General features: G+C 29.8%; 4 protein-coding genes, 1 long non-coding RNA gene and 1 pseudogene across 7 annotated transcripts; 2 read left to right on the top strand and 4 right to left on the bottom strand.

Moving 5' to 3' along the window:
- Positions 1-12826: 12826 nt before the first annotated feature.
- On the bottom strand, positions 12827-16078 carry LOC111281546 (hypersensitive-induced response protein 4). The gene is made up of 6 exons (XM_022869278.2): positions 15951-16078; positions 14961-15174; positions 14509-14629; positions 14277-14368; positions 13676-13772; positions 12827-13372 (listed from the first exon to the last, which is right to left on the bottom strand). The coding sequence occupies exons 2-6, from the start codon at positions 15153-15155 to the stop codon at positions 13002-13004; spliced, it is 876 nt and encodes a 291-aa protein (XP_022725013.2). The 5' UTR covers positions 15156-15174; positions 15951-16078; the 3' UTR covers positions 12827-13001.
- A 1303-nt stretch (positions 16079-17381) lies between these two features.
- LOC149514016 (uncharacterized) lies at positions 17382-19926 on the bottom strand. 2 transcript variants are annotated; one of them, XR_016328964.1, is made up of 2 exons: positions 19557-19926; positions 17382-17936 (listed from the first exon to the last, which is right to left on the bottom strand). It is a non-coding gene; the product is annotated as an uncharacterized LOC149514016 (long non-coding RNA). The 2 variants fall into 2 exon arrangements; XR_016328965.1 differs by lacking the exon at positions 19557-19926 and adding an exon at positions 18438-18817.
- A 3380-nt stretch (positions 19927-23306) lies between these two features.
- Positions 23307-26661, bottom strand: LOC111288469 (putative proline-rich receptor-like protein kinase PERK11). The gene is made up of 4 exons (XM_022879376.2): positions 26132-26661; positions 25333-25593; positions 24361-25230; positions 23307-24075 (listed from the first exon to the last, which is right to left on the bottom strand). Exons 1-4 carry the CDS (start codon positions 26553-26555, stop codon positions 23594-23596), a joined length of 2037 nt encoding a protein of 678 aa, XP_022735111.2. The 5' UTR covers positions 26556-26661; the 3' UTR covers positions 23307-23593.
- Positions 26662-35940: 9279 nt separating this feature from the next.
- Positions 35941-37750, top strand: LOC111288477 (small ribosomal subunit protein uS15-like). The gene is made up of 5 exons (XM_022879386.2): positions 35941-36092; positions 36180-36252; positions 36337-36475; positions 36641-36827; positions 37520-37750. The coding sequence occupies exons 1-5, from the start codon at positions 36070-36072 to the stop codon at positions 37551-37553; spliced, it is 456 nt and encodes a 151-aa protein (XP_022735121.1). The 5' UTR covers positions 35941-36069; the 3' UTR covers positions 37554-37750.
- Positions 37751-38025: 275 nt separating this feature from the next.
- On the top strand, positions 38026-42125 carry LOC111274495 (chloride conductance regulatory protein ICln-like; annotated as a pseudogene). The gene is made up of 8 exons (XR_016328931.1): positions 38026-38029; positions 38125-38165; positions 40110-40285; positions 40391-40514; positions 41329-41443; positions 41552-41611; positions 41738-41797; positions 41889-42125. The product of XR_016328931.1 is annotated as a chloride conductance regulatory protein ICln-like (transcript).
- Positions 42126-43213: 1088 nt separating this feature from the next.
- LOC111281561 (small ribosomal subunit protein uS10y-like) lies at positions 43214-45275 on the bottom strand. The gene is made up of 4 exons (XM_022869284.2): positions 45192-45275; positions 44580-44715; positions 44272-44385; positions 43214-43602 (listed from the first exon to the last, which is right to left on the bottom strand). Exons 2-4 carry the CDS (start codon positions 44689-44691, stop codon positions 43460-43462), a joined length of 369 nt encoding a protein of 122 aa, XP_022725019.1. The 5' UTR covers positions 44692-44715; positions 45192-45275; the 3' UTR covers positions 43214-43459.
- Positions 45276-70437: the final 25162 nt, after the last annotated feature.

Here is a 70437-nt window from a genome sequence, read left to right on the forward strand (position 1 = left end):
GTAAAAATACAAATTTGTTGTTATTGTTGTATTTTAACAGTTTGGATAGCTTCAATACTTGATATTAAACTTGTCTGATTAATTGAACTTGGTTTTTACGGTTGATATGGGAGAAAAATTTATCGTTTATGTCTATTTAGGACTATTTTTGCATATAAAAGTCAAATATACAAATTAAACTTTTGGATGGCTTTCAACATATTGAATGGCTTCAATCCTTGATATTAAACTGGGAGAAAATAATTGAATTTGATTTCCATGATCGATATGTGTGAAAGCCTAAAATGCTTTTATTGTTTGCATATGTTTAAGACTATAGTGTTGTTACAGGGCCAAAATAAAAATACATGAGATTAAAATTATTCAAAATTTTAATACTTGATTAACATGTTTGATATGCATGAATAAGTTGCGGTTGATATGTATCCCCATCAAATAACATATGTTTTTGTATAAAAGAATGAAATGGGTGGTACAATTGAAGTGTGAAACTTTTTTGCATAACATACAAAAAAAAAATGAATTTTACATGAATGTTGAAACACAAGAAATTGTTGTATTTTGTATCATTTATTTTAACAAAAAGTAAATATTTATTCTTTTTAATATATTATCAATTAATCATTAAACTTGTTAGTTGTATATGACAAATTCATAGGAGAAAACGAAAGAGAAAATGGCTACTGAGATTGAAGTAGCATCTGATGGTTCTCTCAACATGCAAGAAATGAAAATTTGGATATTCATAGAAGTTGCTGAAAAAAAAAGGCATGGACGAGTCCGAGGCCTTAGATTGGGTCCAACACCATCTGCTTACTATAGACATAGCTCTCAGTAATTTACATTCTTAGTAAGTCAATCTTCGCGAGACATTTCAATATTGATAGCGGAGTTGCAAATTATGCAACAACGTTTTTAGCAAATGGAAGCAGAAAGAGAACAAGAGCGTGCCAAAATTAAGGAAAAATGTGCTAGAATGGAGCACGAGTGTGCAAAATTTCAACAATTGCATGATCAATTCGATCATCTTATGAATTTTGTGCAACAATAATTTTCAGAAAATGATCTTGGTGCTCTGGCAACTCAGGTATTATATTTAGTAAATATTTAAATTTTTAAATATAAAAAAAGCTTACAATGAAGTGTTAAATATTGTATGGTATTATTCAATAGGTTCTTAAGCACGTTAGTGACCAAGGTGAAAATTTTTCTTTATCAATTGGCAATCAGCAAAATGCATGCAATCATCCATTTCATACACTTTAATTTTTATTTTGTTAATGTATTAAAAATATTTGAATATTATTATACTAATTATTAAACTTTGTATTAATTATATGCATATTTAAATGTGAATTAAGTTTATATTAATTTCAGTTTTTGAATTTAAGCTCTTTAATGAAAATAAAATTTATTAATAGAAATTAAAAAAATATATTTTTACATAATGACGGAGTTTGCATTCAACAATGTTGCTAAATGAATAATTTAATGGCATTTGTATTATAAAACGCTACTAAAAGTAGTGGCACTCTTACCAACAAACGCCGCTAGTTAAGTGACATTTTTTTATACAAACGCCACTAAAGTAATGGCATTTTTCTCATAAAAATACAACTAAATTAGCAGGGTTTCAAAGATATAAACATCGCTAATATAAAGGTATTTTCATATACAAACGCCTCTAAAATAGTGGCGTTTTCAGTTACAAATGCCACCAAAGCAACGACGTTTTTCTCATAAAAACGTCACTAATTTAGTGACGTCTCAAAAATAGAAACGTCGTTAAAATAATGGCATTTTAGTTATAAACAGTGCTAATATTAAGGTGTTTTTTTGAAAACGTCACTACTTTTCGTGACGAGTGTATAATCGATACTTTGAGTGGCGTTTTTTACAAACATCACAAATTTTTTAGTGGCATTTATAAACGCCGTTAAACGTTAAAAAAATGCCACTAAAAACCTTAACCCCTGTAATTGTAGCAATTTGTACAATGCATGAAATAATAAAACAAACAATACTCATGCACAAACAAACAATATAAAAATAACTCAAATTAACAGTTAAAACATCAAAAAAAAATTTCATCACAAAAACCTACAAAAAGGAAGAAAAAAACATGAAACCAAAAGAAAAAATTAACCTTTTAACAAAAAAACCATCGCCAATTATTAATCCAAAATAAATAAAAACACCACTTAACTACATAACAGAATAAACTAATATGCAAAAAAAAAAATCAAAAAAAAAAAACCCACAAATATAAAAATAATAATAAGAACAATGTATAAAAAAAAATGTAAAATCAACTAAAATTACCACTTCAACAATCTGGAATTCACCATCAACCCAAAAAAAAACCTAAAAAATAAAGAATAGAAATCTAAAATTTGGTTGCTCACATATCTAATATATTCTCTAAAAAATAGTAGTGTTTTCCTTAAAACTATTTTGATTATGTTGGAAACCCAATTCAAAACAAAACAAAAACTTAACAAAAAAAAAAACCCTTCATGTATTAAAAAAAATGAATCCAAACACATAACCAAAGCCTACGAACCAATAAAGTAAGAATCTATATAATGCATGAAACAATAAAATAAACTATACACATGCACAAAACAAACAATGTTAAAAACTCAAATTAACAATTAAAACATAAAACAAATTTCATCGACAAAAAACCCACAAAAATGAAAAAAACCACAAAAACAAAATGAAAAACTAACCTTCGAACAAAAAAATCACCTCCGATTACTAATCCAGAATAAATAAAACACCACCTAATAGAGTAGACTAACATGCATGAAACAAACCAATCAAAACATAAAAAATCAAACCCATAAAACATAAAAATAACAATCCGAACAATGCATGAAAAACAAAACAAAAAAAAAACTTAAAAACAACTAAAATTACAGTTTCAATAATTTAGAATTTACCATTGACCTAAAAAAAAGCCTAAAAAATTAGGAATAGAAGCATAAGAAGAAAAGAACAAACATACCCAAAAAAATGAAGAAGAAAAATGTAAGGAAAAAAAAGAAATATACCTATAAGAACAAAAAAATAAGAAAAGTAGAGAAAGACTGAATGAAAGAAAGAGCAAATATAGAAGCAAGAGTACAAAATGTTAAAAAGCAAAAAGCCATTTTTCCAAATTAACTCGCAAATTATTTTTAATCAAATTGTTGATCTGTCAATGATAAATCTATAAAGGGGGACAAACTTTATATATAGTTATAGATAATGACTAAAAAAATTAATAAAATAAAAATAAAAATAAAAATTTGTTAGACTAAGTGGTTAAGATTAAGTGTACAATGATCCAATATATTATTGAGTTAAAACTTAAAAATAAAAAACCATTTACATAAGTATTTAGTAGGCTTATTTCATCAAAATGCTTTTTTATGCAGTTTAATGGTTTTGGATTTTTATTTTTATATATTAGACTTATGTATTTATTTAGCTATTTGAATGTATAAGATGAACTAAAAAAATTATAGATAATATATTTTTTAACCAAAGTAATGGATAATATTAAAATACAAAAGTATTATATAATGAATATTTTATAAAATTTATTAATTTATTAATTTTTAACTTTTGTAGTTTTGTTAATTTTTTATTTTAATTATATAAAAATTAAAATTAATTATAATGTTCAAAATTATAAAAATGTCTATAACTTATAAAATTTTAAAATTATTTTGATCCTTCTAGGTTGTTTAACTCAAATTGAACTAAATTCGAAATAATCTGAACACGAAATAATTTGCACCTAAGATTGTCCAAATCCTGAAAAACATTGAATCTAAAATTATTCAAATCCAAAATTATTGGAATCTTTGTTCATTTTGAAATTGCAATTTAGATTGCAATTTTTGAAAATTAGGAAGACTAAAAATGGTGGAAAGGGGCATTGAACCTAGAAGCAAAGGATTTGCTTTTATTCAATATTCTACTCTTGAGCAAGCCAAGAAAGTACTTTCTGACTTGAAGGATGGGATAAAGGTTAAATACAACATTCATTTGTGTTTGACCTTAATAAAATCTATCACTTTTCTATTATTAATGGCTAATAGTGTTTTTTTTTCTCTTTTTTTTTCCTCTAATACATGTAAGTGAGAGGGAAGCGTGCTAAATCATCAATAAGCCGTGATCATGATATACTTTATCTGGGAAATATTGCAAAACATGGACCAAATAGGATGTGAGCAAAAGAATTCAATCTACACTTCCAATTTTCTTTTATAGGTGCTAGTTTAGATCACGTAATGCACAATCAAGTCATGTGCTTGTCAAAACTCTCTTTTACTGCACAATAACCTTAAATTCTTGATCTGATTTTTGCTTTTTTTTCTTTTTTTAGGTGCTTGGAAAGTTGAAAGGTTGTGGAGTTGAAGACATTAATGAGATTTAAGTACCTAATGATCCTAAGAATGATGGAAAGAATAATGGTTTTGCTTTCTTGAGATTTAACACCTACTTTAATGCAAAGGCTGCACTCTTCCATTTAAGAAAGCCAAAGATACAATTTTTGGCAATGCAAGAGGTGCTAAAGTTACCTTTGCCCATACCCCAATGCATCTGGAAGAGGAAGTTGGATACAAGTTGGGAATCCATGGATGTTATTATTAGGCTTAAAGCAATAAACACAATAATGTAGAAACAATATATCACAATAAACCAATAGCAATAGACAATAATCAATAATCAACAACATAAAAAAAATCACATTAAGATTTACATGAAAAACCCTTTAGTGTAGAAGAAAAAAATCATGAAGTACCAAAAAAATTTTTGCTATCAAATAATATATATACAAAGTTCTCTTTTAGCTAAAATTAGAACTAATCAACAACTAGAAAGGTAATTGGAGAAATTTCACCAAATAGGTGACTCAACAAATATACCCTGCATTTGTTCTTACAAAGCTTTAAATCCGATCTTCATCATTCAGAATGTAGAATTCTAAATCATAAATCTACTGACAAAATTTTAGCTCAATCGAATCATAAATCGACTTTCGTTCAACCCATTATCCCTTCTCTCTTTTCTCTTTATTTTTTTGGCTTTTTTTCTTTCTATTCGATGCTTCACCCTTCACACCAAAACTGCCTACTTTTTTTTTTTATTATAGGGCTCTTTTTCTTGGTTAAAGACTAAAGGCTTTGGGCCTTATAATTGGTCAAAACCAATTACATGAGGCTAGATCCCATATATTCCCAATAATCTCTCCTTTTAGCCCTATTAAGAAGAGATTCATCACCATAGTAGTTTCATTTGAAACTTACCTTAGCCAAAGAATACATCCAGCCAAGTTATTACAAAGCTTAAGCTTTTTCCTGGGAAGTGTTTTAGTTAACACATATGCCACATTCTCATCAATATGGACTTCCTTCAATGGCATTTGCTATTTCTCAATCACCAAATGTAACAAGTAATATCTAACATCAATGTCCTTCATTTTAGCATGGTATATGGCATTCTTACTCAAATCTAAAGTATTTTGGCTATCACAAAACACCATATACTCTTTCTGATTCAATCTCAATTCAAAAAAAAATTCATCCAAAGCATATCTTTACCTGCTTCAGTTGCTACAATATGCTCAGCCTCTATAATTGACAAAGCAACACACTTCTACAATTTAGACTATAAGACAACTCCTCCTACAAAAATAAAGAAATATCTTGAAGTAAATTTTCTACCATCAAAATCACCTTCTATGTTAGCATCAATAAACCCTTACAAAACTAGTTATTAAGCTCCATAACTCAAGCATATTTTTTAAGTGCCCTTCAAATATTTGAAAATCCATTTCACTGTTTTCTAGTGAACTTTTTTCATATTAGAAAGAAATTTGCTCACTACACCAATTACATGAGTAATGTCAGGCTGTGTGTAAACCATAAAATACATCAAAAAATCAATTACAAAAAAATAAAGAATACTAGACATAGCTAGTTGTTTTTTCTTAGTCATCGGATAAGGTTTCTTGCTCAAATGAAAATGGTTGGCAAGTCGACTGCTAACTGATTTAATATATTGCATGTTGAATCTACTAAGCACTTGTTTAAGATACTTTTCTTGTGACAACTATAGCTTTTCAGCTTTCCTATCTTGGATAATATCCATACAAGAATTTATTTTACTAGACCTAAATCTTTCTTGTCAAAAGATTTAGATAATCGTTCTTTCAACTTATGAACCATACCAGCATCTTGTCCCACAATCAATATATCATCAACATATAATAAGAGAATAATGAAGTTCTTATCAAAAAATTTTATGGCATAGACACAAAGATCTACTACCATTTTTTTATAGTTATGGCTTACATAAAAGAATCAAACTTTTTGTACTACTGTCGTGAAGCTTGTTTCAAGCCATACAAACTTTTTTTAGTTTGCAAACTAAGTGCTATTTCCCTTTCACTTCAAAACCCTCAAGCTAATCCATATAAATGTCATCTTGTAAGTTATCATGCAAGAATGCATTCTTAGCATTAAGTTGCTTAAGCTTAAGATTCAAACTAACTGTTAATCTTAGTACCACTCAAATGGAATTCATCTTTACAACTGAAGAAAAGATTTCATCAAAATCGATGCCAGGTTTCTAAAAAAAAATTTTCATCGTCAATCGAGCTTTGTACCTCACTAGCTTGTTATCATCTTCTTTTAACTTGGAATTTTTAAATAGCCTCTTCCATTTAAAAAATTTAACAAGATCATATGTACCATTTTTTTGACTCTATCTTTTTTTCATTGTTTTTAACTAATACTCTATATTTAGAGTAATCTGTACATCTTGGAAACTCTCTGGCTCCCCCTTACTAATAACTAAAATAAAATCTGGACTTGGATACCTGGTGGATGACTTGTGCTCTTTGGTAGATCTCTTATATTGAGACTTTACACCATCTAATGTCAAAAGTAACTCCCCTTGCTTAACACTATATGGTAGAGAGAACTGCTCTCTTTGTTCAAAATTGATTACATCTAGTTTATTACTAACTGTGACTGGCTTATTCATATCTTCAAGTTCTGTTTCTTGCTCATTTTCACCATTTGTTACTCTTTCCTGTGAAAACCCTATCAATGTTGAAACATCACACTCAATAATAACCCGTGAGGTCTTCTCATTTTTCGTAAGGTCTGCTATGGTTTCTTTTTCATGGAAGACCACATCATTACTTTTGACTGTCTTTCTTTTCATTGGATCTCATACTTTTTAGATAAATTTTTTATCACCATATCTTATAAACACACACAGTGTGGTTTTAGTGTCAAGCTTTTACCTCTATTCTTTCGACACATGCAAGAATGTTTTACACTAGAAAACTTTCAAATGAAAGTATAAAGCATCTTTTTTTATCCATACTCTTTTTAGAATGTCAAAGCCTAAAAAAAACTGATGGTGATTTGTTAAGCAAATAACAAGCTATGTTGACTGCTTCACCCCAAAATTGTTTTAGTAATTTTGTCAACTTTTTTCATAATTATGCAGTTCATTCTTTCAGCTACGTTATGTTACTGCGGTGTTTGAGGTTTTGTCATCTCATGCCTGATTTGATGCTTTGAACAATATTCTTCAAAGTATTTAAATGTGTATTCCCCACTATTATCAATCTGAATACACTTCAAAAGCAACCCTATCATCATTTCCACCATGGCATAAAATTTTTTAAAATACTACAATACCTAACTTTTGTTTTTCAATATATACACCCAAGTTTATGTAAAGCATCATCAATAAGAGTAACAAAATACTTATTATCTCTCAATGACTCAATCTTAATGGGACTACATACATCACAATGAATCAATTCCAATTCGTTTTCTTTTATTTGAGAACTCTTACAAAAAAAAACTCTATGACACTTGCCAAACAAAAAATGATTACATGAATCAAAAGATATACCTTTAGTCAAGGTAATAAGAAACTATCTTGCCAAAACCTGTAACCCATTCTCGCTCATGTGTGCCAACCTCTTATGCCATAAGTTTGCTGAAACATCATCCTCAACAACATTTATCTGGTTGCCATTCAATTGCATTCATGTCTTATACATTGTGTAGTATAGTTTTTCCTTTGCAACTACCATAGATCTTTTGAAAAAATTTCACTATCCATTTTTTTCTAACTTTCATATCTTTTCTTGTCAAGGACATTAATAGCAAGTAAGTTCATTCTCATATCTAGAATGTGTTTGACATCTTTCAAAGTCAATATGCAACCCATATTAATTTGTTCAATAATATCACCAATCCCAATAATCTACGACACATTTTTGTTTTCCATCTTAGTGTAACCAAAATCTTCTACTTTGTAAATTATAAATAATTCTCTCTTAGGAACACAATGATATGTTGTTCCTATGTCAAATATCCACTCAATGTCGAGATCACCAACATGATTATAATTATAATGTATACAAATCAAAATAATTGAATCACTATCTTAATTCACTGTTACAACATTGCGATCATTTAAACTTTTGTCTTTCTTATTTTTTCGCTCTTACTTCAAGATTTTATAGCATCACTTTATATGATTTGCTTTACGATAATGGAAATACTTCACTTTATCTTTGGACTTGGATCTATGTTTAGACTTACAATGGTTTTTTGAGTCTATCAATGCTTCTACCCTTATTTTCTGTGACCAGAGCTTGATTCTCAAGGTCTAAATCTTTTCTCCTTGCTTTTTCATTAAGCATACCATTCTTTACCATCTCCAATGTCACCTTGTAATCAGAAGCTGAATTAAGAATAATTACGGTTAGAGTATTCCAGCTATCTGACAATGAACCCAAAAGAAATAACGTCTTCATTTTATTGTCCATTTTAAGCTCTATAGTAGTCATCTGATTATATACATCTTAAAAATCACTTAAGTACTCTGTAATTGATCGTCCATCCTTATATTGTAAAGTTGTAAGCTTTTTAACAAGCATAACTTTATTCATACTTATTTTTCTATCATATAATGCTGTCAATTTTTTTAAATAGTGTAGGTATCTGTCTCCTGTATTATATGATGGAACATATTGATATCAACCCATTTTCTAATTGTAGCCAGCGTCTTTCTGTCTAACTTCTTCTAATTTTCATCTTTTGTATTTGCTAGTTTAGCCGAATCAACTAATACTAGCTCATACAAATCTTTACAATATAAATGATCCTCCATCATAAGCTTTTAAATTGAATAATTCGATGCTGTTAATTTTATCATGAAACTCATATCACCCTCCATGATCTTAAATAAAATTTACTTCTATCTTGGATTGCTTTTGTGTCGATATTTTAAAATAACCTCACTCTGATATTATTTGTTGGGTCTAAAACAATAAACACAACAACGCAGAAGCAATATATCGTAATAAACCTACAGCAATAGACAACAATCAATAATCAATAACACAAAACACTAAGATTTACGTGAAAACTCCTTCAGTGTAGAAGAAAAAAATCACAGACCACTAGAAAATTTTTCACTATCAAATAATGGATATACAAAGTTTTCCTCTAGCTAAAACTAAAGCTAATTAATAACTAAAGAGATAATTGGATAAATCTTATCAAATAGGTGACTCAACAAATATACCTTAAATTTATTTCTAGAGAGCTTCAAATCCGATCTTCACTGTTTAAAATATAAAATTTTGAATCATAAACTTGTTAATAAAATTTTAACTCAATCAAATCATAAATCAACTTTCGTTCAATTAACTCTCTATTTTTCTTTTTTGCTTTATATTTTTGGTTTTTCTTTTAACTATTTAGCACCTCACCCTTCACGCCAAAACTGCTCACTTTTCTTTTTATCGTAAGGCTCTCTTAAAGACTAAAGACTTTTTGAAACTTTTAATTAACCAAAACCAATTGGGCTAGACCCCATATATTCGTAACAGTTATGCGTTCCGTTATTTTTCATTGGAAGCTTGTTATGATTGTGAGTGTTTTGGGCTTTTCGTTTTTGTAGTGGACTGCTAGGACTTTTTTTTTTTTTGGATAAGCTAAATTTTCGTTTATCAAAAGAAGCAGGAAAACCTGCTAGAAGAGGTGACTGCTTGGACCTTTTGGTTCTTGAAAGATGCCATTGATTAAAACGTTAGGCTCTTAAAAGAAAAGAACTGCATTGGGCTGATAAAAGAGAAAAAACTTACATTCACTCTAAGGAGCCAAATCAGATTTTTATGGGTCAATATATGGTGAATGTGAAGTGCTCAATATAGAAATTATGCGATCATGTTATGGGATAGATGCGCTGAACTTGTAAAATTATTGTTCAAAATGTTCACTATATGGACTTTACCAATTTTTCTTTTTGTTAGAAGAAAAAATGTGAGGGAATATTTGTTGATATCAAGGGTAGAAGATCCTTTCTTAGCTTTTTAAGAAAAATTTTCTTTTAAACTAGCATGCTTATCATCTCATAATGGAAAATGTTAGAAATTTCAACTCTCCTGCTGTAGGTGAAAACTGTTTATGTCGAGGCGAAACCAAAGTCTTGGGATGTACAGAATCTTAAAGAGATCAGTGAACAATATGGTGAGACTAAAACGGTTAAAATATCTTAGAACTTTGGCAATAAAGGCAAGGATTTTGGGTTCATTTCTTTCACCGGGAGAGTGCAGTAGCTTGTGTAGGAGGGATGAATAATTGCAGTTTGGAGGAAATGTCAAGGTAATTTCATTGGACGTCTCATACATTTTCTTTATCTCTTGCCTTGTATCTCTTAGGGTCAATTTGCATAGCACGTTAAAGCCAATATTGCTAGGCCCCTTATTGGAGGGCGCCTGCAAATGAGCTCTTCTGGAGAATTGAAACTTAATAAAAGGGATAGAAGCACTGGTTGGTGGAAGATGAAAAGTGATGCCAGGTTTGAAGGGGCTGAAAAAGAGAGTGATAGGGAAGCACAGACTGTTAAATATGAGTCTAAGATATGGGGGACTGAAGAGAAGGTAGCAGCAGTTGCACATAAAAATAATCAGGATCCTTTGAATTCAAAGTGTACCATAGAAGGTGAAAAAATGAACAACAAAGCATTTCCCCTAAAGTTCATGATGCTGGAGCTGGACTGTCTGCCAAAGAATAGAAAGAGACGAAGGGCCGTATGTGTACTAGGAGGCCATCAAAGCAACCAGAACGTAATTCTGTTCCGAATTGCATTTTGAGCTACTAAAAATAGATACAGAGGATCACTGAATAATTTAATCCGTCTTAATGCACAGGTAGTTCACAAGGTAGACCTAGTCATTCTTCTAGAAATTCACAGGCAGAACTGGTGAGTATAACGGCCGAGGCAATCAAGGGCCTGTTCACGGGGCAAGTAGCATCACCAATCTTAGATATCCTCATCCTTCTAAAGTATTTACCCTCTTTTTAACCCCCATGAATCCTTACTCTCAATGTTTCTAGTTGTTTAATATATTTTTGTGAAAGCAACAGAGAACTCTACCTTTTGTTGACAAAAACACACATAATTGATCGCCACTTCCTCCGCCCCCCCTCCCCTGAATCATTGATAGGTATGTGGTTATGTATCTAATATCTGCACGTACATATGCAAGGAGGTAATTCTCATTGGATGTAGGGTTTCAACATGTACGCCCCGTCATTATCTCATTGGATGTGGGGTTTCAACATGTACGCCACTTCCAATTTCTGCTTTGGACCTTAAACATTTCTTGTGAAAAATGTCCTCATGTATTGTACTTATTTTTCAGACTTTTTAATGCATTTTGTGTTTTTTTAAAGAGAAATTCTAAAGGGAAGCACTGGTAGAATTATGGAAGTCGAGCAATGCCTTCAATAAGTACTTGAATGGTAGTTGAGCTTGTTTTGGTTTAGGATCATTTTAAGGTCTCTTTTGAAGACATTGATAGTACTCAGAAATTATGTTCTTTCTTGACCTATATTTGTGGTAACCAAATTATCTCCTTTCTTAATGGAACTTGAAACTCCCATTTCTTTTACGTTGCTTTTCTGTTGTTGCCATATGGAATTCTTGCTATTGGTAGCTAATTATGGATGTGAAGTCCAGTTACCTTTTGCTGTCACTGTAGGATCAGCTTTTTCACTCCCCTATTTTCCAAACTACATAAGCTATGCTAGAAGTGAGATGTCTTTCTCTCACTCACTCTCCCTACATTGTTTAAACTAATGACACCCTTAAGTCTTGCAGATGATACAATTTGTTATCTTCCATAGCTCTCCTTCCGTAAGAGAGAAAATTCCTTACTTTGACTAATCAATATCCATTCCTGTTGCATGCAGGCCAATGGTAGTGATAGTGGGATATCATAAGGTTAGTGGAGCACACCGACCAACGCAAATACACCATTGAACATTCGCTTGAGGCGCGATTTCTTTCTTTATTAACATATTGGTTTAGTCATTGAAAATCGAACTTATTTTCTACTTGCAAATACTGTGCATTTCGCTAGTGTTGATAGAAAGCCAATAATGATTTAGTTTCGTCATGCTTACCTCCTTGAACCCTAAATGCATCTAAAGAATATGATGTTATGTAAGTGAGAACTAAAAGTAGAAATAAATATCAATGTTTGTTCGTCTTCAAAATCTCGATATGTTTTTCATATTTTAGGTGTTTTTATTTCATGGCCTGTCAACTAACCATCAATGCCTCATCGGCCATTCAAAAAAGTATTCTTCCAAGAAGGATGTGCATGCTTTTGGTTTTTTGTTGAAATGAAAAAATAGCTAGTGATTGATGCATACTCAGTCATTGAGCATGGTTAAAGATTTGATTAAAAAAAAAAAAAGTGGTTAAAGATAGTTAAAACAAATAAAAATAAAAATATAGCATTCTCATCAAATTGTTAAATCTTCTTTACAGCCCTTACATCATCCAATCTTATTGCCTCACTGACCAAAGCACTATATAACAACTCTAGCAAAAAGACCAACCTATTTGATTGTTTTCTCTTTAAATTCAAAACAACAGTTTTTGTATTATGATATTTATTCAACGTTTACTTGAGCACTAGCTGCCTCCATCAGCCCATTCCGTATCTGCTCACCGATATCCCTAACATGACCAGGTCCATGGGGAATAAAAACAGTAGTGTTATTTGAGGAGTTCCCAAGGTCCTTGATTGTATCAAAGTACTGTGTGATCATGATAAGATCCATCACTTCCTTGGCTGAGGTACCTTCCACCTTGTGCGAGAAATTTAAGATGTTCTCCCTCAAGCCATCCGTGATTGCCTGGCGCTGCCTGGCCACACCAACCCCGCCCAGGTATTTGGATTCAGCTTCAGCTTCTGCTCTTTTAACTTGAAGCACCTTCTCAGCTTCCCCTTTGTACACACTGGCAAGCTGAAGTCTTTGAGCTGTAATACAAAATCATTGCAAAGTTTATTCTTTGTTCAACTTTGGATGAATGACACTAAAGTGTATTCTGACTCAAGTTTACATGGTCAGTGAATTACTTGGCACTGTGCTCTAGTTTGCATCATTTACGATCACAGCGAGAGGAAAGAAGATGGACATGATTCTCACAGCAACTGGACTTTAGGAAATAATTTCCCATCTTTAACAAAATTTTTTAATTTTTTATGTGCTTGTATTAAAAAAAGGAACCAAAAGAGATGACTTGACAAAGCAAGAACATTTTTATCAGTACATGTCATTACCAGCATTTATCTCATTCATTGCCTTGCGGACAGCAGCATCAGGTATAATGTCAACCATCAGTATGTGCTCAATGCTGTATCCGTATTCTCCCATCACCTGATACATGATTTCAGAATCTATATATGGCATGAAAAGCCTCATAAAAGATAGAGAGGAAGCACTTAGATTTAGAAAGGGAAACAAAAATTCAGATGGAAACACAACCACTCTAGTGCAATTAGATAGAAAAGTGTCATAATCTATCACATAGCATTCAAAATCTCATATTTTACAAAATAAAATGTTTGTCCCACCTCCTCATGCATTCATATTCTGTGAAAATGCAGGCCAAAGAGCAAGACAACAAAACAAACCTAACCCTTCCTTCGTATTATAAAGCGGTGTAAGAACAGTATTTCATTGACTGTATTTTTTGACACATCAGATTGAAAGAAACAACTAGACGACTGACATATCAATGGATCTTCTTTTGTTTACCAGCTCAACAGTTTCTAAACGAAAATTTGACTCTTATGCACATGTCTTATGCACATAATTTAACCACACGTGAGTAATTTAGTACATTAGGGTAAATGGGAGAAAAAGAATGCCCTGTATTACCTTCTCAAGTTCCTCAAGAACAGCTTTAGCAACCTCACCCTTTTGTTCAAAGAGATCATCCAAATTCATTCTTGGAACTAGAGCTCGAACCACTACCACAAGAAATCCAATGCTTTACTATACAGAAATAAAACAAAGGGGAAGTTTTGTGTGTATGTGGGGGGGGAGATATCCATAAAATGAAAAGCATAACATATAGGTTGATAGCATAAAGGAAACCAAAGAAAATTACCATCAAACACATAAGCCTGGATCTGTTCTTTGGGATTTTGCAGCTCATAAAATGCATCATCAGCATGCGAATTCACCACTCGGTATTGAATGGAGCAAAGCAATTGCACAAACACATTGTCCTACAAAATGTAACATTATCATATTCATACTCACTTATCTCCTTCTGATAGAGCAACAAAATCAATGTAAATATTATTGAATTATAATTAACAATAATTACGAAATTCAATATTTTTTATGCCCATAACCATTTCTTTTTCTTCCCCACAGGAAATTGAAACTGTCAACAATATTGTGCGATATCTCACCAACAAAACAAATAGTAAAATAAACTAATCAAACACAAAAAATTATGATCAATTGAATTCAATTGTACTAGCTAGGCACTTATTCATGTAGGGGTTAAAAGTATCAGGTGTCGATTGGAATAACTGGTGAATTAGTAATTACCTTGGTTTTGGTTTCGATGCGGACATCGAGGGAGGAGATTCTTGTGGAGAGGACGCCGGCGAGCCACTGACCGGCGAAGGGGTTAAATAAGTGAAGGCCAGGTTCCGCTAACTTCTCGAAACGGCCCCACCTCTCCACCACGCCGACACTCGCCTGTTCGACGCATGCACAAAATATGCAAGACGTATTCCCCATTTTTCTCGATCGATAAAAACTGAAACGTTTATAAAATCAAAAATCAAAAATCAAATCAAATCAAAGGAGGAGGAAATCTCCCTTTTTTACTTGAAACACCAGCATTTCTAGGTTGGAGATAAGCGGGGAGATTCGGTGTGTACGGACTATGGTAAGGATTTGGGTTTTTGTCATCTTGGTGTCACCAGATGGTGGTGATGATGAAGTGATTTTTATTTTTAAAAAAGTTGTTTGGATTGCAGTTGAGAGAGACCGTAATTGCTATGCGACGTAGGGGATCATTTCCTGTTGCCACGCACCCCAGTTCCTGATACGTGGAGTACCAATTGCGGCTTTGTTTCTCTTTGTTTATTAAGAAAAATGTGATTCTAATTTCTTTTAATTATTTGTTTGTTGACTAATTCAAATAATGTTTCATTTGAAGCCCATTGGTGGGTTATCGCACAAACTTTAATTATAAAACGGATTTTTTGATGCCATAAAAATATTTTAATCCAACTCCAAATAGAGCTAACTAAATAGATAAGACTTAGGAGTAAAAAACAATAATATCATGTCGTTTTAGAAGAATAATTGTTTGTGTAAGAACATTCTAATTTTTTTCCTTGGCCGAAGAGAACAGAACCTAAGTATGCATGAAGAATTATTCAATTTGACCTATGGTAGAGAATTTATATGATGCCTAAGGTTTCACCGTTTTTCAGATGAAAAAGATGCTTCAAATCTTCTCATGAGCCTTTCGTCTACAAGGATACATATATAGATTAAAGAGAGGCTAGATGTAGTTGATTTTACCACAAAGAACAAGCTGAGATTTTGCTGGCTTCTGCTTAATTTGGGCTTTTGATGGATTATTAGAGAACACGCTCTTTAGCACAAATGAGCAAATTTTTTCATAGGAGAAAGCCCGAATTACTTTGTAGAACTTACAAAGATTCAATCGTAAAATGTGCAGAAAAAATTGATTTATTTTTAGAACTTATAAGAGTCTAATTATAAAATAATATTCTGGTGAAGTGAAAGTCTCTCTCATCATCTTTTAAATGAATCTTTATATATGGTCACAAAAACGAACTCAATAAGCTCAACTATCATCAAGTCATCGGGGAAAAGAAATCAGAATACAAAATGAAGATCTTTTCACCAGGAGAAAAAAAAAAAAAAAAAAAACCTTAAGACTACTAGTCTGCAAAACACACAAGCCTATAGTGATTCTTTAATCTTCATAGCTCATACTTGACTTCGGAGATGGCAGTAATTTCAGCCTCAAAGATCAACGAGTCATTTACAACGAAGCCTTTTGATATGCCTTCAAAATCCTTCAATGAGATAAAATTTATAAAACCCCAGCCACTGACTGAATCACTCAGCCAAATATCGTCTGCACATAACAATATTTGAGTCAAAATTACAAATATTTTGTTAACCGTGTCAATCATAAAAGTTGAAAGTTAACTTCAAATTTTAGGAAAAAAAAATCCTCGTAAATATTACAGTTTCCAGATTGAAAAGTTTTATTTCTCTACCTGACTTTCTCCAGTTAGATTCTTGATTGACAGCTTAAATTCTACATATACTTTCCTCCGAGGATTAATACCGGCACTGCTATGTAATGTCAGAAAGAATGACACGCTTCCCTTGGCCCTTCTATCTCCTTTGGGATAAACAGGCAACTTCATGCATAGAGGAGGAATTATCAAAGGAACTCGTTGAGTGAGCAGCTATGGAACTTTTATGTACTTTACTAATTACCATTGACATTGACAAGCAGTGAATACTTCTGAATTATAGGACATTTTATTTTACAATATCTTAAATAATTCTTTTAAATAATTTTTTATTTATAAAAATATTATTAAAAAAATATCTTAAATAATTTTTTTATAAATAAATTAAAGGTTCAAATTTTTATTTTTCTATGATATAAAAAATGACAAATACATTAATTGATTTTTTTTAATAATTTTTTACTAATTTTTGTTATTAAAAAAAATATCAAACGTCTCAATAAATGATATTTTATAAATAAAAACAATAATCAAATAAAGTATTTATTTTTTTTTATTACTAAAAATATCATTTATCATCTGAATATTTATTATTAATAAAAATTAATGAAAAGTTATCATTATATATATTAAAATAATTATGATAATTATATAAAAATAAATATACATAGATTTTTAAAATCAAATAAATGAATCTGATTACAAAATACTTTAAAAATGATAAAAAAAACCTTAGATATCGTATTTTTTCAAACATTACACTTTTTTCTGTATATAAAATTTTACAAACCAAACGTCTCTTTGAGAGAAATTCTCAAGTTCCCTTGTGAAGATACCATTTTTAGGTTCCTTCACAGAAAACGCGCAAACAATCTTCCACAAGGTAACCACGGGAGGTAGCGGTGAAGGCGTCGAGAGGTAGTAACCGAGGACAACCATACTCAGTATTCAAGCCATGAAAGCGGCTCATCCTCCCATCTGTAATCATGTAACATAGAAGCAATATAAATTAATCACATGAGAATATAATTTACAGAGAGGATACAAAGTTCTTTTACTCAAATTCCTTATAGATACAAACTTAGTCTTAGATAGGAAAGGCGCCTCGGATAACTAGGTAATTGTCGTGCACATGATTGAACACAAAAAACGTGTAGGTCACATTAACCTCCCATCCAGGGGTACGGGGATTTTGTCTGACATTACCGAGAAGGAAGATATATGACCATTTCCATTCCTCTTTTGATTTCCGTAAGGGTAGGACACCAGTTTCCTGCTTACGTAAAGTTAATAGAATTTTAGTAGCATTGAAAAAGATATCTCGACTTCTTTTGATAACGATGCATTCAAATACATATTATAAATTTGTAAATTTTAATTATTACATTAAACATTTTATTATATTAACTAATATGTTATCATCACTAATATAATTAGTTTCAAATAATTATATATGATGGATAAATACTTTTCGATATCACATTAATTAATAAATTTATAATTTATGTAATATATTAATAAAATTTTAAATTTAAATATTATATTAAATATTTTATTATAATTTAAAAATTATTGATGATATTATCTATTATATATATTACGAAAGTAAAATTAAAGTATTATAGTATATTTTTAATTTGATGTAAATGTAAATTTCTTAATTTGACTGTTTTTACTTTCAGAAATTAAAGGGAAAATGCAGTAGAACTGATAAGAAGAAAACAGAACAGTAAAAAAAAAAAGACAAAAGGTTGTCTTGAAAATTCAAACCCACCATTTGTAACCATCGGCTTCAAAATCGGCTAATTCATACTTCTGGATCATCAGGTTTTGCTTTTTGCAGTGTCTCTGATAATTGAGAGAACGCTTTAATTTTCAATGTGTGCAGTGAACAGCCGGTGTAGCTGTCACTGATCTTGGAACTTCTGTGTGACATGTTTTCAACCCAAAAAGGAAAAAAAAAAGTGTTTTAGACTTGATAACCGTCAATTTTGTTTCAACGTCGACAAGTTGAAAGACGGAATATTGCATATAATCATGTAAAAATAATAAAATAACTCGTATCCGATTTTGAACCGATGATTCAGTAGGATTGAATTTTTTTAAATCGGAAATCAGGTCCATTTTTTGTTAGACTCGAGTTTTAGTTGGCACTCCTCCAACTGGACCAGCACACACACATATATATATATATAATTAAATAAATTATAATAATAAAATTATTATTTAATATTTTAATTTAAGATATTAATTTAATAAAAATATTATATTTATGTATAATAAAAATATAATTTATATTAAAAATTATAAATATTATAATAAATTAAAGTTATTAAATTAATTTTAGTTTGATTGCCGTTTATGGATCAAATTAATATTTTAATATTAAATTAGGTTAAATCAAATTTGAGTATATATTAAAATATTCATTCAAGAAAAATCCACTCCAACTTAATTCTATTTCTATTAAGGTTGGTAGTCCAATATTATATCGAGGATTTTAATTCGATTCGGTTTAATTAAATATTTTTTTTAAAATTATGTTTTGAATCAAATCAAATAATTATTAAAAAAAATTAAAATTAAATTTTAAACAAATTCGATCTGATCTGATATATATATATATACATATTTATTTATTTATTTTTTAATTATTTTTAAATTTTTTAATTTTATAATTATATATTTATATAATTTTTATCTTGGATTAAGATGGTTTATATCTCCTTTCCCTCTTTTTATCTCCATCCCCCATAAAATCCCTCTGATCCTTTCCCTAATTCCTCTCATAGTTCCCAAGAAAATGAGGGAAAAGTTTGGCCTAAAAATGAATGAAGGAAACGTAAAATATTAAAGAGAAATATATGGTAACAGAGAGGTAGAATTATTTTACCTGAAGTAGCGATCTCATGATCCAGTTGGTGTGGGAAAACAGGTGGAGAAGAGAACCCTTTCTTCCATCTCTATTTCTACAATTTATTTTAAAATAATAATAATGACCAACCGTCCACCTCCGTCCAGAGGCGGTAATGTTGTAAAATTTTTTATTTTTTTTTTACTTTTTCACACACAGGCAGCGTCATAATGATTCTAAGGCCTTAAACCGATTGAACGGTCAAGATCGAATCACATCAGATTTCACCAAAACTTTCAAAAAAAAAAAAGTTTCTCCGAAGTTGATCATATGGTGCAAATTAAATCCTTTTTCTTTTTCTTTTATGAGAATTAATTCTGAAAAATTATCAAATATATTCACATGAAAATTTTTATACTCCATATTAGCAAGATGACACATATCATATATTAAAAAATAAGATATGTATTTTAATTCTATATTATTTATAAAAATAATTTTTTAATCCTATTTGTAAATTAAAAAAATTCATTTACAGTGTATTAAATAATATATATGTTACTTTTATTACAAGAAATCAAAAGGGATTTAGATGTTAATAGCTCTCTAGATTTGTTGTGGACCGGATCTGTTGTGGACTGGATATTTGTTCGGTTTTTAATTTTCTATTTGGATTTGGGTCTTGTTTTTATATGGATAATTTTTTTCTAATAATTTTATAAACAAAATGTTAAAGTTATCTCAAATACATGAGATTGTTCCATTTGAGAAATTGAGCCTTAATTTTTAGCTAACTATGATGTGCCATAAATGAGGGTAAATTTCAGTCACCTAATTTATATTTAAATCTTATTTTGATCATTGAACTTTAATTTACTCATCCAAATCATTCAAGTTTGTTAAGTATATCAATAATATTTCATGCAAATTTGATAGAAAACTGCCATGATTGTCATGCCATCAACCATATCATCTACTATATTATCTAACTAAACTCATAAAATTTCATAACAGGTCATCAAGCTTTCACCCAATTTTTAAATAAATCACTAAATTTTAATTTGTCACTACAAGATCACTAAAATTTGTTAAATATATCAAATTTGATTATTCTAATAAATTTCATCCAAAATAAAATTAAATAAAATCTAAATATTTATTCAATTAAATAACATCTTTTATGTAATCAAAAATCATCTCATATCTCATAGAAAATCAAAAGAAAAAATATTAAGTAAATCTTTAGCAAATAGGTCTTTAATAAATAATTATTTTTTTAAGTATTATTATTTTTATTTAAATTAAAAGAGCATAAATATTTATATAAAAAGTCTCTACATTTTAATTACGTTGTGGGCTATAATGCTTTTTCCAAAGGTTCATGGTGTTCCGGTGGATTGAAAACTCAATTGCTGCCTATAGGAGGAGGACTACTTGTCAATAGAATCAGTCCAACAGCTTTCGGTCACTGGCAACGAAGGACCATAAGCATGGCCTGTAGGGGCCTTCCCCCCCCCCCCCCCCCCCGGCCCAACATTTGGGCACCCTATATTATATATTACAATTATTTCACTTAAATTAATTAAATTAAATTAAGTTGACTCACATTGAAATTGTTATTTGTAAGTTTTATTTTTAATTTTTAACTTAATTTATGCATGTAATTTAAAAAAGTTAAAATTATATTATAATTTATCTATTTATTATACTTATTATTCTCAAACCCTTAAAAGTAATGAACTTGTTACAAAAATTAAGTCACATTCACTCATATACACTTAAAAAAATAAATTAACTTTTTAGTTTTTTAAATAAGGTTTTAAATATTCAACCAAGTACAAAAAGATTATTATTTTTCTTTTTAGCTGAATACTTATCCTCTCATATTTTTGTGACCGTTTTAATTTATTTTATTTGATAAAATTTGAAATAAACTATTTTAAATTTTCAAATTTTTTATTTTTCTTAAAATGTCCGTATTCAATCCAATAAATGTAAATATAAAGGTTAAACAGTCAAAATATATTAAAAAACTTTTTTAAAAAATATATTTATATTAGACACATACCTAAATCTAACACTCATTCCTGAGTTCAAGTACGTAATAAATAAAAAATATATATATAATTGGCCCCTCCAAAATCAACCATCAAGATCCACCACTGGTCACTGGGTTGCAAAGGTGGATTAATGCACTGGGGAAGAGCATGTGTTCAAGTTCAAGCTCAGGTTTCCAGAAGGGAAAGGAATCAAAGCTTAGATTTTGCAGTGCATGCTTCCTTTGGTTGCTAAGGATAAATCCAGATTTTCATTTTTCCCCTGCTTTCCTGTCAACCAAATGTAATAAAAGGCCTTTAGTATAGGTCAAAATTAGTTTATTGGAGAGCTGTTAATCTGTAAATAGCTATTAATATATAGTAAATTATTGTCACAAAGGTTAAAGGATTGATCACTGTGCTTTGATTCTGATGGTGTCAATATGAGCTTCTCAAATGTATGATAGACAAGCAGATTAATTTGCAGAAGTGTTCTGTTCTTATCCCATTGCATGAAATTTGCTTCCACAGGACCCTCAGAAATTTACATGCCCAAAAAACATGATTACCCATCACTTGATTTTAGATTATCGACAGTAATCTATTTCTAATCAAGTCAGTAAATAGTCCAATACCGCATTATATATATTATTTTGGCACTGCTGAGTTCTGATTGAAAGGAACATCATGATAAGCTAATTTGTTTCTTTTATTTTGGACATCACGGTAAGTTGATGAATAGTATTTAGCAAAGGATGTGGAGCCCGGAATTGTCAGGTTGCTTAGGAAATACTGAAACAAACCATCTTTTTCTTGTATTCAGGCTATGATTGGAGAAAAAAGAATAGAAAAATTGATAATTCGTAATATAATTCTGTTGAAGACTTGAAAAATGAAAAGTGGGTTTGTCGTCTTCGTCCCTCCTCAAAGGCTTTTTCATTTCTTTGGGTACATCCCTTCTTAAGGCTCTGAGAACATCTCTTTCGTTTAAGGCCCAGTGAACCACTGTTTTGGGCTGAGGCTCCATCATCAACTCTCGCCTAATCTCTAACTAGGTTTGCAGAAACTCCAGACTCTAGACACCAGTGACCTGAGGCTGAGGCAGCGTTCTAAATATTTGGTAAATTTAGTTACTTGCACTTGCAGTTGCGGAGCATCTCTTGATCGGGTGGTTACACTCGTTGCAGACTTGTAGGCTGTAGTCTTCCCAAGCAACTGCAACTGAGAACTTAAATGCCCTTAACGCCCTGTTGATAAATTGTTTTATAAACGAGCACATAGTTAACAGAGAGGACAAAGACAAAACTACTAGTAGCATACTTCGTGAGCAATTTGTTCAAATTCAAAATGTTGCAAATTTATTTTACTACAAAAAAATAGATTCCCAGATATGGGATTAGATAATCAGGCTTCAAAGCTCAAATAGTTGGATTGAACCTCAATGGTTTGTACATTACCGCCCTTGTTATGTTTTCCCCAAGATCTTTTCTCTCTTATGTTGTTGGTATTCTGTTACAAGATAGAAAACTAGGAATGCAAGAAGCGAGGAAAATACAGTAATAGGCCCTTATTAAGAAGCCTAATTAATCATTCTGCTTCATGGTGTGCACAAGGAGCGTGATAAATTTTCATGGTTCAAGAATGTATCTCCCCGATCCTGAGTAGTCTATTCTGACTAAAGCCAAAAAAAAAATCCCGTTTGGCCCAGCCTAACGATTTTGGCATTTGCTTAAAATTTCAAAACCAGTTCCTAGGACAATCGGAGGACATTTATGATTCGCAGCCATAATTTAGGCACAAAATATTTCAAGTTCAAACCGTTCTGCTAATAAAAGAAAATCCACCATTTTACAAAATTTTCGAAGACTCAGGTTGATTTCACAAGAAAATCCCCTTAAAATTTTCATCACTAGGGTATAGTAAATGCACAACATTCACAAGACAAACATGCGCCTTTCTTCCCCAGTGAGTAGTTTGTGACACATCATCTCCAGCTTATCATCACCATGTGAAAATTTGGTCAGGTAAGAATTGAAGCAACTAGAGAGAGCTACTGCTGTTATCCAGCTCTTGAACTACTTCTTCCATGGATGCTCTTTCTATAGGAGAGTCATGAGTGCAAAGCCAAGCAATTCTTGCAAGTTTAGCGGCTTCATATTCAAAGAACCTACCATGGAGGTTTGGGTCAATAAAATCTTGGAATCTGCAAGATTCAGCTGCAAGACGTGCCAAGCCAGTGACTTTTCGCTTCCCAGAAAGGACTTGGAAGACAAGAACTCCGAATGCATAAACATCACTCTTCTCAGTAAAACGGCCCGTACTAGTGTATTCAGGAGCTAGGTAACCCATAGCAGCACTGGCCTTAAGTGCTGCAAAGACAATGTCATTAGAAAGGAGGTTGTGCAAGCCAGAATCCGAAAGCAGTGGATTGAACCACTGATCGATGAGCACTTTCTCAGCTGAAATATTTTGGTGAACAGAGGCGGGTTTGTTTACTTTGCACCCATGCAAATATGCTATACCTGCTCCAGAAAAGAAGATAGCTCAGTAAAGCTGAGCCAAGAACAACCATAAACTAAATTTTGGTCTTTTAGCACAAGGGAAATATACACAAAAGTTTGATAAAAAGGATTCTCAACTTGGTCTATCATAAACATAAAGCATTTGATATCACCGCAATATTAAATTAGAAGTTAATTAGAAAATAGACCATATGGGCAAGCATTGAGACATAATTAACCAAATCTAACTAGAAAATAGAAACCAGTCGTTTAACATGCAATACATAAAGGCAAAACTAACCCAACCTTTGGCTATGCCTTTAACAATGGAAACTCTTGTGGACCATTCCAGGACCCGGCCATCACCATCCTTCACATCAAGATAGCGCAGCAAATTCCCATTGGGGGCAAAATCATAAATGAGAAAGCACTCTCCCCGGGCCTTTGAACAACAAAATCCTCTCAACTGCACTAAATTCTGATGCTTCAATGAAGCCAAAATATTTAATCCCTTCAAGAACTCTGCATTATCAGATTTGCAACTAGTTTTGCTGATGCTTTTAATCGCAACAGCAGATCCATCCCTCAGAATCCCTTTATAGGTTGCAGAAAAGTTACTCTTCCCCAATAAATTTACCTCTGAAAAGTACTGACTAGCTGTCTCAACCTCTTCTAAATTGAACCTAAAGCTCTGAAAGACATCTTGGGCGAAGCCACTTAAATACCTGCCATCAGCCAAAGGATCCCAACCATTAGCATACTCAAGGCTAATGAGTGGTGAGCCATTCTTCCTGTAAAACCCCTTGGCTTGATCAGTGCTAAGGCGGCTCTCAGAAATTTCATATGAGTTACCAAGCTTCTGTTTCCGGAAAAGATATTGTGTGAATGTGAGGATTCCTATAGCTGATAATGCAACTGAGACAACAATTAGCCCAACAAGAATAGGACCCCTTTGAGATTTTGATGGCTTTGAGTACTGAGTTTGCTCACAAGGCAACTGCATATTTGCTGTTTCAGGTATTTCTCTAGGAAGACCAGTTGCCCTTGGTCCATATGCCTCAGGTCTGCTTGGATTAATATGATCAGAAGCATTGCAAGCATTCAGTGATGAAAAACCAGACCCACATAGACCCAGATTATGTTGAAACAGGAAGCCATCCTTCAGTCTCTTCAGGGCTAGAACAAATGGGAAAAAAAATTAAATGGAGTTCATCTTTTGGCACAAGATCAAGATAAATATCAACCAAAAATATAATAAAAAGATGATTAGTTGATTACCAAGAGGAACATTGCCAGAAAGAGAATTGTTCTGGATGTCTAGAACTTTAAGCAGGGGAGCATCAGCTAGTTTAGTGGGGATTGAACCAAAGAGACGATTGAAGCTCAAATCAAGCCTCATTAATGTACCCAAATCCCCTAAACTTGCAGGGATTGCACCAGTAAGTTGATTGGACTGCAGGGCAAGAACATTAAGCTTATTCAAATATCCCAGCTGTGTGGGTATGCTTCCTGTAAGCTGGTTATAGCAGAGCTGCAAAACTGCAGAGTATACGCAAAAAGAGAAAAGAAAAAAAAATCCAGTTAAGTGAAGATTAGATTTAAAAGACCCAAGATACAAAATGGATCATGGGTTAGAAGTTCAATCTTTTTCAGGTTCCTCAAGGCTCTACATCCAACCTTGGGAGCTAAACTTTGTTTGCCGCAGGGACAAAAAGGAAATGTTAATAAGAGGCACGCTTGAGTAGATTTTAAGTTTTACCATGTTATTTCGTTTTCCTAAATGAGAAATATTACAGTAATTTTGAGGCAGATGCCAGTGTGTCTCACTGTCTGTCAATAAATTTTCTCAGAATCCAAACATAGCAAGATTTGAAATTCTTTCAGTTCAGCAAACAAATCATTGTGCAAAACAAAGAAGCCCATGCTAAATAGGCGACATGAAGCAGCATGAGAGCAAAAAGATACACACCCCAAGAAAAAAAAAAAAAGAGCATAAAGCTTTCCAACCTTGAAAAATCGATTCTTAATAAAAAAATAAACTTTCAAAATTTATAAACAAAAATATAATAGCACTAACCTTGCAAGCTACCCATGTCACCAATCTCCGGAGGTATCTCACCGGAGAGATTATTCATATTTAAATATAAATCACTGAGCAGAGTCAACTTAGCTATTTCTCTTGGTATCTCTCCGTACAAAGAGTTGTAATGCAAGTAAAGCCCAGTCAAGTGCTTAAACCCAGCAATAGCCGGTGAGACTTTGCCAGACAGCCCCTTCCCTTGCAAAGAAATGTTAGCTATTTGCCCTTTCTCGTCGCAGCCAATACCTTCAAAAGAGCCATCACAAGGATCACCATTAATGGTCCATGAAGAGAGATACTTGTCATCTTGGTCTAAAGCAACTTTCATATCTATGAGTGCTCTCAGCTCAGTATTTGCACTGAAACAACATTGGGTTGCGAGGAGAATAAATAAAAGAAACAGAGGTACTGTGAAATCCATTGTTTTGGTTTCAAACTTTCAACTCAAAATGGTAGAAGAAAATGGGATGTTTTGCTCTTCAAAACAAAAAGAAAAAAAATGCTTCTAAATCCTTTTAGCTGGTTACTTGTTTGTTTGATTCTTGTCTCACAGACAATAGTGGGATTTCTTTGTCCTTTTTGTTTTCCTTCTCAGTTCTCAAGTCACACTCCTTCTCGGACAAAAAGAGACAAAAATGCACTGATGTACATGCTTTCTATCAGTAGAAAGGTGTACGTATAATGCTCAAAAAGAGAGGTTACAACCAAAAACATGAGAAAAAAAAGTGTGAGCCGTTGGATTTTTTGACTTTTTAAAAAAAAGTAAAGAAGAACAATAGAGGCTTAGTTGCATGCTAGTGTTTCTAGTTCAGGTGATGAAGAGGAGGAGACTTTGATTGACCTCTGGCATTCTCCACATTCCTTCTGATAAAGAGACTTCGCAAGGGAAGCTGGCCTAGTGTATGTCTACTCATACAACAAACAATATTTTACTCAATGACTGGTAATTAGGACTTTTGCATGCAGCAATTGCCAACAACATTATAAATGACAACAATAATCACACTCAAGAATATTGATTACTACGATCTAAATTTTATGACTCTTTCCAATTAAAAACAAATATTTTGAGTTTGGTATCTTTTTATATCATGATTTCAATGAAATATGATTGTTGAGAAGATAATATCATAATGTTTGTTATACACAAAAAAAAAAAAAAGTTAGATTAGGATATTGAAAAAAAAAAAGAGTTTACTTTTTCATTACGTAGGAAAGTAATTTTTTTTTATTTTTATCTAACAAATTAATGTTATAAAGTGATACCCGTAAAGAAAAATATTGTTATAAATAATCTTTAAATTATAATAAAATATTTTATATGATATTTAAATTTTAAAATTTTTTAATATAATATTTAAATTATGAATATGTTAAATAATATAATATTTAAAAATTATTTATTTATTACAAATCATCATTTGAAACTAATTATATTAGAGACGAATATTATATTAATTAATTCATTGATAGTTTGATATTATATTCTAAATTATTAAATTAAAATATTATATTAAATATTTAACAATAATATTTAAATATTATTCATAATATTCACTCTAAAAAAATTACATTAAAAAATTATCATACCAAACATAAAAATATGCTTCAAACAAATTAAAAATGCTAAAAGTATAAGCACATTCCATCCTACCAAATGTCTTCACAATGTACTATTCATTTGATTTAGACTAAAAATTCACACAAAACAGTGAAGCATTTTATTTTCAAATTTATATTAATCTGTTTTTTAGACAATCTAAAAGTTCTTTCCTTGTTATTGATTTAGTGTATTTAAAGTTTTACTTTTAAAGTATTTTTCAAAAATTAAACTTTAATTGACAAAGGAAGAAACAAAATTTTCTTATTAACAACACTAATCTTTGTGGATAAAATATACTTATGTTTTCCATAAACCTATAACCTACTACTAAGTTTTTCTTTTACAATTAAAATACCCTGATAAAAGATAGCACTAGCACAGCAGCAGTGGACTAGCTACCTGAGAGCAATGGAACCACTCAATTTTTAAAAATAAATACTATGTAATTAGTATAAAGAATTAGTGTTTTTTTCCTTTTACACCATTAAAATTTATCAAAATTCATTAAAAAGGGGTTAAAAATAAATTTCATTTTCACTTTTACATTCATTTTAATTTGAAATTCTAATAATTTTCTTTCATTGCAAATATAAGTTTAATTTGTGAATTTGAAAAAAAATTTAGCATGTATTTTTATTGACTTTTTATTAATCACATTTTTTACTTTTTTTTTTGGTTAAAATTTTTTCTTTCATTTTGTTGTTATCACACTTAGAACTATAGTTTTTTTTTTTTTCTTAATTATCTCTACAATACATATTATATATAAGTTTAACTCAATTTATAAATGATTGATTTATTGTATTTTTTTTATATGTAGTTAATTATTCATAATACAAATATAATCTCATTATAAAAGAAACAAAAAATATTGTATCTAGCTACTTGTATTATTTTTAATAATTTGATTGGTGTGAGAGAAAAATGAAAAAAAAAATTATATAGCACCACTAATGAAATCATTCAGATAAACTTCCATTAGATGAATGGTAAGAAAGTTTGTATTTGTTAAAAATTGTATTATATAATGAGATATTTTCTTTTATATTTAATTTTATTTCAATGCTGTATTAAGTAAAAAATATAGTAAATAAAAAATAATTTTATAATATTAACCTCATTGACATAAATTTTTGGTTAGGCCACTTTATACAATATTTTCTTTACAAAATTTGGTAGGAGTGAAGCATTTATTTAGTTTTTAAAGTTTCTTAGCATCACCTGTGAAAACCTATGAGGAGGAAATGGGATTAAGGAAAAAATTAAGGACTATTGAACCCAATATGGTTAGCTCTTTCTCTTGACTTGACTGGAGCATATCTTTGGGTAAGAGAAGAAATTAGTAGTCGCAGTATTTAGGTCATATTTAATGTATAAGATAATGAATAGATTATAATGTTAATTATTTTATATTATATTTAATTTATATCTAAAGAAAAAAATATAATTACAAGAATGATTAATCATCTTTTTGGTATAAGATCATTTAATTTTCTCAAAATAGAAAAAAATATTTTTATTCTATAAGATTAAATTTACATATTTTATTATACCTTTAAAAATTAAATTAATAAATTTAAATTATATAAACTTTAAAAAAAGATAATTTTAACCATTAAATAAATCATCATATTCTAATATTTATATATATCAAACATAAAATAAAATGATATTATTTAATCTAATTCTATTCATAATATTATTTTATTATATCTTATCATTATCTCGTGTACTAAGCACATCATTAAGGTCTATTTGAATTGTTGGTGAAATTAATTTTAGTAAAAATAAAAATAGTAGTAGTGATAAGATTGAGTATTATTATGATGTAATAGTGAAATATGTATTTATATGCAAAAGTAATGATGACAATAAAATTAAAAAAAAAAGATCATTAAAGATATTAATCAAAAAATAAAGAAAAAATTATGTTGATGCATATTTTAATTTTGTTTAACATTTAAAATATTAAAAATTAATTGCTTAAAGACAATAAAATAATGTGACTGGAAATAGGATGTTGTTTTTTTTTTTAATTTATTAAAATTATTTTAATCCTAATAATTTAAATGTGGGCATAAAATTGGATTAATGTAAAAATTGTGGTGCAAACTCACTGCACCCTTCCCGTAAGTGAAAATTCAGTTAAATTCTCAATTTAAAATCTAACTTTGGGATTATTTGAAGATTAAATACTAGTTTTTAATTTAAATTAAGATCAAATGTTTTTAAATATGTCAATTAAGGAATTTTTTAACGAAAATCCGAAAGTGAAATACACGTGTCTATTAAATCTGTCAATAATATAGGTGGCAAGAAAAAGAAAGCCATGTGCGCATTTAAGGAAAAAATTTTTTTTTTAAATCTTAAATATTTATTTTCTCAAAAATAAACTATTTTCATTTTTATCTTTCTTTCTCATTTTCCCGTCACTTTTCCCTCACTAAAAACACATATCTTGTTTTCTTTTTTTTTTTTTAATTTTCTTCTTTCTCCATAACCATAGGATGTAGCTATTTTCATAAACAAATCTCGAATTTCGTCAACAATTTTATCACCGTATTCAAGGTTAACAACGGCGAGTTCCCTCAAATTGGGCGCGGGTGGCATAGTGGGTTTTGAACTGGGTGGGAGATCTTTTGGAGTGTCGTTGGGGGGGGGATAGGGCAGTGGCTAAAGGCGGAGACGATGCGAGTTAGGGTCCACACTTTAGAGAGAGGCAATAAGGTCGAGTTAGGTTGCATGTTTGGTTTGGATTTGGGTCTCAAGTTGGGTCTGAAAGGATTTCAATAGGTGCTTCGGCATCTCCGCTGCCTGTGTGAGTCACCATGGTTGTGTTTTTTTAGTTTTGTTGGAGTTTACTTGCAATGCAGATAGGGACTTTAGGATTGTATATTCTATGCATTTAGGGAAAGTTTGGTTAACGAAATCTTGGATTTCGAGAAAAAATGTGACTTAAAAGTATGCTACCCAAAGCTTTTTATTTTTATTTTCAAGATATTTTGTGTTTAAATTTATTCTTTTGGTTAGAAAAAATCAACAAATATTAATTTTTATATAATTATCATAATTTTCTTAACATATATAATGATAATTTTTTATTTTATTTTATTAATAATAAATATTTAAATAATAAATGATACTTTTAGAAATAAAATATCATCAATTAAGTTATTTGGCCATTTTTTTAGTCTAAGAAATTGATAGAAAAATTTGTTAAAAAAAAGATTAATTAATACGTTTGTCACTTTTTTTATATCATGAAAAAAATTAAAAATATTTCTTTAATTTATTTATAAAAAATTTATTTAAGACGTTTATATACAAAAACACCTTAAATATTTTTTTTATTATGAATTATTTAATAATTATCTTTTAATTTATAAAAAGATTATTTAAGATGTTTTTATAAAGAAAACACTTTAAATAATCTTTTTATAAATATATTAACCCTAAATTCTAAATCTTAAAATATAAAAAAATTATTTAAATAATTTTTTTACAAAAATATCTTAAATAATCTATTTTATAAAATATAAAAAAATTATTTAAGACGTTTTCAATACAAAACATCTTAAATAATCCTTTTATAAAAATATAAAAAAATTATTTAAGGCTTTTTCTATACAAAAACACTTTAAATAATTCTTTTATAAAATATTAACCCTAAACCTTAAAATATAAAAAAATTATTTAAAACATTTTTTGTACAAAAACACTTTAAATAATTCTTTTATAAAAATATTAACTCTAAACTCTAAAATATAAAAAAGATTATTTATGGTATTTTTGTACTATTTTCATAAAAATATAAAAAAATTATTTAAGATATTATTTATACAAAAACACCTTAAATAATTCTTTTATAAAAACATCAACCTTAAACTCTAAAATATAAAATAATTATTTAAGACATTTTCTATATATAAATGCTTTAAATAATTCATTTTATAAAAGTATAAAATGATTATTTAATATGTTTCTTCATACCAAATGTTTTAATTATAACATAAAAAATATTTTTTTGTATAAAATCTATAACTGAGTTTTAATCACTTTCAAACATATTTTTCAATGAGATAACAATTATTTTATTATTTTTTATTCAAGTTAGATTTAAAAATAAAGCATATTTTCTTTCAAAATCTTAAAATATCATAAGATATGATTTATGATTTCAAGATTTTAGATATTATTAAGAATTTGATTTTTTTTCGTAATTAAATTATTTTAAATCAAATATAAAAATAAAATATCCATCATTAAAATTAAAAAAAAATTTATGAAAATTTTTGAACTAAACACACTGAATCTTATTTTTTTTAATTAAACCAAAGATGGTCTATGTCTAAGAATTTTTATTTTTTAATCGTGATAATGTTACTTAAATAGATAGCTGCGTACAATTACAGAAAAAAGATTCTCAATCGCGCTTCATTCAAATCCAGTCTTAGTAGTATGATTTAGAAAAAAGTATCGATGGCCCATATCAATCAGTACAAGAAAGATGGGGCCCATGAAACTTTAGACAGAGAGCACAGGACTACGTATGCCACATGGTTGATTATGGGTGGTCTGTTACGGTACTTAGGAGTGTCAGCCATGTGGTTATTCTGTGCATTGGAGAAATCTTCCTTCCCCCGCTCCGTAAAGAAGTTCGAATTTGAAAAGCTACTATGTTAACGCGAAACTTCAAGCGTAAGACCTTGTACATTGAGTTCCAAGATAATTTGATCAGAAAATTTTTATATATTTATTTTAAAATTCTATAAAATTATTTATTTATTTATTAAAATAAGATATTACTATTTTATTTGTAATATATAAAATTTATATACGAACATTAAATATAACTCAATAATAAATAGATATATGAGCAAACGCGAAATGGTACAAACTTTATTACTCTATTTGTTGGACCAATCTGATTGTGGTGAGTCGCTCAGAAAGGACAGAATCTGACATAACTGCCTGCACTCCACTCCACCTCTTCTTGCCTTTAGCTCAGGCCATCTTCTCTAATTAACCTACTCATTTATTCCTTTCCAAAAATGTGGAATTTCAATGGTTTTAATTAATTAGTCTTGTTTATCCCTATTGTTAGTTTTTTAAATTCAAAATCACCAATCGAAGCTTATTTTTTTGTTATAAACTTTTATTTTTAATTTGAAAAAAAAAAAGAGAAATTCAAATATATGCCCCCCATGTTTTAAAAGGAAAGCAGTAATGAATTCATTTTTTTTGGGTAAATTACAAAATTAGTTTTCTAATTTTAGGTGACTTTTTATTTTGTTCACTCAATTATAAAATCTCACTTACATCCACCCTTCGTAGCCATTGCAACCAATTTTTTGCTGCTTTTATGAGGAAGATGCTGATACGTTTTATTGGCTGGGGTTTTTTTTATTGTTGATTGTTTGATATATATGCTTGTCTTGGTTGGGGTGGTAGATGGTCGTTTTGGTGGCTACTCCATGGAGGTTTAGAGTTGGTGACAGAGAGCAGATGGGTTGTCTGGTATACACTACTAGTAGTGGCATTAACGGTGGTCTATAAGGGCGAAGAGATTTTAAAGAAAGTGAATTAATGAAAAGGAAGCATAGAAGAAGAAGGTGGAAGCATTTTATCTATAATTATTATAGTATAATTAATTAATTATAATTTAGAATTATATAAGATCCATCCAAGTTTTTTATTAAGTCTACTCTTATAACTAATAGACCATTAGATAATTTTTTTATGATTAAATAATTATAATATCATAGTAAAAAAAATTATAAATAATATACTTTCAAGATATTTTTGATGATTTTAAGCGGTTTCAGTGATGTCAGAAGGCTTTATCCAATGTGAAATCTTTTTAATTTTAGGTTGTAGATCTAAGCAACCCAAACATAATATTTTTTTTATTTGTAGGTTGTAGGTCTAAGAAACCCAACACACACCGACCACCTCAATATCCATTGCCTTGCTTGCGTTTTGAAAATTTTAATTTTCACATAAAAAGGTATATAGTTTTTTTTTTTCGTATAAATGAGGCTGTAGAAGTTTTTTTTTTTTTTATGTATAAATAAAATTGTAATATGAAAATAAAGGAAAAAATTATCAATATTAATATTTGAATTTTAAATTTATTTGATATTATTTTTTTAAAAAAATTATTAAATAAATTGAGAATAATTTTTTATATTGTAGATTATGAAAACAACAATAAAATAGTCTTAGTTTTTTAGTATAATAAAATTTCACGAACAGGTGCATTGTCAATACAGATAAAAATAAAAAAGAATTTTAGAGGATGATATTTTACATTGCCAACTGTTAGCTGTGGAAGTAGATGGTGCTTCAAATACAAAATTAACATCACACAGTACTTTTATAATTTAATAAAACTCAGATGTCAAATATAGCGTTATTTGTGGGCATCATTCAACGGGCTGGGGTACTTTAAGGATATTTGCATGAGGTCAAACATCGAAAGATTTTAACATTAATTCATGAAATATGTTTGTTAGGAGATTCATATGGAACTTACAGGAATCCTATCTACATAAATGGTTGGAATTTCATAAATCAATGTACACACAGTTATTAAATTATCAACAATTTAAATCACATGTGATTACATGGATATCCATTATCGATTCCTTCAAGACATACTAAACTAATGGGCATGCACATTACCAGCACAAACAAAATAGCCTAAATTTAATTGTGAGTTCATGTAGCAAAAGGGTGTGGCATGGATTATATTTGTATTTTGTAACAAATAGACCGACAGAATAAGAAAACACTTATAATTTATAGTTATTCTTTAAGTGAAAATTTGTGGCCAATGAATATGGGCTCGTGGCCTCAAAGTGTTATGCTGAAGTTCCTTTTTTGTAGCTTTTGCAAGTCATTTAGCACACCAGTGTAGCTTTTCATCACTTTGTTGGATCTTCCAATTCAAGTAATTAAGCCGCAGGGCACTTGTTAATCAAGCTAACTGAAATTAAATGCAAGAGGCTTTTTGACTAAGCCGCTGTCCTCAGAATCATAGCCTAAAAGCAATTAACTATTCTTTTCTTTCTTTTTTTTTTTTTCATCAAAAAAAGGTTGAAGCCAATGTCTAGCAATCTGGCTGGCATGATTAGTAAAAACGACCTCTAATCCCTTCTGTGGATTCTCGAAGTTGGTTAGGGAATGGACTCTAAACCAGACTGACTCAGCTCAGCTGTTTATTAAAGTTAGAATGGGGCAGTTCCTCTTATCATTTGGAGCTTAGGCATTTGTCCAATAAGTGACAGCGCCTGAAGGAGAATTTAGAATTTAGGGTTGTGCCATGTCTCAAGGAGAGTAATTTCCTTTACAACAACAAATATTGCAGGCAATTTGGTCCCCGACTGCTTGCTGATTGTTGCTATATTCTCATTTTCCGCAATAAAGGTTTTGCCTTTCAAAAAAAAAAAAGAGTATAAAATAAAGGACTCTGCAGCTATTAATTAATTCCTGCCGCTTGAGTGGTTATAAAGATTAGACGGACCCAAAACATTAACATGATTGACCAAACCCTGGCCCAAACAATGAAGAAATATTGCGTCAATTTTCTACGAGATTGATATCTCTGTTTGAGAATTTGATATAAAGTCATAAACTAAAAAAGAAGGATCAGACTTCAGACACGGTATGATGGAGCGAGACATTCTCTTTTATGGTAGATATAATCAAGTTAGACGTGATTATTACTCTAAAAGCTGTCAACCACAAATGGATTTTAAGAATTCAGGGAAGTATAGGCCATGAACTAATGAGCTTTTACTTAAAAATTTAAAACATACCATGTTTGAATACCTTTTAATGCCTAAGAAAATCAATTATGTCCGAATGGGGAAAAAATGCGGGTATAATTATGTATACCTTCTGTTCTTTTCTGACTTGAATGGCTTTCGTGGTCACACTCAATTCTTGCAATTATTTGATGTGTTCATCATTGGTGCTGGCCTGATGGGGAGGGAGGCGGTACTGTTGGGCCCTGGAAAGGGGAAGGGAAGTCGGAGGAAGAAAAAACGAGCGAGGCTTTGATTTTTTTAGCATCCAGGCCTATCAGACTCTAATGAAAAAGGGCCTAAAAGAACATGGGTCTTAGCCCAAAGCACAAAAGTGTAGTCCACGTTTCTCTTGATCCAGATCAGAAAAGGGAACAAAATTCCAAGCCCGAGGACATCCATGCCATTTGTAGTGTGTGAAAATATAGAAAGGAAGCTAGGGTTTGCGCTAGCGTCTTGTTGCCGGCTGCCCATTAAAAAACCTTAGCAGGAAAGAGAGAGGTCTCGCCACCGCCGCCGTCAACATGGGTCGCATGCATAGTCGCGGGTATCTTTCCCTTCCTCTCTCTCTCTGTCTCTCTATTGTATTTGTCCGTGTACTTATATAGATATTAACATTTTCTCTTTGTTGCAGTAAGGGTATTTCTGCCTCAGCTCTCCCTTATAAGAGAACCCCACCAAGCTGGCTCAAGATCTCTGCTCAAGATGTGAGTCCTTAATCCCTTTTCAGATTCCTTGCTGACAGAAATGCCCGTGAATATTTTCTTGTCATTTGACGTTAATGTGTTCAGGTTGAGGAAAACATTTGCAAGTTTGCAAAGAAGGGCTTGACCCCATCTCAGATTGGTGTCATTCTTCGTGACTCTCATGGTATTGCTCAGGTTAAGAGCGTTACTGGAAGCAAGATCTTGCGCATCCTCAAGGCTCACGGTAATATATTCTTCTTTCTTTTGTTTTATGATTAGTCAGTTTTGTTGTCCTCTCTTGCTTGCAACAAAGCATTTTGTCCCTTGCAAATTCCAATTTGCTGGACAAAGATTAAAGCATTGGTTGTGGGGTTATTTTTTATGTGCTGTTATTTTACCGTTTCAATAGGTCTTGCCCCTGAAATTCCTGAGGATTTGTACCACCTTATCAAGAAGGCTGTTGCCATCCGCAAGCATTTGGAGAGAAACAGGAAGGACAAAGACTCCAAGTTCAGGTTGATCCTTGTTGAGAGCAGGATTCACAGGCTCGCTCGCTATTACAAGAAAACAAAGAAGCTTCCTCCTGTCTGGAAATAGTAAGTCTGCATTTATGTTCATATCCTTTTGCTTGTGTTCTTACAAAACGTCAATGGGTGATACGGTGATTTCATATGCTAATTGCGTTCAATGTACATGGTCCAAATACAATTTACATCTTTTCAAGATCGCACTCTGAGCTTTGTTGCAATTAATGTCTAGTTGGTGAACTTGGATTGTTGAATCTGTTCCTTTATTCATGTTATGTTTGTCTTGGCTTGCTATGCAGTATCTTATGGTGCAAGTGATGAATTTATTAGTTATCACCATAATCTCATGATCCCATTACAAAAGGTTATTCATGTACATGGTTTTTTTTCGATCCAATGAATATCGTGTCTGTTTGGTTCTCTGTAATGCATGAATACCTTTGCATTGGTTGCTCAAAACCATTTCTAATTCAAAATTTGAGGGAATTGTTAGATTTTGTATAATTTTCATTTCGTTAAATGATTTAGCTTGCAATGTCCTGTGTATATATCTATGCCGTAGCATTAGATCATCCTGAAAAACTTTTCAGCGGAGAAAGGGACATTTTAATTTGGTTTCCATGTGATTGAATTACTTTACTTTGTACTGTTCTTGATTATAGATGTACCATGTGTGTCTATCCCTCTATATCATGCCTGTATTTATGGTTTTTTTCCCTAAGCTTTATGTTGCAATACTGATTCAACTTCTTGGTTTGCAGTGAGTCTACAACCGCCAGCACTCTTGTTGCATAGGTTGGGCATGTGGGTTGATGCAATTTTGGGGTATCCTCGCTGGATGTGGATGCTTTGAGTGAGTTAGATTGTGTTCTTGTTCTAGTGAGATGTTCTGATGTAAGATATTATTAATAGCTGTTAAAAATTTTGTTATGTCTGAAATGATAGTGAAGAACTTGTTTCTCAATCTGATTCTACTCAATTATCTTTTCGCATTTGTTCTTCATTTAACATTTGAAGCAAGAAGTTAGAACTCTTTTAATTTTGAAATGTAAAGTGCAGCCATTTCCTACACTATTGCTAACCGGATTGCTGAAATGAGTTTAGCCTTCCCCGATGGCCTCTTGGAATGGGGCTAGTGTTACTTAATTTTGACAATTCAGCCTATTATGGTGTTTTTAAAGGCATTTTGTGTCCAAAAATACTCTATTAACAACCTTAATGACATTTACTTTTGTAATAATAGAATGTCTGATTACTGTTTGGTCAAATGGGTAATGGGGTCTACACATTTTAAGTTGAGTTCCTGCCATTCGATTTAGTTTCATTTTAAGTTGTATCTTTTTCTCTCGGTTGCAACGTTTTGCAGTGAAAAATTATGTCATTCAGGATCGCGATGCTGTTGATTCTGTAGTTATTTGTTGAAGGAATCTTAGTTTTAAGGTAAAATTAAACGATATAAAAAGAGTTCGATTATTTATATAATTTTTTAATTTTATAAATGAATTTGAAAGGCTATTATATATTTTATTTTTTTATTTTTATTAGATTTTAAAAAATGTTTCATATTACTAATTTTTTAGAATGAGCCCTTGAACTCACCACAATCAAAAGATTCGGGGGGAAAGGAAAAAGTCAATTTTCTTTCATTCTCCAAATATAAGAAAGCTTAGTGGGGAGGCAGGAAAGGTCTGTTATAGACTTTCTTATTGATTCGAGCTGTTCGTACAAATTTAAAAATTTATCTTAAATTTTGAAAGATTTGATATAAATATTAAATTCATTAAATATATTTGAACAAATAAATAAGATTCGATTAAAAAATAAAATTAAGATTAGGTTTTACCATTTAAAATCCGGGTATTGTTTGAAAATTAAAAAATATTTTTATTATAATGGGAAAAAGTTAATATGTGTTATTTTTTATAATAAATACAACCCATTTGTTTTATTACTTATAATATGATAAAATTTATTTTTTTATACAAAAGAATGATCTGATTTTAAATTGCATTCAATATAATTAAATTGAACTCAAGTTTAAATGAGTTATAAATTTAATTAAAATTAATAAATTAGTTAAATTGATAACTTAAAATTTTTTTTTTTTTAAATTTTAAATACTAATGTTTTGGATATGTTTGGACTTTATTATTTCATGTAGGAATAAGTTTGAACAAAAAATAAGACTTTAAAAATCGAGTTAGGTTGAACTTGAATTTATTTAAAATACTGAAATATTATATCAAATTTAATCTAAATCTGACTCGACCTAACTCATGAACAGGTCTAGTCTATTATATTACATTAGGCGGAAAAAATAAAAACTATTTTTTAGTATTTAACTCTCCATAAAAAAAAAAAGATTTAAGAAAAAAAAGAGGAAAAATAATTAAAAGAATTGGGTAGTAGATAAAAATTAAAATACTTAATTTACGATGAATAAAGAAGAAAATGTTTTATTGAAATGCATAAAAAGTGTCTTGCCATTAATGGATACAAGCTTCCACGCGTTTGTATGACGGTTCAAATTAATTTATGAGATATCATTATCAAAGTGTCTAACTATCAATATATATAAATTTTGGTATTGTATCATAATTTATATAAATTTGTGAGATATTATTTATTTCAATCCATTAAATTTTATTATTTTATCCTCTAAGTTTAAGATAACGTAAATACTTATATTTTAAAATCAACTTTAATACATAATTAATATGAAATTTATATCTGTTTTCTAAAACTATAACATTTTATCTACTCAAATAAAAGCCCATTATTCTCAATTATACATTGCTCATATCTCATAATCGATTTTTATATAAGATATCATGATCTATAATAATTTATAAAATATTATTTATTTTAATCAATTAAACATTCATGATTTTATCTCATATAAAATATCTTATAAATTAATATAGATTAAATTTTTATGATTTTATTTTACATGAAATATCTTACAAATAAGTGTAAACTATAATATTTAATATGAGAATCAACTTTAGAGAACTAATGATGTCCTATCGGTGACGATAAGCCTTCTTTGAAGTGGGAGAGCTCTTGCTTAAGTGTGAAGAATGTGATAATCCAAAAGAAAAATTATGCAACCTATATTTATACTAAAATCAATTTTGAGATATAAATTTTCACGTCATCGAAGAATTTTTATTAAAAGATAAAATTGTGAAACTCAAAAAGTGAAAGCAAACGTTGGGGTAGACCGTGGCACGTTGCGTCGGTTTAAGTTATAACAACACCGCCCAATATCAGGCCGAAAATAAAAAACCCGACCATTACTGTTCCACCCCCACTGACGAGAAAACCCTAGAAAAACTCACCAGATGAAAGCCAGAGAGAGTGGTGGTAGGGCTTAGGCAGTTCACGGCAAGACCCGGCAACGATGCTGGAGAGCCAGTTCTCGATACAGATAATGGCGAGTAACTTGTTCACGTCCAACCTTCTGTCTCCGTTGCAATCGGGAATCGTGCCCCGGAATCCCCTGGCATTGTCTACATCACCACCAAGTACCTTCGAATCTCTCTACAATTATTCGAATTTTTGCATGTAATCAACATCATTTTAATGCATTTAAACTGAGAATTTATCCTTTTATTTTGGGGTTGTTGCAGGCAAGTGGTTTGGCTGACTGACGTGGACAGAGCAAGGGGCGACGCCGTTAATTTCTTGTCTTTGTCGCTGCATGCCGTTTCAAGGGACCCGGAGGCCTATTCTTCTCCCTGTATTTACGCTCAGGTTTTATTATTATTATTATTATTATTATTATTATTATTATTATTATTATTATTATTATTTCTCCTTTGTTTACTCATAACACACACTTCCTGTTGCTCTTATTAAGTTATGTTAGGTTTTGTAATATGATTTTATCAACTAATCATTCTCATGCTTTGCCTTCAGTTTATCAAAACTCTAAAATTTAAATTTGTATTTTGCAGTAAGTTCTTTTTTATTCAATATTATCGTTTTGTTTCTTTATGGCTGTTTGACTGCTTGTCTGCTAGTTTAAATTTCGATGATTCGTGAAAAGAAGCCCACGGAAAATAAAATTTATTATGGATTGGTGCTGATGAAACAGGCAATGCAATGGCTCCAAACTTGCTAGTTATTTCTTAGTTTAAACTGACATGATATTGAGGTACCGAATTCAATGTGGAATGTAGCCGCCAGCACAATCTTATAAAACATCATTTTGTCTCATTGAGCTTTTCCAAAATATGGGTGGAAACAAAATTAAAATATAGGAAGGACCAGGAAAACTCTAAACTCTAATTTAGGATGACCAACTTTTTATTATCAATAAATCTTAAAGTTTGTAAATTTAAAATGCAGTGTGTTATCTATTTTCATTTTCTGTTTGGTCAACTTTTCTGTATATTTTGACTGGGATATGCATTTTTGCTTCCTAATAAGCGCATGTAGTATTTTTCATTTATTGAAAGTTTTCTCTTTCTTTTTTCTTTTTCCCCCATGTTAAGCTGCTGGTGCCCTGATCTAGTATGCACCTTTCTCCCTTTATACATGTCTGATTAATGGTTTTTGTCTGAAGATTGAAACTGAAGCTGATGAAGATGAGTCTGAGGACTTGGATTCGGAATGTAATGAGGTTTTAGATTTATCCAAGGTCACAGAGACGAGGCTTATTCCTTCAGATGCTAGCCATTGTGCGTATATTTTAGTTTTTTCCTCTACTAGTGTGTAGAATGTTATTATGCTGTTTTGATCTTTAGTCTGGTGAATGCTGACTTTTATATTCATTTGTTCCATGCAAGTGGATACTTTGTTTCAGATATTCTGTGAGTGTGCTGATCTAAGTCCAGAGCCTATGAAAGGTGAGTTCTGTCACCCTGTTTCCTTGTGGAGTTGTCAATTGAGAATTTTTTTTTTTTTACTGTTGTATGGGCATGCTTCCTTCATTGGTTGCTTGGTAACTTACTGTTTTCTTTTATGTGTTAAAGAAGGAGAAGAAGGACATAATTGGGTTTTCAGTGCTGATCAATTGGAAGATGAATCTGGAGGTATGGGGTAGACAACATTGATACCTTCTGGATTGCCTTCTTTATATGCTTGGATGTTCTATACATCTCTAATTACATATTGTGTCTCCAGAGGGTGATGACTTGGAATGGCATTTTCCCCAGAATCCGACAAAGTCAATTGGTCATTCAAATGGTAATCATGACCTAGTTCGGACAGTGCTTGAGCTATGCTAGTGTCTGTTCATTACAAGGCACTTGGAGGTCTCGTGTAATCCATTTCTATTTGGCTATAAATTAATTTTGTCAGTATTATCTATTATTTCCCTTTGAACTGAAACTTTTCTAAAAGCATTTTTGTTTTTGTGTATATGTTGTCTGCTATTGTTATTCTGTTTTAATTTTCTTTCAGAGTAATTTTTTTTTGAATGCTTACTATTCTTTTTGATGGCGTCTCTTTTGTCTACCATGTTTGGCTTGTCTCATTTAGCATGTCTTCTATTATTTATTGTAGTCAACAACAAATTTTAGGGCTATGGTTAGATCGAACATCTCTAACAGGAATTTCTTATCTAGCTTGTCATTGTTATACTTCAACAATTTTTTTTTGCATAACTTTGCACTTTTCCTCGTTGCTTTTCTTCTTGGGCTTGTCTCATTGTCCCATTTTTGCAAAATCTTGGAGCTCCAAATCAATGATCAACGCTTTGGTGATGTGGAAGAGATGGAACAAGCTAGTGATAGCAGTCATCATCAGCAGTGAGCTCCCATATGCCTGCAATTCAAATTATTGCAAGAGTGAGTTGAATGCATTTGTGCTTTTAGCTGATTTTGCACCATACCCTTAAACTTTGTTGTGTGTGACTCGGACAAGATGGCAATGTTTTCTTATAAAGAAACTTTATTCTCTTCCTGTTCTTTCATGTTGTCATTCATTTATCAGAGAGTGCCTGTAGAAAATACCAGATAACAATTAATATGGTAAATTTTATTCATATCTTTCGTTCTGTGAGGCTAAATTTTAGAGGTTTAGACAGATGGGAACGCTTCAGTCATGGGGACATTGACTGCAATTCTGCAAATGTTAAGGGCTTCCATCAATATATTGGTCGTACCGGAGTTTGGCAAAATGCTGTGGTCGATAGGGCAGTGCATCTCTTAACTTCGTTGCAACTTAAATGTATAGTTGTCAGCTAATACGATTCTGGTTTAGTTCATTGTATTTTAACTCTTTAGTAAGTTGTCGACCACCTCGCGTGGCTGGTCAATCACTCGTCTCTCCCCCTTTCTTTAAATTCTGCATGCCTGAAGTGTATGACTTGTAATTAATCATAATAGACGAATTTGTTGAAAGATATGATTCTTGGTGTTGGAAGTCTTGGTTACTATAGCGTGCAAATAATTTTCCATGATAATGCTATTGCCGACCCCCAAGCAATAAGTAGCCAATGATGAATCTTGGTTTAATGTCAAATAATGCATTAAATTAAAACATCCAAATATAATCTTTAGGTAATACAAAGAAAACAAAATCTGGTGCCACACAAGAGAATAGAATCTTAGCTTCAACACTGGTATTGGAAAACACAAACTACAGAAGACCGACAACCACTAATAGATCGTTCAGAGCAGAGAGGGCCACATTAGATGAAAATCTACTAATCAACTAAAACTAGGTAAGGTCCAAAAACTATTGATGAACATTCAAGAATCTGCAATGGTGACCTCCACCTCAACACCAGGTTCAATGGTGATAGAAGTGATCTGCTTGACCACATCAGGAGAGCTGAAAAGGTCAATAACTCGCTTGTGAACTCGGAGCTCAAATCGATCCCATGTGTTTGTTCCTGCAATGCACACAAATAGTTTTGTAAATTTTCAAAACAAATTACTCATGTTACAATGAAACACTACGCATACTCAAACTTTATCCGCATGCATATCAAACCCCAGCCGTAACCAACATATAAAATCAACAGATATAGTTAAAAGGCAAATCCTAACAATTACAATATCATACTCATTAGTAAACCAGAAGGCATCCAACCAAAAAGAAAACGTTTTAACATATATAAACTCCATTTTTGTAGAAAAACAAGACAATTTGCACCAAGTAGCTCAAGCATTCGAAGCCTCTATTACTAAGACAAGTTCAATATGTTGAAACATGCAAAAAGGTAGCAAATGATATTCCTTGATGATTGCTCCAAAATAAAATAGTAAAAATGTACGGATGTATAATTCAGATTTATGGTGGAGCCTTTTAACAGCAAAATAGGAAGACGACCAGGCAAACATACACATAAAATCGTTATATGCATATAATCCTACATGAAGCTCTGACTACCAAGCAGACCAGAAAGTTTCCTAGAAAAAAGGAACTATACAATTGGTTAAGTACAGAGTAGGTTTTTAAAACATGCTATCAAGATACGAAACAAAAAGTATAAATAAAAGCAATTAACATAAGCTACAAAATATCATCAGAGACTGTCACATGCAAGGTAAGTAAATACCTTCACCACAGGGAGACTTCCTCGTCGTGATGTGAAGAACCTTGGTGGGCATTCTCACTGGTCCCTTAACCCTCAATCTCTTATCCTTGGCACCACGAACCAAATCAGCGCAAACTGTTGATAAAACAGAAATACATTAGACTAACCAATGCTATGTGTATCAATTGAATCCATATCATCAACAAAATAGTACTATCTTATTGAGAAACATCCTATATGAAATTACACCAAGGAAAAGCAAATTTGTTATTAGGGACAATAACATAATAAATGAAATGATAATCGTTTCAGCATACCAAAAATTGTACCTTTCTCGAGGTTTTTCACATTCTTAGAGGAGAGAGTAATCCTTATCTTGTGAATCTCTTCCTGGGGCTCCTCCAAACCAGGCTTGGTCGGCTTCATTGCAGCATACGCCATGCTTCTTAACTTCACTTTCTGCTTCTGTTCGGAAAAATTAATTCCAATAAATAAGAACTTCTCATCCAAAATTAAACCAAAAATTTCAAAATCTTTAAACTATGGAAATAAAATACAACATGGGATTCAATCACTAAGTTCTAACTACTAAAGCTAAGAGCAAAACTTCCCATATTCCTTACAAAGCTCAAAACCGATAATTATCCAAAACAAGTAAGAAATAGACTCATATGAAACAGAAAGCTGATCCTTTTCCGATGAAAGAATAAAGCGACTCCAGTAATAGAATATACAGCAGGAATGGAAAAGGTTTTAATCTAAAGATTAGTGGGTTTTTACTTGTTTGATTGAAGATCAATCCTTACAACAAATAAAAAAAGGAAAACGTACTACAATAAATCAGAAAGAAAACCCAGAATAAAGAACAATCTAAGCCCCTATTCTAATGCAAGTTTTTTACACATAAAAAATACGGAGAAAAAGAAAAGTAAGAAGGAAACCTGGAAGAAGTGAGAGATTGGAAGTGTGAAGCTGCGGCCTGTTTTCTCAAAACCGATGGAGAAATGAGAAAGAAATCTTTCTACAAGATATACATGTCGGCGCTGAGTTTATTAATAGGTTAGGGTTTTTTTGCTGGACCAACTGTTTTGCGGGCGTGCTTGCAAATATTTGACCCAAACGGTTGAGTATAAAGATGGGGTTTGGGCTTTTTGAAGTAATTTGGGGTTTGACCCACGTTTCAGAAACGGACCAGTCCAATACTAAAAGGTTTTTTAATTTAAAAAAGGGTTAATATGAATTTGGTCCCTAAACTATAATATTTTTAACAATGTGATACTTATAAAAAAATTCATAATTAAATATTTGAATTATATTTCTGTCAAATATTTTGTATCATTAACTAACGTTACTGATCAAAATGCAGATGTGACATGTGTCATGATATTATTATTTTTTTGTCACATTAATTTACTATTAATAGAATTAATGTGTGAGATAAAATATTTGACAAAAACAAAGTTTTAATATTTAATCTTGTATTTTTAAAAAAAGATTAAATCTTAAAAAGTGATATAATTCGAGACTAAATCACACATTAACCCAAAAAAAAAAACCCTTACTTTGACCTATCACCTATATAAAATTAAACTAATACATAAAAAAAATATTTTGACCTAATTTCAAAATCTTGGAGGTGAAGCAAACTCGATTTGAAAAATCCTCGTAAAGCCATGTAATCATATTCTTTCAAATTCAATACTTTTTTTCCTTTTCATTTTATTTCATATATATTTTTAAATGAATATAGATTTAGTTATTAAAAGAAACTACAATTAAAACATGACGGCATATGCACACTTGAAACCTATTAAATGCTTGTTTGGATTTCATCGAATTCTCTAGTGGGGTTTCGATTGCCGTGAAAAATAGTGTCAAATGCATTAAAGAGATCCAAATGGAGCATACGGGTGGCGCGATTGGCCTCGGCCAACTGCCGGCCAATTTTACTCTAGTTGTTTCACCACATTGGTTTTTTTTTTTAACTTTCTTTTTTTCTTTATCTTTGAAGTTTAATTATAAAAATAAAATTGTCCTTACAAAATAAAGTTTTCTTTTTTTGTTTTTTTTTATTTAACAATTGTAAAATAATAAATAAGTAAAATTTATTGGTATATAATAAATAAACTAATTAATTAAATTTAATTATTTATTATCAAAATTATTATTTGATATAAAATAATGCAATAAATTTTAAATTATTTAGTAATTTTATGAATTATAAATAATTTAAAATTTTTATTACATATATATTTTAATTTAATATCTTTAATAATTATTTTTTTCTTACTACAATTCACTTAATCATCACTGTTATATTTATATCAAAATATATATACTCATTAATTTTATTATTATAATAATTAATCATACTTTCACTATTATTTTTAATTTCATTAAAATTAATCTCATTGCTCATTCACATGAACCTTAAGCCAACTTTTGAGGAAATACACGAGCCTCTTAAGATACGGATCACACTTTCTTCAAAACGGCAGAATGGTATCATCATATCTGTTAAAAAAAAAATGCTTTGTTAAGTGTATGTCTTTAAAAACAATTTGATTTTTGTTATAACTGAAATTTGGGTCGAACTGCACTTTGCAGTGCATGATTTGATCCATGGTGCTAAAGGTAGAGAGCATAGGGTTAATGGACTGGTTAGAATGCCTATAAAAGTTCTCTGTATCACAACTAGGATGGCTCTTTATGGTGAAGGTATTTTTTTTTTCTTTTTTACAAAGAGCAAAAAGATTAGAGAAAACAAGAGTCCTAAGATTTAGAATTTAAATTTTAAACCTACTAAATATTTGATTTGACTATTAAATTTTATTTTATTAATGTTTTCATATTTTTTAAATAATAAATTAAAAGTAAATTAAAAATATTAATGAAACCAAATCTTATAAAATAATTATGTAATAGTGTATTTGAGCATGTTTATATTAAATTTTTATTGAATGGGACAGATTTGAGCAGCGCATCCACAAGCAATTGATCGATTTGTATAGCACACCAGATGTGATGAAGCAAATCACTTCAATTACCATAGAGCCCGGTATGCAAGTGGAGGTTACTATTTTAGATGTTCGAGTACTGCGCTTGCCATCGTTATTCTAATATAGTGAGTCTTTTAGCTCAGCAGGGATTTTCTGATAAGTGGATATTTCTAGTTGCTGAATTTTTATTATTGAACTCTACCATGAGATAACATTTTGAGTCTTGATGAAAGCATATTATTGGTTGAATTTTATATATAATTTAAGTTTGAGTGAGTGTTTCAAAATTTAGTTGATTTATACCACCATTTATAAAGAATTACGATTAGCATATCTAAGTTTAAATATTAATATTTTTGGAGAATGTTATGATTTCTAACACTGCAAAATTTATTTATTTTTTCTTTTTTTTAAACATATATTCTATATGCAAATTGCAAAGGGATGTTAAAAAAGAAAACAGAAAACTCATGATAGTGTTAAAGCCATAAAGACATGATGAAGGTAGAAAATGTATTTGATGTAACAATAGTCTTATTTACATTTATGTGTTTGACCTATCTTTTGGTATGGCATTGGGGGTAAGGCAAGAGTTAGATCCCTATTGAAAATGAGTGTCCTGCTGGTTTTAATTGGTAACTTGAACGAGTAGGTTTCGTCCGTTTGGATGCTTCTTCAAAAATTTTCATTTAATGACAAGAAAAGCAGTAAAAGTTACACTCAATTTCTTAAAGTCGTAGTCTTCTTATAAACCTTCATTGACAAGGGGAAAGAAAGAAGGAGAAGAAAAGAGATCAGTTCTTGGGGTAATTTCTCTGGTAACATCAATTGTGTGATGAGGCATTGGAGATGAGAGTTCATTTATGATGCTGGCAGAAATCATGGTAAAAGAGGTAGCTCCACAAATGAAATTCTCAATCATATCAATGAGTTTGTTAGGTCCAGGCTACGGGTTGCAACAGATCGCTGGTGACAGAATTAGCAGACTGATCGTGCAAGCTTTATGTATTTGCAATAGGGGAAAGTTAGAAAAAAAAATGATAATGTAAAACCTAAGTTGTACCACCCTATGCACCTAAGCATATAGAGTTATGCATGACTAATCATCACAGTCGGAGGCTCGACAAGCCTCTATTCTGCTTTTACCTTGGTGAAATTTTCAATGTTTTCTCATAATTTGTCTGATTTTTCTACTATGGGGGGCCGAATTCTGATATTGACCAAATTTTGATAGAAAAAAAAAAGTTGACTAAGTGAAAGACGGTGCTACGTCACATCCTGCAGCCTCTCTTTTCCTTGGCTATCCTGCTGATGATTTATGCCCATTGTGATTGCCATTCATCAGTACATTTTTCTTGACCAATTTCAGTTATAGATCTGCACACATGCTATTAAGAGTTGGTTTATACTTACAATAAGTGCATAGTTTACTACACTTGAGTCCTGAAACTCTTGCTTGTCTGAGATCGGCACGTCTCTTTAGCATGCACATCCTAAAGTGAATTTTCGTATACATCTGCTACATTTTCTATGAATGGTAATTTAACTAAAACAATTACAAGGTTACAAATCAAAATAAAATTTTACTAAAATATTTTATATGATGCTTTTTATTCAAAATATATATACATATATTATATAAACATTCTTATACTTAAACATTTGAACAATGGATTTGAGAAACATGTTTATATGAACGATTAATGTAATGGGATACTTCTGACTACTCTGCGCCCTCCATTAACTTTTTTTCACTAAACTTACTTTTCAATTCTAGTTTTTTTTTTTTAATCATAACTGTAATACCAAATTATATGCACCCGTAATCAAATACACGATTTCTTACAATGTCAATGGACTTTATAATCGGAAGGGAAAGCTAGAAAAAATTGAAGGTTTAAGACTAAAGATTAAAAACAAAAAGAATTCAATTTTCCTTGTGTAAAACAAGGAAAAGATACTTTGTGAATTACATCACTTCCTGTGAACAATCTTACATAAAAATCCTATAATGGAAAAATAAGGCCAAATATGATTGAGAGGTGCAGTCAAAATGAGCATTTAATAAACAAAAAACTAGTTTCCTGATAAGCATCATTTCCAATCACTTTGACAACATCATTTTCATCAAACACAAGTATTGATTTTTGTTGTAATCTTTCATGTCAAGTTAAATTTTGTGACCCCCCAAACTTTGGTTTTGTCTTAATTTGTGGGTTCTTTCGGTTCTTTTTGGTTTACAATGATTATTTCTCCCATCATTCACGTCCACAACCATCATTTTTCGGCAAGCTTTTATTCAATCATAGTACAACATAACAATTTAAGCTCTTTGTTTTTTTAAAGTTTTCTCAACGTGATTTCCAATAAAGAAATTAGGTGGATAGATAGACAATTATCATGAAAATATCTGAATCATTATTTGGCTTCAAAATGAAGAAAAGATTGAAGGCATCGTGGACAGCAAAATACTTATTGCTCAGGGATCGTTTGATATTATTGTGTATTTAATGTTTTATGTTTTATATTTTTAAAAAATTTGTTTTGTTTTGTTTTATTTTTATTTTATTGAATTTGAAAATATATTTGGATAGAATGCTTTTATTTTAGAAATGCAAAAACAAAAACATGCAAGTAAAAGTGATTAAAGTTTTTAAACTATATTTGTTATTAATAATATAATAATATTTATTAATATATTATTTATAAATATAATATTCTTTATTAATATATTGTTTATTAATATAATATATTATTTTATTATTTATTAATATTAATATATTGTTTAATATATTACTTATTAATATATTAATATTAATATTTATTTCATATACTATATATTATTATATTAATATAATATATTATTTATTAATGTGGACACCTATTTTATCCAAAAACAAAAAAATAAATAATAACAATAAAATTAAAAAAAAATTTATTTCAACTCTGGCAACTGAAATCAAGCTACCAAAAAATTTTTTTTCCCCTAAAGATAGTGCATTTAATGCACCAAAAGCACTATATCTGCTTAACTTGGCAGCAAAAATCCAGATACTAGTAAAAATTATCAAACTTTTGAAAATCTGAAATTCAAATCCCAAAAAATTTGGGATTTGAATCCCAAAAGGTTTTATTTATACTGCACTTGTCCTGCAAACAAAAGAGGGAGGAACAAAAAAAAAAGTGAACATCGATAAAAAAAAACCATAAAAAGCAATTTTTTTTTTGTTATTAGGTTACAATCATTCACACACAAGCACAAAAAAAAAAAAAAAAAAATACAATCCTCCTGGAGGAGAAACTAGTAGCAAAATAAAAAAAAAATTCCAAAAACAAATTTTTTTTTTTTTAAATCCTCGATTTAGGAGGTTTGAGAATTTCTTTTAAAAAAATCTATTTTAGGAAAAGTGTTTAAAATAGAAAAATGAGTGATTTGAGAATTTTTGAAAATTGTTTGAAAATTTTTTGAGTCGTCGAATGCTCAAAAATTTTAAATTTTTCAGTAGCCGTTTGAATTTTTCAACCACTGAAATTTGGAAAACTTGTCTGAATCTGAAAAAAGTTCAAGTTTTTTTATGCTCGTTGAATTTTTTGGCATCGACATTATGGCAGTCGCCCAAAAATTGAGTAGTTACGGTTAGGGGTGTAAACGAGTCGAACCGAGCCAAGTAGTGAAAAGCTCGAGCTCGAGCTCGACTCATAACTCGGGGCTCGATATTCGGTTCGAACTCGATCGAGTTTTATTTTTCAAGCTCGAGCTCGATTCGTGATCGAATTCGAGCTACTCGAGCTCGCTCGATTTATTTTATTAATTAAAATAATAAAAATATATTTAAATATAAAAGCTCGATTAGGCTCGCGAGCTACTCGAGTCAGATATAAGAATACTCGAATTTAGCTCTATCGATAAGTCGAGCTACTCGAGCTCGAGCTCGATTCGACAATAATCGAACCGAATTTGAATTTTTTTCTAATCGAACCCGAATAGCTTGCGAGTACTAATGTATTATTTACACCCCTAGTTGCGGTAGCCAGCGAAAGGAAAAAATTTTTAGAAAAATAGGCTCTAGAGTAGAGAGAGAATGAAAAAATAAAAAAAAATGATTTTGGCATATTTAAAAGCCACCAAAACTACGTCGTTTTGGCATTTAACATGTAGAGCAATCCATGCAAGATTTGCGCTTAACCTGCTCACAACTCGACCCATATGTAAGTTTTTCTTTTTTCATTTCATTTTATTTTTATTTTTGTTTATTTGTTTAAGATTTTTTTACATATCATGATTTATAATATTTATATATATATTTTACTAAAAAAATAATTATCAGTAATAATAAAAAATGTAAAACAATAGAAAAATACTAAGATGTTAATTAAAAAATAAAAGGATAAAAATTACTATTAAGGAAAAATACAAGGAGTTTTATTTTTTATAATTTTATAAGTAAAAATATTTCTTGAATTTCGCCAAAGTATTAGGATAATTCAAGAAATTATTTTTGCTAAAAAAATAAAAATAAAAAATGCTAATAACAATTACTTATTTGAATAAATCTTCTAAAAATATAATTTTTAAAGAAAATTGAAAGAGTTTAATTTTTTTTAATTAATACAAGTAAAAATAATATTTTTAGATTTAACCGGTGAGTCAAAATAATTTAAAAATTAATTTTCACTAAATAAATATTTATAAAACAATAAAAATAAAAATAAAAATATTTCTTTAAATAAATCTCTTAATTATTACAATATATATATTTTTAGATTTCACCAAAAAGTTGGGATAATTAACAAAAAATTATTTTTTACTAAATAAAGATTTATTTAAATAAAAAGAAAAAATAAAAATAAAAAATAGGAAAAATAATCATAATAAAAATTAATTAAATATTTAATTTTGTCTCTTAAATATCATCAATAAAAAATCGTTTTATTTAGGATATCATAAAAAAATTGAGACAATTCTAAAATCAGTTTAATAAAATTTTAAAATTTCATCAAAAAGTTGAGATAATCCTAAAATCAGTTTAAATAAATAAATAAAATATCTTATGATAAAATTTCAAAAATTTTGTGAATAGTCAATTTTTTGAAAAATTTTTAAATAAAGATTTTCTATAAATTTCATCGAAGCGTTAGAGAAATTATAGAATATGAAAATAATAATAATAATAATAATAATAATAATAATAATAATAATAATAATAATAATAATAATAATAATACTAGTTTCTCAACAAAAAAAATTATGCATAAAGAAATTCTTAAGGAAATTAAATTTAAATATAAAGAAGATCATATTGTCAAAATTAAAAGATTACATGTTTAATTGGTATCATTGTTCGAACGAACGATGTGAGGGAGCTAATACCTTATTCATTTGTAATCGTACTTCGGGACCTAATTTTGATTTCACAAACCTAGACATTTTTTTGATAAATCTTAGATAATTTTAAGATTTTTATTAAAAGATGATATTTTTGGGTGGTCAATCATATCTTACAAAAAATATTGGTGGCAACTTCGAAAATCTTTTCTAAGTCTAGTGATCGAGTCTTCCTGGATGAAAAATCATTATGATGCTTGGTGACTTTACTGTGGATTTTTGAAAGTCAAGCCAGAAATTAAACTTGTGTCATCCAAACTTTGATTTTATGGTTTTTTTTTATATTTAATTTTAATTCTTTATCTCATCTTTACGATAAAAATGAGATTAAAAAAAGGGCAAAAATTTAATGGTTTCATTTAGTTTTATTATGTTATTTGTTCTATGTTGTTAATAATTATATTGTTATTTTATTTCGATTAATAATCATTGTGTTCCCTCACACACATGCACATTTGCATTCATGTACGAGCTCTATACCTGGGTTCCAAATCTATTCTTTTTATGATGGAGTAGAGTACTTACACTTTTGTAAGGTTATAATGCCTTCGCTTGGGCTAGCGAAATACTTTCACTTAAACTTGTTATGGGTAAAGATTGGAGGCCTTACTAGTCCAGAGTGAATGATAGTGAGGATCAATTTAGGAACCTTTTTAGCCTTTGTTAAAAAAAAAACTGTGCATATAGTGAACTTTAAGAAACCAACCTTATATAGAGCCATACCGTTTTTTGTAGATTATACTTTAAATTAGGACACATGAGGGAATATTCATTTTAATACGATTACTAGCAGTAGTTTATTTTGCTTTCTTTTTGTTTTATGATCATGTATTATCATAAACAATTGCATATGGGATGTGTTTGTCAATGTGCCAATATTAGTAAAAAAAATTTTGGTCTTGCTTTAGAAACACCATCATGATATTTTTAGCTATGAAGCCCACCGTATGTGAAGAAACTAATATGGGCGATAACTCTATCATAAAGAATCTAAGGTAGAATGGGAAACTATTTGAAAGAATTTGAACAATAAACTTTGCTTGAAAAGATTAAATTAGGGCTTTAACAAAATGACATCTCTAAGTTGGTCAAGATTTAGCACTATGTAACAACTCATAAGAAGATGGCTTTTTAGGAAAAATATAGTCACATTGCTTCATTCCTTGAGGTATCTACAAAAATAGGTTGATAAGGGCTTTAGTTCAATTTTGAAACCCTACTTATAGATGTTGCATGTTCAACGAGATAGATATGACCCAACAATCAACGAGATAGATATGACCCCAACAATTAAACAATATATTACATTGCTATGGTTGCATTTTCCCAATCTAGATAAAATCTATTGACGAGGTCAAAAACTTGGATCTCAAAAGAAACTTGCTTGTATGATTGAGGTCCCCACTTAGAATGTGAACTTATATATCCAAATAAAAAGTAAAAGTGATTGCATCTTGTGGGAAATCTTGCATGATTACATTATCAAACACTTAGAAGATGAACAAAGCATAAAAATGATAGCTTTGGCAATCTATGGTTTTATCATTTTCCCAAAGGTCCTTAGGTCCATTGAGTTATCAAATAATTTATTTTCTCGAGCAAGCGGATAACAAAATCAATCATGTTCCTTCTATACTACCAGAAATTTTTAGATCATTGAATCACTATTACAAAATAGGAGGACATTTCATAGGGTGTGCATAGTTACTCTATATTTAGGCAAAAAGTCATTTTTAAAATCTTATGGGTAAATTTAATCTTACTTATAGTAATAAAAGCAAGCCAATTGAAAATTTCTACAATGTTGAGTGACCAGAATCAAAGTCTAAGAAAGGAAATCTTGCACGATTACATTATCAAACACTTAGAGGGTGAACAAAGCATAAAAATGATAGCTTTGGCAATATAGGGTTTTATCATTTTTCCAAAGGTCATTGGGTACATTGAGTTATCAAATAATTGATTTCCTTGAGTAAGTGGACAACAAAATCAATCTTGTTCCTTCTATACTACCAGAAACTTTTAGATCATTGATTCACTATTAAAAAAGAGGAAAACATTTCATAGGGTGTGCATAGTTACTCTATATTTGGGCAAAAAGTTATTTTCAGCATCTTATGGGTAAATTTCATCTTACTTATAGTAATAAAAGCAAGCCAATTGAAAAATTCTACAATGTTGAGTGGCTAGAATCAAAGTCCAAGAAATAATGGGTATCGATCTTGCAAAATCTCACCAATACTTAGGTTATATAAAGGGCTCCATGGATGCCACGAGAAGCCATGTTGTACAAGTGTAGTGACAAGTCGTAGGTTCCACTCTTAGGGCTGTGGAAAGATATAAGTTATGCTCTGACAATGGTTCATTGACAATTAGGGTCAGAGTAGTTTGTTTGGATGACTCATAGGCTTCGAGAATTAGAATTTTCTTTTAAAGAGTCAGAATTTCTTGAAAAGATAAAAGAGATTATCAAAGAATGGAAATAGACTCGAAGAATGGATCGTGGGGGGATACAGACAAATCCATACATGAATATCTGATATGGAAAAGTTAATGCATCATAAGTAAAGTTGGTTATAAAAAAGAAAGGCCATGCCACCAAGAAAATGCCCGTTATGAAGAGGTCCCTGAAGATATAAGGATTATGAAGTGCAATTTTAAAAAAAGAAAAAAAATGTGAGTTTGAAAAAAATAGACTTTAGCATGAGGTTAATTAGTGGAAAGATAAGACTGATGATAGTGAAAGAGAACAAGAAAAGATTTCTGAAAGCTTGCATAAATCCATCATTTCGATGACCACTGAGTTTAAATAATTTAGAAAGAATACATAATAGCTTAAGTCCAATCTATTGAAAGAAAAACCTAGCTAGTTTGTGAAAGAAAAGAATATACTGTAAGGTCTCGAGGATGACTTGAAATAGCAAATATACTATCAACGTTAAGCCATTCAAGTCTTGAGAGAAGAACGCGATTAATTCAAACTTAAAGCCAAATAAGCATAGTATTGAAAGGAAGAATGTCAGCTGAAAGAATCTTAAACGACTTGCTTGGTAGAATAAATAAGAGAAGTCAACTTCAAAATAAGAGACATGGCCCAAAAAGCTAAGCATGTAAAAGAAGAAGTCTACCCAGGACAACATAGCCAATGTTTAACCAATTTTTTAGATAGTGATTATGAACAGTATAAACATGTAGGGCATTTTTTTAAAAAAATTTGAATATAAAGAGTCTTCAATAAGATAGTATGGCAAACTTAAAGGTGTAATATTACAATTTGAATAATGAGACATTAAATATTGGATACATAACAAGCATATCCTTTGCATTCATTCATTAATGCGTCATATGTGTGTTTCATTCAATGATAAATTAAAAAGATTATTATTAAAATAAAAGGCATCGAAATAACAAATCTCAAAGAGTTTTCCTTAACTCGATCAAGTGTAAGGATAGTTAGGTCATCAGAAAACATAGATTAAACTACTTGTCATTGCTACGACACTTGTTCACAAGTCAAAATCATGAAAAACAAGTAAGCATCTAGAATTAAAAGGATTGAGAAAGCTTAGTTTAAGATGCATGAGTAAATGATTAGGTCTCAATAGGAGTTGATAGAACAAATAACTAGGTCCCATAAGAGAATAGAAAAAAATGGCCGCAATGATGGATATGATAAGAAAAATGACTAAAGAAAAAGAGATAGTTGAAAAAGTGACCATCGAAAAGAGCCTCAAGCTTAAGAAAACACCAGTGACAAAGAAATCTATTGTATCCATCAGGGTTTACTCCACCTTTTATTCAAGCTTCTCATCGAGTGCATCCATAAATGACACAGCTTGAAAGGCAGCCATATGCTCAGTTTAATTTACTTCCATTCATGGTTCAACCATAGAGTTACGGACACATTGGTCTACATATTTACGCAAGTCATGTTAATCACATTATGGTCCCAGATTTAGATAATCTAAGAGAACAAGAGAAATTAAAAAAAAAAAGCATGTCTAAATAATATGAGAATCTAAAGGCATAATAGAAATTAGATCTCTTAAAATAAACGCTGCGAGTTGTTGAAGGTGTGAATATTTTTGGCATAATTGATGCAAGTGAACTTAGTTTTGTTCCAAATATGATAATCTCACTAAAGTTTAAAGTATCAAAATTTGAAAAATATGATGGAACCAAATACTCATTGGCACATATCACCATTTTTGTCAAAAAGTGATCAGACATACAGAAAATGACAAGTTGCTTATCCATTGTTTTCATGATAGTCTTATCAGATCAGTTACTAGATGATATATTCAATTAGACAAAAGCTGTATTCATTCATAGAAAGATTTAACCAAAGAATTTATTACTCAATACAAACATGTCATAGATATGGCTTCAGATAAATTATCCTTGCAAAACATGAAAAAAAAAGGCTAACAAAAATTTTAAAAATTATGTCTACAAATGGTGAGATGTTGTTGCCCAAGTTTAGCCTTCTCTCACATAGAAAGAAATAACTATTATGTTCATCAATACCCTTCAAGCCTTGCACTATGATAGGCTCTTTAGTCATGCTATGAAAAACTTTACTAATATGGTGATCACGGGTGAGATAATAAAAAATGCCATTAAAAATGAAAAGATCAAATGTAGTGCTATTTCTATATCAAAGAAAAGAGGACTACCAATAAAAAAAAAGTAGAAGTGCAAGCTATCACCACTAACAAACCAAAACAAGACCTTTTACTCTATATCACTTATATTCCACATACCAACCTTCCTACCCAATCATTTCCAACATTTTTCAAAACCTATACCATTACCAACTAGTGCAAACCCATATACCTACTTTCCAAATCAATTTTCGTCCCCGAGCATCTCCACTACAACATTTTTCTTAGTCAAACACCATAGAATTTAATTGAAGGAATCCCTAAAATAAGCGAGAGCAATAATGATTTGATCAAATTCCTATGACTTACATGAAACTATTCCTTCAGTTATCTCAAAAACACTTGGAGGCTTGACAACCCATAGAGCCTTTAAAATTTTCATATCAGAAGTGGTATGATCTTGAAGCATTTTATGGCTATCATTATGGGATTCAGGGATACTCTTTGAAAAATTGTACAACTTTCATTTTTATGAAGAAAAATAACATGTTAAGGTTAATAAGCTAGTTCGAATGAATTTTAAACCTATCACTATCTTTTATGATGAGAAATTGAGTGCTAAAATTGATGAACCGATTTGTACAACTATGCTAAAAATGACAATTGAGGTCCCAACCCATTTCGTACAAAATTGACAAGGCAGTCCCTTAAAAATATGATTGTAATATCATATCACAAGGTTTGAACAATGGATCCCTTCAATCTTGCTTATGTGATACGAACGTAACAAATATAACTGATGTAAGGGGCATAACTCTAAGTGGACGGTGTTATATCCTAGAAGCACTCGAGAGAGCACAAAAAAAAAAGGAGAGATGAGCTTAGAAAAAGAAGATAGACCATCATCCAATGATTAAGAGACTTACGCAGCCTTAATCATAGACTGAGAATATCATAATCCAATCATAAAAAAGAAGCTTATGAGTTCTTGAAACTTATTAAGCACAGTGAGTATAATGTAGTAGAGCAATTGAATCACTTACCGCTCGAGTTTTTATGTTCTTATTATTGCTAAATTTTGAGCCTCATATAAATATGTTGTTCAAAGTACTCAAAAAGGCTTATGTAGCTCCTAATACATTTGTGGAGAAACTTGGTCGTTTAGTAAGAAATATCACAATATTTGTGGAGAAACTTGATTGTTTAGTAGGAAATATCATAGTGAAAAATTTTATATTTTTCAGCGATGATGAAATTTTACTTGGTGGTAGGAGAGATGCTAAGACCTTGCACATCTCCATAGGATACAAAGATTATATACTAGCTAATGTGCTTATCGATAATGGATCTTCTTTGAATATCATACCTATGACTACACTATCTAGATTGCCAGTTGATATGTCTTACACAAAAATGAGTCACATGATAGTAAGGTCTTTTGAAAGGACTCACCATGTAGTGATATGCGATATCGAGCAGCCAATTCAAATCAACCTATGTACTTTTGTTATAGTCTTTTAGGTCATGGATATTGCTCCCTCTTATAGTTATTTTTTAGGACGATCATGGATTCACATGGCATGAGCTATCCCTTCCACTCTACGTTAGAAGATGAAATTTATAATTAATAAAAAGGTGGTCATTATTGCTAGCAAAAAAAATCTGCTGGTGACTAAACCATTTACTACACTATATGTTAAAGCAACTAAAAAAGCCTTAAAATATTTTTTTAATCCTTTGAACTCATTAACGTAACTTATGTGGTTGAAAGATCAAAGGTGCCTACTCCATGTCTATCCAAAGCTTCCAAGATGGCCTCTAAAGAAGTGACGAGAAAAGGACTACAAGTGTGAGTTGACTTGAAATGGATGAAGTGACCGTGGATAATACCTAAGAAAAATGATCGATTTAGTTTGGGATACAAGCCAACTCAAAAAGAAAAAATGAAGTCCATAAAAGAGAAAAGAGAAAAAAGGTTGGCTCTATTTCTGAGACAAGAGGTAAAAACTAAAAGCTTGTATTTTCTTCGCTTCAACGAGATTTTCATTTCAGTTGGCTATATATATTCAAAGGCAGTTAAAAATATAGAAAAGGGGCCTACATCATCATTGGAGGATATTTTCACTGAATTTTTGATACAGATGGTGAGTAAAGAAAATGTGAACGAAGATTCAAGAAGTCTATGGGTGTATCTTACTCCTTCTAGTGAAAAACTAAAAAATTAGCATATTAAGGAGCTGTTTGTTATTTTTAAATTTTCTTTAAAGTAATGTGTTGAACCTAAGCTAAATGCTTTTGTTAAAAGCATTAAATTTCATGTAATTGTGTTTGTTTCCTTATTTTCAATTGAATAAATGACAAGCATAGTGAATTTACCCATTTCTTTTGCCTCTTTTATTTTAATTCCTCGCATTACTATACATCCATTAATATTTCATCCATTTCACACATTTTCAGGTACTCAAATAATGAATGTAAATATCATCATGATAATATTCTAGGATTTGATTTTGAACATTTTATTTATATTGATGAACTTGATGGTGAAGAGAATGTGAAAAACCATGCAATATCTTCAAAACTATTAAGATTAATGGAATAAGAAAAGAAGCAATCATGCTTCATCAAGAAGCCACTGAAGTTATGAATTTGAGGGATGAACAAACTAAAAAGGAGGTTAAGATCAGTACTGCAATGTCATCACCAATAAAGCATAAGCTAATAAAGTTACTATATAACTATGTAGATGTATTTGCTTGGTCATACCAAGATATACCAAGAATGGATACTAAAATTGTAGTACTTAAGCTACCTCTAAAGCTTAAGTGCAAACTAATTAAACAAAAGTTGAGAAGGATGAAACCTAAAATGTTATTGTAAATAAAAAAAGAAACAAAAGCAATTTGATGCGAAATTCTTAAAAGTGGTCAAATATCCTGAATGGGTGATGAATATAGTTTTAGTACCTAAGAAAGATGACAAAGTAAGGATGTGTGTTAATTATCGAGATCTGAATAAGGCAAGTCCAAAAGATAACTTTTTATTACCTCACATTGACACCTTAGTGGACAATACCATTAGGCACTCCCTATTTTCATTCATGGATGGGTTTTTAAGTGGCAATCAAATCAATATGGCATAAGAAGATATAGAGAAGACTACTTTTATGACATTATGAGGAACCTTCTGTTATAAAGTCATGCCTTTTGGTTTGAAAAATATTAAGGTAAATTATCAAAGGGTCATGGTAACTCTATTTCATGATATGATACATAAAAAAATAGAGGTGTGTGTGGATGACATTATTGCCAAATCCTGTGAAGAAGAAAATCATATGGCTAATTTTTGAAAGTTATTTGAGAAATTAAAAAAGTTTCAGCTTAAGCTCAATTCGACTAAATGCACTTTTGGTGCAATCTCAAAAAAATTATTAGGATTTATTGTTAGTAACAAAAAAATTAAGATGGATCCAGATAAAATACGTGTCATCTAAGAGCCACCACCTCCGCACATACAAAAAGAGGTAATGGGATTTTTGAAAGGTTGAATTATACTACTCATTTTATTTATCAACTTACAGCCAAATGTAACCCTATATTCAATATTCTTCAAAAACATGAGTCAGAGAAATGGGATAAAGATTGTCAAAGTCGAGGCCAAATACTATTGAGATGTGTGAATACTGCTGAAGCCAAAAAGTTGCTAAAAGAAATTCACGAAGGTGTTTGTGAAACTTATGCAAATGGCCACATGATGACTAAGCAAATCATGAGAGTATGATATTATGGGTTGATGATGAAAAAGGATTATATTGATTATGCTAGAAAATGCCACAAATGTTATATTTAAACAGATAAAATGCAAGTTCCTTTAACATCCTTACATGTTATGTCAACACCTTATCATTTCTCTATGTGAGGAATAAATGTGACATGGTCCATTACACTAAAAGCTTCAAATGGACACCGATTCATTTTAGTGGTGATTGACTACTTCATAAAGTAGGTAAAGTCAGCTTCATATACTAATATGATAAGAATGGTGGTTTGCAAGTTTATCTAGAAAGAGATCATATACTGATATAAACTTTTAGAAAAGATCATTTCAGATAATGCTCTTAACTTGAATAACAAAATGATGAGTGAGATCTATGTTTAGTTTAGAATCAAACACCACAAATCGGTACCTTATCATCCAAAGATTAATGAGATGTTGAAGCGGTCAATAAAAACATAAAGAGAATTATTGAAAAGATAATAGATGTATATAAAATTGGCATGAAAAGCTGCTATTTGTATTACTTGCTTATCGAACTTTGATTCGCACATTTACACGAGCTACACTATTTTCATTGGTATGTAGGATGGAGGCACTGTTGCCCATTAAAGTTAAAATTCTTTTCTTATGCGTTCTTATGAAAGTTGATTTAAAAAAAGCTGAAAGGGTTCGCACTTGATATGGATAGTTAAATCTCATTGAAGAAAAGAGACTAGCTGCATTGTGCCATGATCAACTGTATCAAAAAAGAATGATACGAGTTCATGACAAGAAAGTTTACCTTCGACAATTTTGAGAAAAAGAATTAGTTTTGAAAAAGATTCTTCCCAACCAATAGGATCTTCGAGGAAAATGGACTCTTAATTAGGAATGCCTATATATGATGAAAAAAGCCTTATTTGGTGGGGTACTGATCTTGGTAAAAATGGATGGGATGATTTGCCAAATCCAGTCAATATCGATACAGTAAAAAAATATTATGCTTAAAAAAAAAAGAGAAAAGGTAAAATGAATGAAAAAAGATATTTAAGTTAAAAACTTGAAAGGATAATTTAGAAGCATTGAATAGAGTGGGACAATTCTTAATACATGCTAGAAGGTTTCATTGGTAGTGGGCTAGCTTGGTTTGCAATGTTTTCAAAAAGTCAAAGGGCATCAATCTAGAGTTTTCAAAAAAGAATCCATGATGAATTAGTTAATGATGATCTAAATATTCGTTATGTGATTACTTGTTTTTCTTGTTATATCTTTTTAGATAATGCATGAAACATTTCTCTCTTTTACTAAAATAAAAAACACATTTGTTTATCCTTTATTTAACCCTATCAATAAAAAAAAAAAAGTGTAATGTGTTATAGTTGTCATGAAATTCAAAAGATGATGAATGAACAACAATGACCATGAAAGACACACATTATTTTAAAAAAATTTAAAATGATAAGCAAAATAGCAAGGAACAAAGGTCAATGAGAAAATAGACCTATAAATCATAAAAATGGTAAACTTTGAATATGGAAAATCATAGAGAGAAACCTTATTATTTGAACTTAATCAGTTGTTGGAATGCATGAGATTCAAAAAGAAAAAGAAAAACAAACAATGAGAAATTTTGAGAATTAAAAGAAAATGACATAAAATGGGAAAAAAAAGAAGACGGTCTCTTCATTTGCATCATGATCATCATTCATTGCATGACATTGCAAAAGCAAGTAAATGTCATTCATGCATGCATGTGACACAAAATGTATATGGGTCTAAGGACAAACCAAAACCAACAAAATGAAAAGTCAAAAGCAGAAAAGATGTAAACCTTCTATTTAAGGGAATTTTTCAAATACCATTGCTTTTTAAATTTCTAATTTAAAGTTTCATTATCTCTAGTCATATGAGCTATTTAAAGTTTTATTGCCTCTGGTCATAGGAGTTTTCTTTAAAGTGTCATAACCTCTAGTTAGAGGAGCCATTTAAAGTTTCATAGCCTCTAGTCATAGGAGCTTTTTAATTTTAAGAGCCTCTGATTAGATGACTCTATCAAAATTAGGCATGATTTATAAGACTAAAGGGTATAATCTATAAGTCCTCTCAAATCTTCTAATTAAAGTTTCATTACCTCTAGTTAGAGGAACCATTTAAAGTTTCATGACCTTTGGTTAGAGGAGCCATTTAAAGTTTTATTGCCTCTAGTCAGAGGAGCCATTTAAAGTTTCATTGCTCTGGTTAGAGGAGTTATTTAAAGTTTCATTGCCTCTGGTTAGGGGAGCCATTTAAAGTTGCATTGCTTTTGGTCATAGGAGCTTTCTTTAAAGTGTCATATCCTCTAGTCAGAGGAGTTATTTAAAGTGTCATAGCCTTTGATCAGAGAAGCCATTTAAAGTTTTATTGCCTCTAGTCAGAGGAGCATTTTAAATTTAAAGCTTCATTACCTCTAGTCAGAGGAACCCTTTTAAATTCTAAAGTTTCATTGGCTCTGGTTAAAGAAGCCTTTTGAATTTTAAAGTTTCAGTGCATCTAGTTAAATGAGTTTTTTTTAATTTTCAAGAATTATTAAGCCTATGCTTAGAGGAGTTTTTAAATTTTCAAAAGTTGTTAAGCTTCTACTTAAAGGAGTCTTTCAAATTTTCTTTTCAAAAAAAAAAAAAAAGGTATTCATATTTATAACATCATCTAGACAAAATAGTCATTTTTTTTATCTTTGTCCTATTCTTGATTCTTAGCAATGTGCAAAGAAGGGTAACTATAGACATCTATTTTATCCAAAATAAAAAAATAAATGATAATAATAATATTAGAAAAAGAAAAAAGTCAAAAATTGTTTTAACTCTAGTAGCTGAAATCAAACTGCCAAAAGGTTTTTCTTTTCCCTAAAGCTAGTGCATTTAATGCAACAAAAACACTACATCTATCTAACTTGGTACAAAAAGTTAGGCCACCAATGATTGTGAAAATTATCAAACTTTTGAAAATTTTGGATTTGAATCCTAGAAAATCTAGGATTTGAATTTTAGAAAGTTCTATTTACATTGCACTTTTCCTACAAAAAATAGGGAAGAGGAACAAAAAAAAAAGGGGAACACTACAAAAAAATGTAGAGAGCAATTTTTTTGTTACTGGGTTATAGCCATTCACACACAAATGCCAACAAAAAAAATAACATAGTACTCCTAGAGGAGGAACTAGCAGCAAAGTTGAAAAAAATTCGAAAACAAAAAAAACTTGAAATCCTCAATCTATGAGGTATGGGAATTTTTTTTAAAATCTATTTTAAGAAAAGTGTTTAGAACAAAAAAAGAGTGATTTAAGAATTTTTGAAAATTTTTTGGGTTGCTAGATTTTGGGAAAACTTTGAATTTTTCGATGGTCATTTAAATTTTTCGACCACTTAAATCTGAGAAACTTGTCGAAATCTGGAAAAAGTTTAAGTTTTTTGGGGTTGACTAAATTTTTCGGCAACAACATTGAAATAGTTTGTAGGAAATTGGGTAGCTGCGACGGCCAACGATAGGAAAAAAAATTTAGAGAAAGAGGCTTTTGAAGTATAGAGAAGAGGAAGAAAAAATTAAAAAAAAATGATTATGGCCTATTTATGGGTCACCAAATGATGCTGTTTTGGCATCTAACCTATAGAATGATTGGCACAAGATTCGTGCTTAACCTGCTGATGACCCAACTCATATGTAAGCTTTTATTTTTTTCATTTTATTTTTATTTTTTGATTTTATTTTTATTTTGATTTTATTTTTTATTATTTGTTTAAGATTTTTTTACAATTCATGATTGATAATATTTATATATTTATATTTTTTTTTGCTAAAAAATAATTATCAATAATAATAAAAAATGTAAAAAAAAACTAAGATGTTAATTTAAAAATAAAAGTATAAACAAAATAATAATAATATTAGGAAAAAAATAAAAGAAATTTTATTTTCCATAATTTTACAAGTAAAAATATTTCTTGAATTTCGCTAAGGTGTTAGGGAATTCAAGAAATTATTTTTGCTAAAAAAATAAAAATAAAAAAATACTAATAATAATTATTTATTTGAATAAATCTTCTAAAAATGTAATTTTTTTAAAAAAAATTGAAATAGTTTAATTTTCTTTAATTAATGCAAATAAAAAATATTTTAGATTATACTGGTAAGTCAGGATAATCTAAAAATTATTTTTCACTAAATAAATATTTATAAAACAATAAAAATAAGAATAAAAATAAATATATTTCTTTAAATAAATCTCTTAATTATTACAAAACATATATATTTTTTTGAATTTCACCAAAGAGTTTGGATAATTCAAAATAAATTTATTTTTTACTAAATAAAAATTTATTTAAATAATAAGAAAAAAATAATAATAGAAAACAAAAAAAATCACAATAAAAATTAATTAATATTTAATTAAATCTCTTAATTATCATAAATAAAAAATAGTTTTATTTAGGATATCGTTAGAAAATTGGGATAATTTTAAAATCAGTTTAATAAAATTTTGAGATTTAACCGAGATAATCCTAAAATCAATTTAAATAAATAAATAAAATATTTTATGACAAAATTTCAAAAATTTTGTGAATGATCAATTTTTTTTAATTTTTTTAAATAACAATTTTTTATAAATTTCATCAAAGTATTGAAAAGTTTATAGAATACAAAAATTATAATAATATTAATTTCACAACAAAAAAATTTTTGCATAAATTTTTTTAAAAAAATTAAATTTAAATATAAAAAAGACCATATTGTCAAATTAGAGGATTACATATGTTTAATTGATATCGTTTTTCGAACATACGACATAAAGGTACTAATACATTTTTCACTCATAACCATACTCCTGGCTTTAATTATGATTTTGTAAATCCAAACGTTTTTTAGTAAATCTTAGGTAATTTTAAGATTTTTATTAAAAGATGATATTTTTGGATGATCAATCACACCTTACAAAAAGGATTGTTGATAACTTCAAAAATCATCTTCAAATCTAGTGATGCAGTCTCTCTGAACGAAAAATTGTTATGACAATTACATTAATATATTATTTAATATATTAATAATATTTATTAATATTAATATAATATTTATTTTATTAATGTAATAATTGTAGCTTCATTGAAACGGTTTAATTGTAATTTTTGTGAACAATGCTCATGAGGTAACAATACCAAATTATTAAAAAAAAAAAACACTAAAAAAATTATTTTTTAATTTTTAACAATTTCCAAAACTTTTCAAAATTTAATTTTCAGTTTTAGAAAACAAAAACAACCTACCAAATATGTTTTTATTTTCAATTTTTAAAAAACCTAAAACCAAAAACTAAAAACTAAAAACGAAAACAAAAACAAATGACCTCTTAATTATTATAAAACCATAACTTTTTACACTTTTGAGAGTGAAGTATTCCATAATCAGTGGGTTCAAACTTCAATCAACAGGAAATCAGCTGAAAATCACTGAGCTGTAATGGGAATTGGCCATGGCTATATTGACTAACTCACCAGCTATGAAATTCAATCCCTTTTTTCCTCTCTACTTTCATGCCTTCTTTTAACTATTTCCCTGCCTAGTGAAAGCTGTGCATAATGAATTCCCAAGTGCACCTTCATAATTCATATAAGCACTTAATAATTAGGAAAATAAAAATTCAACTGCCAATTTAATGCTTATATTTATAAATTGATTGACTTATTCTTGTGATATGTATCATTTTACTTGGGACTGAGTTGTAGCCAGCCTAGACGTTGTGAGACATTTTCATTGAGCTAATTATAAAACTTAAGCTTTGTTTGGTTCAAGGAAAATATAAGGGGGAAGAAATTTTGATGAAAAAATTGAAAGAAAAGAAAATGAATAAAAAAGAAAATAATTTCTTTTCTTGTTTGGATGGATCAGGAAAATAAAAAGGAAAATATTTTATTTCTATTTTATACCATTAAAAATAAAAAGAAAGGAAAACATAAAATCGTTCTTAGCATTAAAATTGTTTACTTTTTATTATATATAATTAATTTATATTAATTTTTACAAATAATAATATAAATAAGAAAACAAAAACTACTCAACCCACCTAACAACAGTTTGCAAGGTTTTTTTTTTTTATTTTTTTTTACATCATGAGGTTAAAATTTTAGTACAAGTAAGGAGAATAGAAGGAAGTTTGGTTTGAAACCAAGTTCTTAATGTTCCATCAAATGCTTTTAACCATATAAGAAGATAGGAGAAAATAAGAGGAAAAATATTATAGATTTTCCATATTTTTTTCATTTTTAAAATTTCTTTATTAAAAATCAATTATTATTTTTTAAAATTCAATTTTTTGAAAAAATTAATTTAACTCTTAATCATAAAAATTATTATAAATTATATATAGTGTAGCTAAAAAATTTTGAATTTCTTTTAATAAAAAACAAAAATATAAAATTATCTTTACTTAAGAAGAAGGTAATTTGAACTAACGAAAAAAAATCATTCTATCGTATTTTTATTTTGCACGTTATAAATAAAATGGATAAAATGTTTTTGATTTAAAATTAATGGTTTTTTTTTAAGCCAACAAAATTTGGGTTACCATAATCAGACCGCCTTGTAAATAAATATTGAAAAAGATATTTTGGAAAAGACATTCCATCATGTAAAACACTGAAAGACAAGCAGACGCAACATGTATGTTACAAAAAAGGGCGAAATTTGCCATCGGAAACTTCCCCCTAAGCTTTGTGTGGATCCATTAAAACTATAAATAGGCTTGGAAACAATAAACTTATTTTCCCTAACATGTACACTGGCACTCCTTCATTAAGCAATTTAGACCCCCTTGCCCTTGTGAATGGACAAGCAATTTATACTGCAACCCCAATCAAGTTTGAGTTTTTTTGTTTTTTTTTTTTCAATTTTTTCTGAAATCTGAATATGGTACGGGGAGACCAACCGACTTCTACCAAAAAGCTCACGAAATAAAGCTGAAACTACAGCCAGCGAATCGGATTGGAGTTTTTATCTTCACAGTTCCCACCCAAAGTGGGAGTGGACCAGTTCAAATCTCCCTCATGTATATAGCTGTAAATATAAAAATATCAAACTCTTATCTTTTTCCTCTCGTCTCTCTCAAACCCTTATTCTCTTTTATTGTAGATGACAGCCTTAAGGGAAACCTCCATAGATTTTCCCCCACCTACTTCGTAGACATTTCCCTCTCCGCCAACATCAGTACTTTGCTTTTTTATTTACCCTCAACATGAAAAAAAAAAAAAAAAAAAGGGCAAAGGGAGCCTCTCAGGTACTGGCTTTGTGCAGTAGAGTATTTCTCATTTAATGTGTGCCAATTAGCATGGGAGATTTCATTTATAATTTTTTATTAGAATTTTATAATTATTTAATTATAAAAAAATTGTGTAAAACTTTACTATTTATAAATATAAATTTTACATAAAATTTTGATAAATTTCATGTAATTTTAAAATATAATTGATTAATTATATTATAATAATTATGTGACTAAAAAATATTTTAAAAATAGAGCTGGCAGAAAAAAAATAGCTTAATAAGTACTCGCAAGTCACAAACAGTTTTTTATAAATCTTGATCTCAATTAAAATGCGACAGAAATTATAGAGTTGTTAACGTCAAAATATGAACTGCCCATGAAAAATGAAGCAAATAGTCCCAAATCTGTGGTTTGAAACTCAAAATCAAACCCAACGATTTCTCGGAAGAATCACCATTGCAACATTGCTCGTGTTTCACATGCAATATGCCCGAACGTATGGCAGTCAAAAAGGCTGAAGGTATAGCATGGCAATTTGAAATTCAACATAATAATATAATATAAAAATAATATAAATAAAAAATATAAAAATAATATAATTTAAAATTTTAAAAAAATCATAAATAAATTTAATAAAATAAAATAAAAATAAATTTTATATTTTTATATTGATACAAATTATAATATATAATTTTTGTATAAAATATAATACAAATAAATAATTTAGATAATATAATGACATGAATCACCAAATTTACATGTAACCCGGTAGAACACGCCTAACACACCAAAGTTCCGTGATGCTATCTCACTAGTAGCTGATACACATATATCAAAGATATCTGTACAGCGCACATGTAAAAGGGGAGGTGATGTAACAATCAAAACAACCATATTCTCGGTAAAAATAAAAATGGTTTAGATTGAATTGATTTAATTTTTTTAATAATTTATAAATTTATAAAATTTTAAAATTTAATTTAAATTTGAATTAATTTCTTTTAAAATCAATCTGAATCAAATTAAATTTTATTAATTAATTTGATTATTTGGTTTTTAAAATTTTATTTTTATTTTTTATATATTATTTTAATAAAAATTTAAATATATTTAAATAAATGTATATATAAAATAATTATTTTTATTTTATAAAAACTTAAAAAATATATAAAAAATTAATTAAATATATAATTTAATTTAATTCGATTTTTTTTACATTTCGATTCAAATTTAATATTAAATTTAATATTTAAATTTAATTCAACTAAATAAAAAATATTAATTTAAATTGAATTAAACACTACAATTTTTAATGAATTTTTTTCGCACTTTTAATCCCTAAAAACTAAGGTCCACAACAGAATTTTGAATTTGATTGGTTCAGTTGTTAATTATGAGATCCAGAATATGAAAAAACATAAAATTTATAATTACTGTAATATAATTACAAAATCAAATTTTAAAAATTGTGCAAGTCAATTTATAAATTACGTAATTTTATATAAGTTTTTGTTATAATTAAAATTATAGAATTATAATAAAAAAGAATGATTCATGAAATGTTAAAAAAATGGCTCTCAACGTAAGCTGTGGGATTGCTACTGGCTGATGGCTTTTCTTGGTCATGATTAGGAGCCGCGCAAATTACTCCGTGATTAGCCGCAAGCACCCAGCGCGCAGCAGCCATTCATCCCCTATCCTCCTTTGCTCCCTCCACCGCCGCTTGTTTTTGGGCACCATCATTTCTAGTTTCTACTCCATTGACTACGAGGGCAAAGCTCTTTGCTGTGCACAACATCTATTTCAACCACAGTTTCAAGTACGTCATTTTTGGTATAAAAAAGAAATATACATTATTAATATTTTCTTTCTTAAATGAAAAGGTACAAATTTTCTAAAATCAATTTTCATTCGTAATCCAATGTACAAAGAGCGAAAAAATTGAAATTTAAAAATTTTAGAAATAATTTTAAAGATTTCTCATATTTTAATTCAAGTGAATAAGTTTAACCCTTTATTCAATTAAACTTATTCAAAATCATGCAAATAGTTATATTACAAATTCAAGTGAAAATTTTTAAAATTACTTTAATAATCAAGTATTACATTTATAGAATTAATTAATTATTACATTAATAAATAAACAATTAATAAA

The sequence above is a fragment of the Durio zibethinus genome, chromosome 17 (assembly GCF_047325235.1).
Source record: "Durio zibethinus cultivar Kanyao isolate XHJ-2024 chromosome 17, ASM4732523v1, whole genome shotgun sequence".
NCBI classification, from domain to species: domain Eukaryota; kingdom Viridiplantae; phylum Streptophyta; class Magnoliopsida; order Malvales; family Malvaceae; genus Durio; species Durio zibethinus.

Bases quoted from the DNA above. Each gene is read 5' to 3' on its own strand.
- LOC111281546 (XM_022869278.2), bottom strand. From the start codon at position 15,155: ATGGGGAATACGTCTTGCATATTTTGTGCATGCGTCGAACAGGCGAGT. The intron at 14,630-14,960 runs GTAATTACTAAT...TACATTTTGTAG, and splicing joins GCATCGAAACCAAAACCAAG to GACAATGTGTTTGTGCAATT. The intron at 13,373-13,675 runs GTAATGACATGT...TTTGTATTACAG, and splicing joins AATGAATGAGATAAATGCTG to CTCAAAGACTTCAGCTTGCC.
- LOC111281561 (XM_022869284.2), bottom strand. From the start codon at position 44,691: ATGGCGTATGCTGCAATGAAGCCGACCAAGCCTGGTTTGGAGGAGCCC. The intron at 44,386-44,579 runs GTACAATTTTTG...TTTTATCAACAG, and splicing joins TGTGAAAAACCTCGAGAAAG to TTTGCGCTGATTTGGTTCGT. The intron at 43,603-44,271 runs GTATTTACTTAC...TGTGCATTGCAG, and splicing joins GAAGTCTCCCTGTGGTGAAG to GAACAAACACATGGGATCGA.
- LOC111288469 (XM_022879376.2), bottom strand. From the start codon at position 26,555: ATGGATTTCACAGTACCTCTGTTTCTTTTATTTATTCTCCTCGCAACC. The intron at 25,594-26,131 runs GTTAGTGCTATT...TATACTCTGCAG, and splicing joins TGACATGGGTAGCTTGCAAG to TTTTGCAGCTCTGCTATAAC. The intron at 24,076-24,360 runs GTTGGGTTAGTT...TTTCTGGAGCAG, and splicing joins TGTTAAAGGCATAGCCAAAG to GTATAGCATATTTGCATGGG.
- LOC111288477 (XM_022879386.2), top strand. From the start codon at position 36,070: ATGGGTCGCATGCATAGTCGCGG. The intron at 36,093-36,179 runs GTATCTTTCCCT...TCTTTGTTGCAG, and splicing joins GGTCGCATGCATAGTCGCGG to TAAGGGTATTTCTGCCTCAG. The intron at 36,828-37,519 runs GTAAGTCTGCAT...CTTGGTTTGCAG, and splicing joins CTTCCTCCTGTCTGGAAATA to TGAGTCTACAACCGCCAGCA.